We start from the raw sequence: 72,089 nt of genomic DNA on the forward strand, positions 1-72,089 counted from the left end.
TTTTAGAGTCAAGGTTATGCATAATGAAATGAGTTGGGAAGTGTTCCTTCTTTTTCATTATTCTGGAATATAAAACCTTAAAAGTAGAAAACGTTTATTGACTGAGTCAGAGAGAGATGAGATGAAAGAAGAAAAAGGAGAGATTCAAAACATGAGAGTGACTCAACCTGCTATTGCTGGCTTTGAAAGAAGACAGAGATATGAGCCAAAAAATGCAGGAAATGGTCCTAAGCTGGAAATGGAAGCTGACAGCTAGCAAGGAAACAGGGATCTCAGTCTTGCAACCACAGGGAACTAATTCTGCCAACAACCTGAATGAGCAAGAAAATGAACCCTTCCGTAGAGCCTCCAGAAAGGAATGCAGCCCTGCTGACAACTTGATTTTAGCCTGTTGAGACCCATATCAGAATACTGACTTACAGAATTGTAAAATAATAAATTTGTGTTGTTTTAAGCCACTAAGTTTGTGTTGATTTGTTACAGCAGCAGTAGAAAACTAATACACTCTTAAATTTGGATTTGTTTGATTGTTTCTTCATGATTAGATTCAAGTTTATTGGTCTTTTCAAATAATCAACTTTGGGGTTTATTGATCTTCTAAAATGTATGTTCTCTATTTCATTAATTTCTACTCTGTATTGTTTCCTTCATTCTACTGTCTTTGATGTTATTTAAATAGAATATTCAACTCAGTTTTCATCCTTCATTCTTTGTAATGTAACCTTTAAAGGCTACAAATCTGCTTCTTGGTATTGCTATAGCTGCATCCCACAACTTTTGGTACGAAATATTTTCATTATCATTCAATTCTAAATATTTTCTAATTTCCATTGTGAGTTCTTTTTTTTTTTGATCCATGAGTCATTTAGTAATGTTTTAAAATTTGGAGATATATGGGGCTTCTCCATTATGTGTTTATTATTGATTTTCTAACTTATTTGCATTGTGCTTAGAGAATGTTATCTGTGTGACACCCAGCCTTTGAAATATTCATGAAAATTGATTCATGTACTCTTGAAAGTATACTGAGTGCAATGTTCTATATATGTCCATAAGATCAAGCTAATTAGTGTGTCAGTCAAATTTTTCTATATGCTTACTGATTTTTTTTTTGCTCTGTGTTGTCAGTTACTGAGACAACTATGTTACAATCTCTTATATATGGTGGATTTGTCAATTTCTCCTGTCGCTCAGTCAATTTTTCCTTAAAATTTTTAATGTTATTAGTTGCATGCAGGTTTAGAATTGTTGTATCTTCTTGGTGAATTGGACCTTTTGTCATTAGTTTGTGACACTCTTTATTTCTAATGATACATTTTTCAGTAAAGTCTATTTTTCTGATGTTAATATAACTACCTTATCTTTCTCATTTAATTAGTGTTCGCCTAGAATATCTTTTTTCATTCTTTCACTTTTAACCCTCTTGGGTACTTATGTTTTAGTTTTTACTTTCATAAATGATACTTACTTGGATTTTTAAAAAATCCACCCTGATAACTGGGATTTTAGGTAATCAATGATTTATTTTAAAAGCTTGTTTTTAAATTATTTTTTGCCTGTTCTGTTTTCCCCCCCTGTATTTTCTAACCATTTTAGGGGGATTTTTTTTTTTTTTTTTTTTTGCATTCCATCCTAATCGTCTGTTTGGAAGTTATATACTTTATTGCTATTCTTTTAGTCATTACTGTAGAAATATCAACATACCATTTACATAATCAAATACTAAAATTAACTACCATTATTCTTTTCACCCAAATGCAAGCTAAAACTCCACCACCACTCTTCTTTTTATTTTTTAAAATTTTATTTATTTTTGGCTGCGTTGTGTCTTCATTGCTGTGCACAGGCTTTCTCTAGTTGTGGAGAGCAGAGGCTACTCTTTGCTACGGTGCACAGGCTTCCCATTGCAGTGGCTTCTCTTGTTGGGGAGCATGGGATCTAGGTGCACAGGGCTTCAGTAGTTGTGGTGCATGGGGCTTCAGTAGTTGTGGCACACAGGCTCAGTAGTTGTGGCTCACAGGCTAAGTAGTTGTGGCTTGTGGGCTCTAGAGCACAGGCTCAGTAGTTGTGGCACACGGGCTTAGTTGCTCCAAGGAACGTGGGATCCTCCTGGACCAGGGATCGAACCCGTGTCCCCTGCATTGGTAGGCAGACTTTTAACCACTGCACCACCAGGGAAGTCCCTACCACCACTCTTCAATTCCACTGTTGTTACATATTTTAATTCTACTTTATAGTTTGCAAATCTTGCATGGTATTGATGGTTTGGTCAATCTATGTTGCTTAGAAATACCCACATATTCACTCACCATCCTCCTTGCTTTCCATTCCTTCTTGCTTCTCTAAGCTTCCATCTGGTATTACTTTTCTCCTGACTGAATAAATCCTTTATCATTAAAAAAAATGAGGATCTGTTTATGGCAAACCTGTTTAGTTTTTATTTGTTTAAAAATATCTTTATTTTAGTCTCATATTTAAAGATATTTTCTCTAGATGTAAAATTCTAGTTATGTTTTTTGAGTACATTGAAGACATTACTCCACTGAATTTTGGCATCTCTTGCGGCGGTTGAGAAGTCAGCTGTCAGTCTAACTCTCATCGACTTAGAGAACATCTGTCATCAACTTAGAGGCCATTTGGCTGCTTTTTTTTTTTTTTGCAGTACGCGGGCCTCTCACTGTTGTGGCCTTTCCCGTTGTGGAGCACAGGCTCCGGACGCGCAGGCTCAGCGGCCATGGCTCACGGGCCCAGCCACTCCACAGCATGTGAGATCTTCCCAGACTGGGGCACGAACCCGTGTTCTCTGCATCGGCAGGAGGACTCTCAACCGCTGTGCCACCAGGGAAGCCCCTGGCTGCTTTTCTGAACTTCTCTTTTTCTTTGGTGTTTTGCAGTTTCATTATGATGTGTTTAGGTGTTAGAGTTGCTGGAAAAAAAATACAGGATGCCCAGTTAAATTAAAATTTCAGATAAAAAACAAGTACGTTAAAAAAATATATTTATTTATTTTGGCTGCTCTGGGTCTTAGTTGCAGCATGAGGGATCTTTGTTGTGGCACGCAGGATCTTTAGTTGCGGCAGGCGTGTGGGATCTAGTTCCCAGACCAGGAATCAAACCCGGGCCCCCTGCATTGGGAACTTGCACTCTTACCCACTGGACCACCAGGGAAGTCTCAACAAGTACATTTTTAGTATAATTATGTTCCAAATATTGCATGGGACATGCTTATACTAAAAAAAAAAATCATTGTTTATCTGAAATTCAAACTTAACTAGGAGTCTTGTATTTTTACTTGCTAAATCTGGTAACACTATTAGGTGTTAATTCCTTTATTTACACTGCTTGGGCCTTTTTAGATTCTTAAATCTGTGGCTATTTATCTTCATTATTTATAGAAACTTCTCAGAGATAATGCTTGATTCAATGGCCATTATCTCTTCAAATATTGCCTCTGTCATATTCTTTTTCTGCCCTCGTTCTGTAACCATGATTAGGTATATGTTACAAATTGTCACACTATTCTCAATGTATCGTAATCTCTCTTTGATAATTTCCACCTCTATAATTTCTGTTTTATTCTTCTTCAACTGGTTCTAACTCACTGTTAAAGACAATTACTGAGTTTTAAATTTCAGTCATTATATTTTTCATTTCTAGAGGTTCTTTTTTTAAATCTATGAAGTCGGGACTTCTCTGGTGGCACAGTGGTTGAGAATCCTCATGCCAATGCAGGGGACATGGGTTCGATCCCTGGTCCAGGAAGATCCCACATGCCACAGAGTAACTAAGCCCATGTGCCACAACTACTGAGCCTGCGCTCTAGAGCCTGTGAGCCACAGCTACTGAAGCCCATGTACCTAGAGCTCGTGCTCTGCAACAAGAGAAGCCACTGCAATGAGAAGGCCGTGCACTGCAATGAAGAGTAGCCCCCGCTCACCACAACTAGAGAAAGCCGCACGCAGCAACAAAGACCCAACGCAGCCAAAGATGAATAAATCTATGTAGTCATTTTTATAGACGCTCTTTACTTATATTTTCAAATGCCCTTTTAAAAATGTCTTTAAATATGTTAAAATTATTTTAAATTCTATGTCTGATAATTCCAGTGTTTGAGGTCTTTGTGGGTCTGAGTCTACTACCTGTTGTTTCTGCTGAGTCTTGTTCAGGATGCTTGGTTTCCTTGTGTGTTTTGTGATTGCTACCATGAGCTCATAGATCAGAATTTTACCTTTGGGTAATTTTGGGGACTGTGATGGAGGTCGGTTCCTACAGGGGATGTGCATTGACTTCTGCCAGGAGCCTGTGGTCATTACCGGCTTGAGACCATTTTAAACTAAATTCTTGGCTTGTTATTTTTTGGACCACCCAAGTAGAGTGAATTCAGGCTGCAAACCCTCTTATTGGTGTTGGCTTGTATTTATGAATTCTGAGAGAGATTTTTTCCCCCCTCTTCTACTCACTGCCAGTGTTCAGTACAAGCAATTTGCCTGTAGTCTCCAGGGAGTAGAGGGTAGGGTGGTTTTGGTCTAGTTCCCCTTGATACCAATGTGTAACTTTTTGGGCTTTATGCTGAGGGGCTTTTCTCTTAGAGTCCTTACCTTGGGTGGGCTCTGGGTTTTGTCCCCAGTCTGTACCCCATGTAGCTTTGGAACAACATTAATCTCTCTGAGTTCCACTGTTCAGTTAGTTTTTGGTTCTGATAGGCATTACCTTTTGAAGACTTAATTGGTGCAATTAAAGCTTTTTTTTTTTTTTTTTTTTCCCTAGCTGGCATGTTTGGTTGGTTTTGGTTGGAGGGTCTAAATAGTGTTTAGTGCAGCATCCTGCTGGAGACACAAGACCCTCACTTCCCCTGCCAGCAATTTTTTTTAGTGAAAACCTGTGAAATCAGCTTCTGGTTGGTTTTCTCTTCCTAATATGTTATTGTTTTTGGACATGCAAGTAGAGGACATGGTCAGATGTAATAATCACAGCATTGAATCTTTAATGTGGGCTAGCATGTTTATTCATTCATTCACTAATCATTTTTTTAAGCCTCTGTTAAATGCCAGGCTTTTTGTTAGGTCCTGGGGATTCAGGTGGACAGGGCAGACTCAACCCCGTCTGCTTTCATGAGGCTCACAGTCCAGTGACTTGAATTTACAGTACTGTGCTAAGCACCTTATGTACATTATTTAATTTCATCCTCATAACCACCCTGCGGGGTGTATACAACCATTTTATCGATTAGGAAAAGAAGGCACAGAAAATTTATGTAAATTACCCAAGATCAGACAGCTATTAAGAGGTGGATCAGGGGGCTTCCCTGGTGGCGCAGTGGTTGAGGGTCCGCCTGCCGATGCAGGGGACACGGGTTCGTGTCCCGGTCCGGGAAGATCCCACATGCCACGGAGCGGCTGGGCCCATGAGCCATGGCCGCTGAGCCTGCGCGTCCGGAGCCTGTGCTCCGCAACGGGAGAGGCCACAACAGTGAGAGGCCCGCGTACCGCAAAAAAAAAAAAAAAAAAAAAGAGGTGGCTCAGGGACTTGAGCCCAGGTCTGCCTGGCTGCAAAGCCTTTGTCCTTAACATCATGCTCCTTGTTATGCCAAAAGAGGGCACTGTTGGGTATGCCCGGAAGAGAGGGCACCTTCTTTCTTACGTGTGTGGAGGGATATGCAGGTAGAAGCCATTGTTAGCTTTCTTAGGATGAATTTGGGTAATAGGTCAGGCTAATCCATGATCAGAGCTTAGAGTTCCAAGGAACAGGACTGAGCAGATGAAGGCTCATGTTCAGGACTTCCGAAGCCATTTGTATCACACACTGCTGTTGGATGTGGAAAACAACGAGGAAGATGAAATTAGTAGCATCCAGAGTCGGATCTTGGGGTTGTGGTGCTGCTATTGTCACTTACTTCTGGAAAATGCACCCTGCATAGCAGTGGTTTCAGAAGCCAAGTCTGTCCTTGGATGTGAGTCTAGCTGGTTCCCTGGATGGAAAATTAAGAGGCCTTGGGGGCAAGACTCTTCCCCTCACTGGGCTTCAATATCCTTGTATATATAATAAGGATATTTGACTCCATCATCTCTAAGGGACCCTTCCATATCCAACAGACTATGGTCCTGTGATTCTGTGAGATACCCAGAGAGGGATCATTTTCTGTGCTGTGTCCAGGGAGGTGCAGGTGTAGAAGATTAAAGGGGCAGGAGACCTATTTTTCACCCCCTATATTTCACCCCAACTGTACCCATACCTGGGACATCACCCCCCAACTGATGTCCCAGGTATGGGTACAGTGGGGTGAAATATAACCATGTGTCTCAACCCTACAATTCCATCCTTCCCAAACCTGTCTGGATGGCATCTCTTCTAAGTGGCCCTCCTTGATCTCCCTGCTGCCTGGACTTCAATAACACCTGAGTTTCCTTGTTTGTTAGACTGTCAAGCTTCCTGAGGGTTGGGCCTGGGTCTTTCACACCCCTGTACCCCCTGAAGCATCCAGAGTAATGTTAGCTGAATGCACAATGAAAGGAAATCAGCTCTTTTTTTTGGGGGGGGGTATAATTGCTTTACAATGGTGTGTTAGTTTCTGCTTTATAACAAAGTGAATCAGTTATACATATACATATGTTCCCATATCTCTTCCCTCTTGCATCTCCCTCCCTCCCACCCTCCCTATCCCACCCCTCCAGGCGGTCACAAATCACCGAGCTGATCTCCCTGTGCTATGCGGCTGCTTCCCACTAGCTATCTACCTTACCTTTGGTAGTGTATATATGTCCATGCCTCTCTCTCGCTTTGTCACAGCTCACCCTTCCCCCTCCCTATATCCTCAAGTCCGTTCTCTAGTAGGTCTGTGTCTTTATTCCTGTCTTACCCCTAGGTTCTTCATGACATTTTTTTTTTCTTAAGTTCCATATATATGTGTTAGCATATGGTATTTGTCTTTCTCTTTCTGACTTACTTCACTCTGTATGACAGACTCTAGGTCTATCCACTGCATTACAAATAGCTCAATTTTGTTTCTTTTTATGGCTTAGTAATATTCCATTGTATATATGTGCCACATCTTCTTTATCCATTCATCTGATGATGGGCACTTAGGTTGTTTCCATCTCCGGGCTATTGTAAATAGAGGGAAATCAGCTCTTTTGCTCTCAACAATTCTTTTTTTTTTTAAATTTTTTAATTTTATTTAATTTATATTTTTATACAGCAGGTTCTTCTTAGTTATCCATTTTATACATATTAGTGTATATATGTCAATCCCAATCTCCCAATTCATCACTCCACCTCCCCGCCATTTTCTCCTGTTGGTGGCTATACGTTTGTTCTCTACATCTGTGTCTCTACTTCTGCCCTGCAAACCAGTTCATCTGTACCATTTTTCTAGGTTCCACATATATGTGTTAATATACGATATTTGTTTTTCTCCTCTGACTTACTTCACTCTGTATGACAGTCTCTAGATTCATCCATATCTCTACAAATGACCCAATTTCATTCCTTTTTATGGCTGAGTAATATTCCACTGTATATATGTACCACATCTTCTGTATCCATTCATCTGTCGATGGATATTTAGGTTGCTTCCATGACCTGGCTATTGTAAATAGTACTGCAATGAACATTGGGGTGCATGTTTCTTTTTGAATTATGGTTTTCTCTGCGTATATGCCCGGTAGTGGGATTGCTGGGTCATATGGTAATTCTATTTTTAGTTTTTTAAGGAACCTCCATACTGTTCTCCTTAGTGGCTGTATCCTTTTACATTCCCACCAAGAGTGCAAGAGGGTTCTCTTTTCTCCACACCCTCTCTAGCATTTGTTGTTTGTAGGTTTTCTGATGATGCCCATTCTAACTGGTGTGAGTTGATACCTCACTGTAGTTTTGATTTGCAGTTCTCTAATAATTAGTGTCGTTGAGCAGCTTTTCATGTGCTTCTTGGCCATCTGTATGTCTTCTTTGGAGAAATGTCTATTTAGGTCTTCTGCCCATTTTTGGATTCGGTTGTTTGTTTTTTAATATTGAGCTGCATGAGATGTTTATATATTTTGGAGGTTAATTTTCTGTACGTCGATTCATTTGCAAATATTTTCTCGCATTCTTAGAGTTGTCTTTTCGTCTTGTTTGTAGTTTCCTTTGCTTTGCAAAAGCTTTTATGTTTCATTAGGTCCCATTTGTTTATATTTGTTTTTATTTCCTTTACTCTAGGAGGTGGATCAAAAAAGATCTTGCTGTGATTTATATTAAGGAGTGTTCTTCCTATGTTTTCCTCTAAGAGTTTTATAGTGTCCAGTCTTACATTTAGGTCTCTAATCCATTTTGAGTTTATTTTTGTGTATGGTGTTAGGGAGTGTTCTAATTTCATTCTTTTACATGTAGCTGTCCAGTTGTCCCAGCACCACTTATTGAAAAGACTGTCTTTTCTCCATTGTATATCCTTGCCTCCTTTGTCATAGATTAGTTGACCATAGGTGCGTGGGTTATCTCTGGGCTTTCTATCCTGTTCCATTGATTTATATTTCTGTTTTTGTGCCAGTACCATATTGTCTTGATTACTGTAGCTTTGTAGTATAGTCTGAAGTCAGGGAGTCTGATTCCTCCAGCTCCGTTTTTTTTCCTCAAGACTACTTTTGCTATTCAGGGTCTTTGGTGTCTCCATACAAATTTTAAGATTTTTTGTTCTGGTTCTGTAAAAAATGCCATTGGTAATTTGATAGGGATTGCATTGAATCTGTAGATTGCTTTGGGTAGTATAGTCATTTTCACAATATTGATTATTCCAATACAAGACATGGTATATCTCTCCATCTGTTTGTATCATCTTTAATTTCTTTCATCAGTGTCTTATAATTTTCTGCATATAGGTCTTTTGTCTCCCTAGGTAGATTTATTCCTAGGTATTTTATTCTTTTTGTTGCAATGGTAAATGGGAGTGTTTCCTTGATTTCTCTTTCAGATTTTTCATCATTAGTGTATAGGAATGCAAGAGATTTCTGTGCATTCATTTTGTATCCTGCAACTTTACCAAATTCATTGATTAGCTCTAGTAGTTTTCTGGTGGCATCTTTAGGATTCTCTATGTATAGTATCATGTCATCTGCAAACAGTGGCCATTTTACTTCTTCTTTTCCAATTTGTATTCCTTTTATTTCATTTTCTTCTCTGATTGCTGTGGCTAGGACTTCCAAAACTATGTTGATATAATAGTGGCAAGAGTGGACATCCTTGTCTTTTTCCTGATCTTAGAAGAAATGCTTTCAGTTTTACATCATTGAGAATGATGTTTGCTGTGGGTTGGTCATATATGGCCTTTATTATGTTGAGGGAGGTTTCCTCTATGCCCACTTTCTGGAGAGTTTTTATCGTAAATGGGTGTTGAATTTTGTCAAAAGCTTTTTCTGCATCTATTGAGATGATCATATGGTTTTTCTTCTTCAATGTGTTAATATGGTGTATCACATTGATTGATTTGCATATATTGAAGAATCCTTGCATCCCTGGGATAAATCCCACTTGATCATGGTGTATGACCCTTGTAATGTGTTGTTGGATTCTGTTTGCTAGTATTTTGTTGAGGATTTTTGCATGTATATTCATCAGTGATATTGGTCTGTAATTCTCCTTTTATGTAGTATCTTTGTCTGGTTTTGGTATCAGGGTGATGGTGGCCTCATAGAATGAGTTTGGGAGTGTTCCTTCCTCTGCAATTTTTTGGAAGAGTTTGAGAAGGATGGGTGTTAGCTCTTCTCTAAATGTTTGATAGAATTCACCTGTGAAGCCATCTGGTCCTGGACTTTTGTTTGTTGGAAGTTTTTTGTTTTTTTGTGGGTTTTTTTGCGGTACGTGGGCCTCTCACTGTCATGGCCTCTCCCGTTGCAGAGCACAGGCTCCGGACGCTCAGGCTCAGCAACCATGGCTCAGGGGCCCAGCCGCTCCGTGGCATGTGGGATCTTCCTGGACCAGGGCACGAACCTGTGTCCCCTGCCTCAGCAGACAGACTCTCAACCACTGCGCCACCAGGGAAGCCCCTTGTTGGAAGATTTTTAATCACAGTTTCAGTTTCATTACTTGTGATTGGTCTGTTCATATTTTCTATTTCTTCCTGGTTCAGTCTTGGAAGATTATACCTTTCTAAGAATTTTTCCATTTCTTCCAGGTTGTCCAGTTTATTGGCATAGAGTTGCTTGTAGTAGTCTCTTAGGATTCTTTGTATTTCTGCAGTGTCTGTTGTAACTTCTCCTTTTTCATTTCTAATTTTATTGATTTGAGTCTTCTCCCTCTTGTTCTTGATGAGTCTGGCTAATGATTTATCAATTTTGTGTATCTTCTCAAAGAACCAGCTTTTAGTTTTACTGATCTTTGCTATTGTTTTCTTTGTTTCTATTTCATTTATTTCTGCTCTGATCTTTATGATTTCTTTCCTTCTGCTAACTTTGGGTTTTGTTTGTTCTTCTTTCTGTAGTTCCTTTAGGTGTAAAGTTATATTGCTTATTTGAGATTTTTCTTGTTTCTTGAGGTAGGCTTGTATTGCTATAAACTTCCCTCTTAGAACTGCTTTTTCTGAATCCCATAGGTTTTGGATAATTGTGTTTTCTTTGTCATTTGTCTCTAGGTATTTTTTGATTTCCTCTTTGATTTCTTCAGTGATCTCTGGTTATTTAGTAACGTATGGTTTAGCCTCCATGTGTTTGTGTTTTTTATGTGTTTTTTTCCCCTGTGATTGATTTCTAATCTCATAGTGTTGTGGTCAGAAAAGATGCTTGATATGATTTCAATTTTCTTAAATTTACCGAGGCTTGATTTGTGAACCATGATGTGATCTATCCTGGAGAATATTCCATGTGCATTTGAGAAGAAAGTGTAATCTGCTGTTTTTGGATGGAATGTCCTATAAATATCAATTAAATCTATCTGGTCTGGGCTTCCCTGGTGGCACAGTGGTTGAGAGTCCACCTGCCGATGCAGGGGATGCGGGTTCGTGCCCTGGTCTGGGAAGATCCCACATGCCGCGGAGCGGCTGGGCCCATGAGTCATGGCGGCTGAGCCTGTGCGTCTGGAGCCTGTGCTCCGCAATGGGAGAGGCCACAACAGTGAGAGGCCTGCGTACCGCAAAAAAAAAAAAAAAAAAAATCTATGTGGTCTATTGTGTCATTTAAAGCTGTGTTTCCTTATTAATTTTCTGTTTGGTTGATCTGTCCATTGGTGTGAGGTGATCTGTCCCTTGGTGTAAGTGAGGTGTTAAAGTCCCCCACTATTATTGTGTTACTGTTGATTTCCTCTTTTATAGATGTTAGCAGTTGCCTTATGTATTGAGGTGCTCCTATGTTGGGTGCATATATATTTATAATTGTTATATCTTCTTCTTGGATTGATCATTATGTAGTGTCCTTCCTTGTCTCTTGTAACATTCTTTATTTTAAAGTCTATTTTATCTTATATGAGTATTGCTACTCCAGCTTTCTCTTTATTTCCATTTATATGGAATATCTTTTTCCATCCCCTCACTTTCAGTCTATATGTGTCCCTAGGTCTGAAGTGTCTTGTAGACAGCATATATATGGGTCTTGTTTTTGTATCCATTCAGCGAGCCTGTGTCTTTTGGTTTGAGCATTTAATCCATTCACGTTTAAGGTAATTATCGATATGTATGTTCCTATTACCCTTTTCTTAATTGTTATGGGTTTGTTTTTGTAGGTCCTTTTCTTCTCTTATGTCTCCCACTTAGAGAAATTCCTTTAGCATCTGTTGTAGAGCTGGTTTGGTGGTGCTGAATTCTCTTAGCTTTTGCTTGTCTGTAAAGCTTTTGATTTCTCCATGGAATCTGAATGAGATCCTTGCTGGGTAGAGTAATCTTGGTTGTAGGTTCTTCCCTTTCATCACTTTAAATATATCATGCCACTCCTTTCTGGTTTATAGAGTTTCTGCTGAGAAATAAGCTGCTAACCTTATGGGAGTTCCCTTGTATGTTATTTGTCGTTTTTCCATTGCTGCTTTCAATAATTTTTCTTTGTCTTTAATTTTTGCCAGTTTGATTACTATGTGTCTTGGTGTGTTTCTCCTTGGGTTTATCCTGCCTGGGACTGTCTGTGCTTCCTGGACTTAGGTGGCTATTTCCTTTCCCATGTTAGGGAAGTTTTCGACTATAATCTCTTCAAATATTTTCTCAGGTCCTTTCTGTCTCTCTTCTCCTTCTTGGACCCCTATAATGAGAATGTTATTCCGTTTAATGCTATCCCAGAGGTCTCTTAGGCTGTCTTCATTTCTTTTTATTCTTTTTTCTTTATTCTGTTACACAGCAGTGAATTCCACCATTCTGTCTTCCAGGTCACTTATCTGTTCTTCTGCCTCAGTTATTCTGCTATTGATTCCTTATAGTGTATTTTTCATTTCAGTTATTGTATTGCTCATCTCTGTTTGTTTTTTCTTTAATTCTTCTAGGTCTTTGTTAAACATTTCTTGCATCTTCTCGGTCTTCAGCTTCCATTCTTTTTCTGAGGTCCTCTATCATCTTCACTATCATTATTCGGAATTCTTTTTTTGGAAGGTTGCCTATCTCCACTTCATTTAGTTGTTTTTCTGGGCTTTTATCTTGTTCCTTCATCTCGTGCATAGTCCTCTGCCTTTTCATCTTGTCTATCTTTCTGTGAATGTGGTTTTTGTTCCACAGGCTGCAGGATTGTAGTTCTCCTTGCTTCTGCTGTCTGCCCTCTGATGGATGAGGTTATCTAAGAGGCTTGTGAAAGTTTCCTGATGGGAGGGACTGGTAGTGGGTAGAGCTGGCTGTTGCTCTGGTGGGCAGAGCTCAGTAAAACTTTAATCCACTTGTCTGCTGATGGGTGGGGCTGGGTTCCCTCCCTGTTGATTGTTTGGCCTGAGGCGACCCAACACTGGAGCCTACCCAGCTTTTTGGCGGGCTAATGGAGGATTCTGGGAGGGCTCACACCAAGGAGTACTTCCCAGAACTTCTGCTGCCAGTGTCGTTGTCCCCACAGTGCGCGACAGCCACCCCCCGCCTCTGCAGGAGACCCTCCAACACTAGCAGGTAGGTCTGGTTCAGTCTCCTATGGGGTCACTGCTCCTTCCCCTGGGTCCCGATGCACACACTACTTTGTGTGTGCCCTCCAAGAGTGGAGTCTCTGTTTCCCCCAGTCCTGTTGAAGTCTTGCAATCAAATCCCGCTAGCCTTCAAAGTCAGATTCTCTAGTAATTCCTCCTACCGTTGCTGGACCCCCAGGTTGGGAAGTCTGATATGGGGCTCAGAACCTTCACTCCAGTAGGTGGACTTCTGTGGTATAAGTGTTCTCCAGTTTGTGAGTCACCCACCCAGCAGTTATGGGATTTGATTTTATTGTGATTGCACCCCTCCTACCGTCTCATTGTGGCTTCCACTTTGTCTTTGGATGTGGAGTATCTTTTTTGGTGAGTTCCAGTGTCTTCCCGTCGATGACTGTTCAGCAGTTAGTTGTGATTCTGGCGCTCTTGCGAGAGGGAGTGAATGCACGTCCTTCCACTCTGCCATCTTGAACCAATCTCCGTCCTCAACAATTCTATTGAAAGGTTTTAATTTTTTTTTAAATGGTAGCTTTTCTATATTGTATATAATGTAAAATTATTGTATATAGCATATAAACATAAAACAGTATTTCTATGAGTTTTAAATGTTCATGGTAGAAATTTCATAAATGTTAGATGTATAATGATGAAAAGACCATCTCCTGCTGTGCCCCCACACCCCAGGAAATCCATTGCTAATATTTTGGTGGATTTCATTACAGTCTTTTTTCTACCTGTGACAGTACTGTCATCCTGGTGCCTATATATTTGCTACTCTGTGCTTATCATTCAGGAGTCTTTGGGAGCCTTTCCCCATATCCTTAAATATTCTTCAAGAACACAATCTTGAATGGCTGTTGGATGTTTCAGACCTTTTGAGGTCCAAGCTGGGAAAAGCTGGACTGCACAGAGGACCTACCAAGGGGCTTGTGGAGTCTGGGAGGTTGGAAGTAGAGCATTTCCCTCTCTTCTGTGGCCATCACCGTTCACGGAGCATGCGCCGTTTGCCTGGGCTCTGGGTGGCAGGCACTGACCCCCACCCCCATAGCTCTCTGAAGAAGGTTCCTTGGAGATAGAAACTCTGGAAGGTGCAGAGAGGTGAAGTGACTTGCTGAGAGTCAGACAGCTAGGAAACGGTGGATGAAGACGCCTATTTCCAGGCCTCCTGCCGTGATTGGTAACACCATCGCTGGCACTTGAAGGAGCTGCTGGACACACCAGGAAGAAGGAGATAATAGCATCTGAAGCAGTACCCCGAGAGCTCGCGGCCCAGCCCAACCCCCTGCGCTGCATGTTAGCTGTGAGGCCCAGTGGCTCCGGATCACAAGCTCATGGCTGGCTCTCTGCTCGGGGTGGCAGAGGAGACCCCAGTGGGAGCCAGGGAGAAAGGAGGAGGGAGGCTTTGGGGCCCCAGATAGCGAAACCTCTCTGATTACGCTTCTTCCTGAAAGAGTCATTGGTGACTCATTAGCATGGAGAAGAGGATAATTAGCTGACTAATTATGAAGGGGGAAGGACTACCCCCCTCCCCCCTAGGTATCCAGTTACATCCAGGGACGCAGAGTGCTGTCCTCCCCAAGACCTTTCCCACTATTGTTCTTCTCCAGAGACTGGGGGTTTCTCCCCTTTGTGATAAAGGCTCCTATCTGTGCCAATGGGGACACCATTTGTCACCCTCAAAAACTGCGCCAAGAACACTTGGTGGGGGGATATTGTGCGCGGTAACGGCTATTACATGAATCGGCATTCCTTTCCAGCCACAGGCTTAAAAACTTCCTGGTTATAATTGGAACCATTTCTAACTGTTCTGACACATTCAGGGGGGGCTGCCCAGAGCTCGCTGAGCTGCGGGGAGCAGAGCCAGAAAGGTGGGTTCTAATCCCGCCCTCAGCCACTGTGGCTATTAGCTCTGCTTCATTGAGAGTCTCATGGTTGGGAGTCCTTGGACCATGAAAGAGAGAGCTGCCCCCTCCCCGGTCACCCTCCCTTGCGTCCTGATTCCGTCTTTCAGGGCTTCCTCTCCCTTTCTGCTGGGGAGACCGGGGCTGGGGGAGGGGGGTGGTGTTGGAGGGTGTAGTGCCAGCCTTACTTCATAAGATGTTTGGATTATGATATATTTTCACATAAAAATGTTATATTTTTAGATGAAAGGATTTTAGCAATCATTTAATTGTGTGCTTTTCAACTCTCGTGGAGTTGTGGAGACTCTCAAAAAACACGTGTGAACCAGTCTTCCAGCTCAGATGGGGGCTCTGAAAAGGGGTCTCAGGTGTTTTTTGTTTTTTAAATTAAACTTTTAATTTTGAGCTGTAGATTCACATGCATTTGCAAGAAATAAGACAGAGCCACTGTACCCTTCACCCAGTTTCCCCCAAAGGTAACATCTTGTAAAACTGTACAGGCAGACCTCGCTTTACTGCTCTTCACTTTATTGAGCTTTGTAGATATTTTGGTTTTTATAAATCAAAGGCTTGTGGCAACCCTGCATTGTCAGAGGATGGGTGACATTTTTTAGCAATAAGGTATTTTAAAATCAAGGTATGTATGTTGTTGTTTTAGACACAGCGTTACTGTATACTTAATAGAGTACAGTATAGTAAATATCACTTTTATATGCACTGGGAAACCAGAGCATTCGTGTGACTCGCCTTAGTGCGATATTTGCTTTATTGCAGTGCTCTGGAACCCAACCCGCAATCTCTCCAAAGTGTGCCTGTAGTCACAACCCAGTTATTGACATCAACACAGTTAAGATACAGAACATTTCTGTCCCCACAAGGCTACATCATGCTGCTCTTTTCTAGCCTCACTCACTTCCCTCCTCTCCACCACAAATCTGTTCTCCATGTCTATAGCTTTGTGGTTTCAAGAGTATTACATATATGGAATCATGCAGTATTTAACCTTTTGAGATTGATTTGTTTCACTCAGCATAATTCTCTGGAGATTGAGCCAGGTTGTCGTGTGTATCAATAATTCTTTTGTATCAATCGTTATGTATACTATTGTGTATCAATATTTCCTTTTTACTGGTGTATAGTATTCCATGGTATGAATATACTGAAGTTTGTTGAACTGTTTACCCATTAAAGGACATCTGGATTGTTTCCAGTTTTTGGCTGTTACAAGTAAAAATGCTATAGACATTCAGGTACAGCTCTTTTGTGTGTGAGTATAACTTTTCACTTCTCTGGGATAAATGCCCAGGGGTACAATTGCTGGGTCATATGATAATTGCATGTTCAGTTCTTAAAGAAGCCGCCAAACTGTTTTCCACAGCAGCTGTACCATTTTACATTCTTACCAGCAATGTATGAGGGATCCAGCTCCTCTGCATCCTCATCAGCATTTGGTGTTGTCACTTTTTTAAATTTTGGCCATTCTGATAGGTGTGTAGTGGTATCTCATTGCGGTTTGTAAGTTGCATTTTCCTAATAGTTAATGATGTTGAAGATCTTTTCATGTGCTGATCTGCTGTCTGTTTATCCTCTTTGGTGAAATCCCACGCAGGTTTTTTTTTTTTTTTTTAGGGGCGTGGCACCGCATGGCATGCAGGATCTTATTTCTCCGACCAGGGATCAAACCTGTGCCCCCTCAAGCGTGGAGCCCTAACCACTGGACCGTGAGGGAATTCCCATCCCAGGCAGTTTTGATGGGCAGTGCTGGTCACACAGCAGGCCTGGTCCACCCACTGGGCTTAGTTCTCTGCCCAAGAGAGCAGTCTCTCTCTCTCTCTCTCTCTCTGGACAGTCCTGCTTAGGTCAAACTGATGCCTTGGGATCATACCCTCTGCCCATAGACACAAGTCCTTTTGTTTTTTGCAGCCTCTACAGTAACTTACACTATGCAGTGTAATATGACGACTGTGTCCATCAAGAGCATTCTGGCTGGTACTGGTGTCTCTGGGCTCATAGGCCCCAGGAGACTAGGACCCAGACCTCTGGGGGTGGGGGTGGGCACTGGCTGGCTAGTGTTGGAATCTGGAGGTGAGGTGGGGGCAATGAAGTGGTTCCGCAGTTGCTGGAAAAACTGCAAAGTGGATTCAGCTTCTGCTGCCAGAAGGAATTGCTGCTGCCGGGGTGAAGGGACATTGCTAGGATGACCTCAGAGGAGCAAAACCAATTTCCAAATTCCATCTTTGGGGATCTGTTTCCTGGGACCACTCCTGGTTCAGTCAAGTCCAGTCAGGAGACAGAAACCACATCACTTATTTAAACAGACAGGGTTTAATATAAAGAATTGTTAACCAGGTATAAAGTTGTTAACTAAGAAACTGAAAAGGTCAAAAAAGAACACTGAGGTATTGCAGAAGGGATGGGAGAACAAAAGGAGGAAGTTGGAATTATGAAGACAGGAATTTAGAGGAGCAATTCCGTGGAGAGGAAACACAGACCTCTGAGGATGGGTTGCAGCTCAGCTGGGGTTGGTGTTTCTGAGACCAGATGAGGGGCCTCGTGGGCCGGGACCCAACTCTTAAGGAAGAGGTGCGGTCAGGCTGGTTCTGGTGTCTCTGAGTGGGGCTGTGAAGGAGCAGGAAACGAGCAGGGAGGAGAAGGTCCCTCCTTCCTCCTCCAGCCTTGCAGTCTCCCTTTATCCCCTTCATGGCAGAGCCAGCTGGCAGAGAAGATGCGGTGTGCTGAGTCCCCGCCCGCATCACAGAGTAGATAGAGAAGGCGGGGTTTGAGGTGAGAGACATTAGCTCTGTGACCGGCATCACAGCCAAGAATCCTGTCTCTGGAATCAGACTTGCCTGGATTGCAATCCCAGCTCACTCCAGCTGTGTAGCTTTGAGTGGTCACTTTACCTCGCTGAGGCTTAGTTGTCCTAGAGGTGAAATGAGGATAAAATGCCCATAATGAACTCTTCACGGGGCTTAAATGAAAGAATGTACGTGAAGCAGTTAGCACTATGCCTGGTACATAGAGTATTCAATAGATAAAACTTTGTAACTCATACCCTACTAATTGGTGTATACACATGAGTGGTCCTGTGGGATTGGAAGAGAGGCCTGTCACCATGGAAATGGTGGTGGCTAAGAGACCAGAGACTTGACTATAGTCTGCACTCTGGTTGCTTGCTGTGTGACCTTGGACAAATCATACGCTCTCTGGGTCTCAGCTTCTTAGCTGTGAAGAGAGAGGTTAAGTGCTCCAAGGCACCTTTCTGGTAGATCAGACATGGCCCCCTCTATCCAGTGTACACAAGTCCCATTTGTAGCAAACCTTTATTTGCACAGGGGATGGAAAACAAACTGCTCAAGGACGTTTAGTGGGTGTGAAGCAAGACTAAGTGTACTCAGGGGTCACATGGTCAGAAGGTCTACTGGGAGTTCTTCTGGAGTAAAGCTCAAAATACTGATGAAAAAAGGCACGGAGGGAGGGAGAGACCCCTCCCCACTTTGGAATCCCAGGAGAGCCCACGCCTCCACTTGCTCAAGAAACAGCTGGTCTAGCCCAGTGGGTCCCAAACCTGGCTGACCATTGTCATCATCAATGTTGTAAAAATGTAAAAATATACATTCCTGGGCTCCACCTCCGAGACTCAAAGTCAGTAGGTCCAGGAGCAAGACCTGGGACTCTGTCTCTGACAAATGCCCCAGGGAGGTCCTCTGGAGGCTGTTTCACAGACCAGTGTTTGGGAATCTCAGCTTGATTCATAAAAGGCATTTTCCTCTGTCATTGCAAAGGATGCCTCTCCCTGGCCTATTTCCATAATCATATTGACATAAATAAGAACAGATGATGTTTATTAAACACTTACTATATGCCAAGAGTTGTTCCAAGCATTTACACACTCACACATACATCTATATAGTCATCTATGTAATCACATTATCTATAGTAATCTATATGAGTATATACACACACACTCCTTCCAACAGCCCCAAGGGTAGGTGATATTAACAGCCGCATTTTACAGATGAGGTAAGGCGAGCAATTAAAAGCTGCTTGTAGCTGGGTCACAAGGTACACAAAAGGTCAGGGCAGGACCATAGTACAGGTACCAGCAGAGGGATCTGGGGGCTCAAGCAACACTTGTTCACAAATGTGGAATCAAGAAATCAAGGAAGACTGCATGGAGGAGGCAGCCTTGGCTAGTTCCTGTTATCCTCGGACAGGAGAACACCTACCTTGTGATGACAGTCTGCTTGCTACTGGCTTCTTTCCCTGTCTCTGAGACTCCTGCTTTACCGACACGAGGCATGTGGCAGCAGGGGCCAGAGGCACCATCAGACCCAGGGGACCAAGCCCCACTTCGGGCCAGCGGTCACTTCCTCCTGCTCTCTGTCTGTGGGGAGTTCCATGTTCCCAGGGCTCTGCTGGGCTCCAGCTCTGTGACTGGGGATGAGATCAACGTCACTCAGACCCCATCTGGGCTTGAGATGTGAGAAGAGGAGATGGGCTGACTTCGCCGCAGGCACGGTTTAGAGTTACACACAAGGGGCTTTCTGAGGTGGGTTTCAAGGGGAGAGGCTGGGGTGCCTCGGCAACTGCTTGGGCTCCGGGGTCAACCAGGCCCACAGTCAAGTCAAGGATCTGTGACTCTCAACCAGTCTGTTCATTTCTCTGTCCTGGAGGTAGAGATAATGACAGCCACCCCTGGCTTACGGAGTTGTGTGCACTTAGCTGAGTCAGGGAGTGTGAAGCACCCTGCATGGGGCACAGCACATTAGAAGCACTTAATAAATATCTGTTTTGTTATTATTTAGAGACCTGTTAGGGCACATTCGATACCAATTTCTTATTATTTGCAGCCTCAAAAATTGAAACAGTGGGCTACGCTATGGGAAATTAGCATTCATTGTCTTTTTTTATCCACCGAATATTTATGAAGCGTCTACTCTTTGGGGCTCCATCTGGGAGATACAGCTGTGAAAATGTGACCACAGTCCCTGCTGGCTGGGAGCCTCCAGCCTAGTGGGGGGCCTCAGTGACATGCCCTGGGCCGGGGTGGGTGGGCACAGGGAGTTTCCCAGGCACTTGGAGTCCATGCCTTTTTGGGATGGGCATGGTAAATGGCTTCCCAGGACCAAGCTCGGACCTCCAGGAAGGATGGGAGCTGGGGAGCTAGCATCCAGGGTGGGAAGTGGGGTGAAGGAACGGTGCTCCAGGCCCAGGGAACAGCAGTTGCAAAGGTTGAGAAGGGAAAGCACAGTGTATTCCAAGAACTGAAAGCGAGGAGGGAGATGAGGCTGGAGGAGCATCGACAGAAGGCCTGGTAGGGAGAGACCAGCAACCTGTCTGAGAAGTGGAAGGGCCCAGGCCCAAGCTCTCCCTGGCTTGTGAGGCTCTGCGGCTGCATCTTTGCCTTCAGCCCCCTGTGGGGGAAACAGGCCCCTACCTGTATCCCAGCTTCCTTTGTGTGTGCTTAAGTCATTCTTTGTTGTCACCACTATTTTCTCTGGACCGTGTTTCTTTTCTTTTTTTTTTTTTTTGCAGTACGCGGGCCTCTCACTGTTGTGGCCTCTCCCGTTGCGGAGCACAGGCTCCGGACGCGCAGGCTCAGCGGCCATGGCTCACGGGCCCAGCCGCTCCGTGGCATGTGGGATCCTCCCAGACCGGGGCACGAACCCGTGTCCCCTGCATCGGCAGGCGGACTCTCAACCACTGCGCCACAAGGGAAGCCCTGGACTGTGTTTCTGTTCAGATAATCCTTGGCTGCCTTCTCCCCACCCATCCCCCATTATGTAATTTAAAACCATTCATCCAATTAGCATCTGTCGGGATGGTTTTGGTGTGGTTTTGCCTGGAAGGACTGGGCTACATTGGGTGACATCTTGGATTTTCTTCCAGCTCAAAGACTCCACCATCAGGTTCTCACGTCTATTTTGGCCCGAGAATGTTCCAAGGCAGAGATGAGACACCAGGAATTTGGGAGCCTCTGTTGTCTCTGGCAGCAGGGCTGAATCCTTTGCCTCTGTCGCTGCCATTTCTCCATCCAGAAAGGGGCCAGACCCAGATGCCCATCTGACCTAGGGAGGAGCATTGAAGGGGGCAGTGAATTTGTGATACATTTGGAGTTAAATTTTCCAGCTCCCTTCCTTAGACACTGAGGTTCCTCTCCTTCTATGTCCCTATCCCTGTCTTTTTTTTCCCCCTTAACATTCTTTTGCACTTTTGTGTTTGTCTACATCAATAAGGAGACATGGTAGGAATCAGTGAGGATCTCCATCTTTACCTGGGTCCTCTGTGCTGTCCTCTTGCTGTGACTTTATCCTATTTGATCTTTTCTGAGTCTACATAAGGTGCCTTTGTTCTCAAATTCAGTCTAAAGGCTGAACTCTGCTGTTGAATAAAAAGGGCCCAGAATGTAGAATCAGGAGATGTGTTTGCCTCCTGGACTCCTCATGTATCTGTGTGTCTCTCGAGAAACCATTTTCCCTCTCTTGAACTTCAATTTCCTCATACGGAAAATGGAAAATAAAAAATATAATAATATAGAACATTCATTGTACTCACTTTCTTGCAGGCACTGTGATAAGCCTTTTGATCTCAGTAGATCCTTACAGTAAACCTGTTGGCATTATCATTCCCATTTTACACACACAGAAACTGAGGCTTGGAGCATATATGACTTGTCCAAGGTCACAGAGTGGCAGAGCCAGGACTAGAACCAAAGTCTATGTGGTGCCAAGGCCCATGTGATATTCTGCCCCATGGTTGTTGCAGGATGAAGGGGTCACAAGTGATTGAACCTACTTTGGCAAGTCTATAGTTAAAGGTTAGTGGAAGGGATTTGGAAGACTGGAGAAAGCAGTTCTGAGTCATGAGTCTCTGGCACTGCAGTACTCATGTCCTACAGTAGAGTGCAGTGTGGACAGAGTTAATTAAGAGTATGGATGAGAAACCAGAAGAAGGAAGCAGGGAGGTCTGCAAGGTTGTACCCTGTGGTTGTTTTGCTGCAAGCTGTTGGGTTTGCCAGCCTTTGACATCATCTGTAATGTCAAAGCAGGGGCATCCTCTGCAAGCTAATGCAAGGGTTGGATTTATTCCGTTTCAGGATGAGACTAATGGCAGATGGTGAAAACATTTTCTGGAAATCAGATATTTGGATTTGTTCTTCTCTTTAGGGTCTCGGGAATGGGGAGGTAAAGGATAAACAGTCACTAGAAAAGCACTGTTGCTGGTAGCTCATTACGTCCTACACTGTGGAGACCCTGCCCTCAGGTCAGGAAGGCAAGCGGATGCGACTAGGAGACATGAGAGAAGCTCTATCGAGTAAAGAGGACCATTGAAACCGAATCACTTTTCTGACCACAATTCTCTTCTGAAATACCGTGGTTCTTTCTTAAGACTGGCAGGTGCATGGAGCACTGTCCAGGCCGCACTCTCAGCAGCCAGCCCTGTGGGAAGACAGAAGCCATGTGGAACCTCCTCAAATGTGTCTGTTGGGCAGGAAATAGTCACTCAGGAGGGAAGGAGGCCCGGCGTTCACTTGCTTGAACAGAGGGAACAAGAAGCCGCCATCTGTGTGGGTGAAGGGCGGGGACTCGGCGCTGTGCCGTCTTGCTTGGGGCTCCGGCTACTCATCTCGAAAGAGGGAAGGATGGGACCTGGTCCCTGAGCTTCCTGTGTCCCTCGGGGATCCCCCGAGGGATGACCGGTCAGATATTTGAGAAACTGGCCTGGGCTTGCTTTAGAGAAGATCCATTTGGGGTTCCATTCACTATATCCAGTGTGCTTTATAAACCGATGGCTGGCTCCGCATCCCCAGAGCACCACTAGTGGGTAAAGACAGGGAGAGCAGGAAGCAGTAAGGAGCTCAGCACCAGGCCGCAGGGTGACCTGGGGGCCAGTTCACGAAATAAGGGCTGTGGAGACCAGCTGAGGGCTGGAGCACTTGGAGGATTTGGCAGTCTTTTTTAGAGGAGGCGAGACTTGAACTAGGTCAGATAAGATGGGCAGACATCAGAATTCCCCAAAACACATTCCTTTAAAAGTGTCCCGAGAAAACACTACCTCTTGTTTCTGTCCTCGATAAAGGGTACAAAAATATCTTTGGGTACAAAAATATCCTTGGTGAAACAGGCGTCAGGTGTTCTCCAAGGACACCAAGACTGGCAGCCGTGGGTCTTGCTCTCTAAGACTCCAGGGAAAGAGGGGAGATGGCCACCAGTGCTGACCCTCTCAGCATTTTGCCAGCCCGGGGGTACTGGAATCCCCTTCTGTAAGAGTAATGAGATTCCGGGGTGGTGGATGGGCCCTGGATATCAGGTACCACAGAAGGATCCCCAGTGGTGCCAGGCCAGCAGGGCCCAGACCTGGCTGCACCTCAGATTCACTCTGGGAGCCTTAAATTAGATTAGGGGACCCCTCTGCAGACCCGAAGAGTCAGAATCTCTGGGGGGACCCTGGAATCTGCAGCCAAGTGGTTTTGATACATGCCCAGGGGATCCTCTCTGGGCCATTTACCACATGAAGTGTTTGGCCCAGACCTTCTAAATTTCCCCACCAGATCTCCTGTCCCAGCGCGACCCTCTGATTGGGGCCTATGGCTATGATGTCGTAGGAAACCTGGGCAGCCCCTCTTACCACGTTTGTGTGGGGTCCCCAACACTGCATCTCAGCAGCTCTGGCCCACAGGGAAGCAGGCCTCCTGGATACTCCCCAAGCTCTTCTCTGAAGCAGGAACCACTTGGCATCCCCAGCGATCCTTTGTTCCAGGGGAGAGAGACCAGGACATGGATAAATGCAATTGTGAAAGCAATTTGCCTCGGAACAGGATCATAGAAGACAATTCCTCAGCATTCAAATTATTATAATGAGTCAAGTTCCACTTCAAAGGAGGCTAAGTTAATAATAGGAAGAGCTGGGGCTCCAAGGGATTCTAATTAGATTTCTTTCCACACCGCCCCTTGAGTTTTTTTTCTGAAGAGCATCCAGGGCTGCTAGATTGTGTTATGTTTGGGTTCAGCATGAAGAAACTTGGAAGCTGGGCCTGGCTGGGGGGGACCATCCATCTGACTCAAGCCTGACAGCCCAGGTCCTTCCTCCCAGCAGGAAAGGGGCCTGGCTACCATGAACTTCAGTAGGATTTGGGGTGGCAGGAGTGGGGAGGGGTGGGGGTGGGTTTGGGGTAGCAGAGGGCTTCCTGTGCCAGTCTGGTGAAGTGGGAAGATGGGATGGGTTAGGAAAGTGAGATCTGGAGCCAGACTGCTCTTCCCTTTCCCAGCAATGTGACCTGAGTATGTGACATTACCTCTCTGCACCTCAGTCTCCTCATCTGTGAAATGGGGCTAATGATGGAGCCTACCCTATAAGGTAGATGGGAACATAGAATGCTCTAGGACACATACAGCGGCTAGTACAGTACCTGGCACAGAGTACTATTATTATTACTCTCTAATGTAAGGAAATCAAAAGATGGGAAAAGCTTCCCAAGGTCAGAGCTGACTTAATTTGGCATAAATCCATTGGGCTCAGAAGGTAGCTTGGAAGAAATACCCTGGAGAGGGTCTATCTCTGCTATTGTGAGAAGATCAAAGAGACCACAGTTCAAGTGCTGGTCTTGCCACTTATTAGCTATGTGACCTTGGACGGATTGCTTTACCTCTCTATAGAGGAATGATAACAATAATAAAGGAAAGAGATGTGACACTAAGGGAAGATGTGTGCTAGGAGCACCTAGCATGGGGTCAGGCTCATACTGGGGCCTTAATAAATGTTATTACCAAAATCATCCATTCTATAAAAACAAACCTTTTCACATATCACACCTCAGGAATTTGGATGTATCTTACCATCGATGGTGTCTTACAGTTGCTGTTGTCTGGGCAAACACCGAAAGCTTCAGTGTCAAGATTTGCAGAATGGGAGCAAGTGGCTTGGTAGATAATCCAGGGGGACATTAGGAACACAGTGGCTGTGGGAGAGGGTTGGAGGGACAGCAAATCCTCCGTGTTTAGCAGCGATGCCCACGAGGGGTCAAAAGTGAACTAGTGCTGCTGAGGACTCTGGTGAACACTTGAGAGCCGGGGGTCAGCCTTCAAACATGGGGTTGAGTCAGGATGGACGGCTGGGGTGCCCGAGATCCAGAGACTCATAAGGATCCACTCCTGACCTGGGTGGAATGTCGGGCCCACTGGCATTGTCTGTATAGGAAGTCACTCTATGGGGAGCATAGGCCTGGGAGATGTTTTGATCAAACAGCACTCAAGCTGTGTTGTTTCGAGTTTCGCCTGGTGCCAATTCCACGCAGGATGTGAAGTATGTTAGGGCTGGAAGGGCCTCTGAGGGTCTCCCATCCACTTTGGTTGGTTTTGGAGGAGGAAACAGTTACATAACTGCTGCACGCGGCTCTTTCCTCACTTCCCAGGTAAACCATAGGATCCTGGGGAGGAGAAGGGACCTACGTGCTTCCCTTGGAGCCCTCACTGGGCTGAGCAAAGAGGCCCTGGCTGCTGCAGGTGGCCTTGACCTGTCCGAGACAACTACAACCATTGAACACCCGTGGTTGATCTGAGGTTTCCTAGGAGCAAGGCACTAGGCTAAGTGCAAGTACATTTTCTCTCTGCTCGTTATAGCAACAGCAATAACAGCTCTGTGACTTGAGGGCTCACATGAGCCAGGCACAGTGCCAAGCCCTCGACAGGCCTCATTTCACTTGATGCAGATGTGGCATCTACGGCAGATGGGCTGAGACTAGGGCTTTTGCCCTCAGAGGGACATGGGCTCAAATCTTGCCTTTGCTTCTTCCTTATAACCTTGGGAGGTCACTTAACCTAGTCAAGCCTCGGTTTCTCCCTCTGTAAGGTGGAGGCGATCATAGTGTCTCCAGCTGTTACAAAGATTAGAAATGCACATGACGCTCTTTCATAGCATACTTAGCGGGTGTTCAACCAACACTAGTAATTGTCTGTATGGAAAAAACTGCCCAGCAGTCTGCAAAGTTAGGCATTACATATCCACCGAAGATGAGGAAACAGACTTGCCTGTGGTCACACAGTGACAGGTGGCTCAGCCAGGATTCAAAGCCAGCACTGCCTGACACCCACCCTGTTCCCTTTACTCAGTGTTCTGCTGCCTCCTCGGTGACCAGAGCTGCTGTCCTCCTCATGTGACAAGTCCTAGGGAAGGGTCTGCGGGGCAATGTCCCCAGAGATCCCAGGCAGAGAGTGGGCGACAGTGTGGCAAAGTGGTTAAAGGTGTGGAATCTGGAGTCATTCTGCCACTCCGGCACTCCCTGGCAGTGTGACTTTGGGCTAGTAACTTAACCTCTCTGGGCCTTTGTTTCCTTATTGGTAAAATGAGGATGACGGTGATAAGGAGGATCAAATGCATTTAGAAATGTAAGGTGCTCAGCCTTGTGTGTCCAGAGCTCAGTTGAAGTTTCCTGGATGCAACTTGTTGTTGTTTTTGTGGTTGTTATTATCACGCTGGGGTGGCCATCCACTTGAAGGTGGGCTCTCCACCCTCCTCCCTGGGAGCTTTCAGAGCCAGACAGTGGCCCAGCAGCGCCTCCAGGGCCATGAGGCCTTTCGGACAGTGGCATAGCTGTTGTTGTCCATTTCTCCAGCCAGGGCAGGGGTCCAGTTGGGCTGGCCGGCAGCCCTGGCTGCCCAAGTCAGGTTGGAGTTTCATCAGTAAGGGAGGTTGGATCCTGGCACCTGCACACCTGGCACCAGCAGGGAGTCAGGCTCCCAATGCTCATCTGGGGACCTTGCTTAAAGGATTCCATCTTCAGGGCTTCCCTGGTGGCGCAGTGGTTAAGAATCCACCTGCCAACGCAGGGGACACAGTTTCGAGCCCTGGTCCGGGAAGATACCACATGCAGCGGAGCAACTAAGCCCATGTGCCACAACTACTGAGCCTGCGCTCTAGAGCCTGCGAGCCACAACTACTGAGCCTGCATGCCACAACTACTGAGGCCCACGCGCCTAAAGCCTGTGTTCTGCAACAAGAGAAGCCACAGCAATGAGAAGCCTGCTCACCACAACAAAGAGTAGCCCCCGCTCGCCGCAACTAGAGAAAGCCCGTGCGCAGCAATGAAGACCCAAAGCAGCCAAAAATAAATAAATTAAATAAATACATTTATATATATATATAAAAAGGATTCCATCTTCAGATGCCTTGGCCCTCCCCCCACCACAAGCCATGCGGTGCTAGGCTGCATCCTCCGGGCTCTCCAGCGACTCTATTCTCCAGGGAGGAAGAGGCGATGGATTTCTGAGCTGGGACAGAACCCAGAGTGGCTGGAGCAGACCAGAGCCTCTATACTCAGAGCCTGAAGACATCAGGCAGCAAATGAGAAACATTTTGAGACTCTCTGCCTGATTTCTTTGAGGTTGAGGCCCAAGAAAATGCCTTCCCCTCTTTAATTCTCCTTCCTTATTGTTCTAGACATAAAGAAAATTTAGATAATTCAGGTTAGCCCAAAGAAGAAAATAAAAGTCCTCCATAAACTTACAATCTGAGGATGATGCTTGTTAATGTTTGGTGCATATCCTTCCTGTCTTTTTTTTATGGGCAGATATACATATAGGCTTAAAAAAAAAAAACCTGGCAAATAGAATCATTCTCTATGTAAAGTGCTTAAAACAGTACCCGACACATGGTAAGTGCTTGATAAGTGTAAACTGTTATTATCATTATTTCTATTTTATAGCCTGATTTTCTCTCTTAAATAGAATTTCAACTCCATGAGAATGAGAACCTTCTATGCCTTACTCATGTGGGTCATCTAGTGCTTAGCACATAGTAGGTGCTCAGTAAACATGTTTTGACTAAATAGATGAAGAGACATTTCTTCACCTCGTTAGATTTTCATCTGCTACATTTAACAGCAGCATAATAATGCCTTGCGGAATTTGTTTCTAAACTTATGCCTGGCGCTTATTTTAAAAAATCACTCCCAACCCCCTGACTCTCCCCCTCAACCAAAGTCTTATCCTAGATCTCATTCCCATCTGCAAGAGGTGAGGGATGCTGGGTTCCCTGGAGCTTGAGGACCAGCATCCCTTCAGAGAAGCCAGAAGTCAGCCTGTGGGCTGTCAGCACCCTTTGGCTCACAAAACCACCAATCATCGACTTAAACCGTGTAGGTAGCACAGACAAGTAAAACCCCAATTCCTGCATTTTTGATGAAGTTGACATTATACAAACGCTCAGGGCTTATTTGGTCAGACCCGGCAGCAAGGGGCTGAATCAATAATGAAACACTGGGAGGAATAAAACATTAAACAGGGAGTTCTGCAAGGCAAGCAGCTGTGGGGTGGGAGGGGGTCAAGTCAGGTGACCCAGCATGGGACGTGGCCAACGGTCCCTTTCCCCTGGCTGTCCGGCAGGGAGATGGCCCAGCACGCAGATTATCCTTGTTTCCTACAAGTCTGGTAGGTGGTGTGACTTCCTGGGAAAACCTCTAGGCCAGAAGCTCAGACACATGCAAATAGTATTCATTTTGTGGCCTCCGGCAGATTATATTTTGCCCGTCTGCCTCAGTTGGGAGAGTAGATCCTTGACAGCGATGCCTATATCCTTCCCAGCTGTGAGATTCAATGCACTCAGTGTGAACTTGAGGATGGGATGGTCCAGATACACAGTTTGTTAAGAGCCACAAACGAGCAGGACTCAGGAAATCCATCACTTGGGTCTGTTCTAGCTCTTTTTTTCAAGATTCTCCCCGCTCTGAGAGTCTTGTCCTTGGGATCTTTGAGGAAAGACTTCCTCTGGCTTCTGTTCCATCCATGAGATATTTGAAGATAATGCTCTGCAGTGAAGAGGACCCCAAGCCCCAGATTTCACCTTTCACTCCAGGCCACATCTTTGGCTCCTACCATAAGACTCCAAACTTTGGGAGAGGATTCTGCTCCCTCCCCAAAGCGGCGGAGGGGGGGGGGGAGCCTGGGAAAGGGAGGAGAGAGAATCCAAAGGGGCAGAAGTGAATTGCGGCAGCAGCTGCCAGGTAGGCTGTCTCTGCATTTACTCCATCACATCCTACCTTTGCCGGCTCATTTGCTTTCCACAGCTTGAATCCTGGAAGCCTGGTCTGTGGAGCTGTGGCCCTGGCAATGCCTGAGCATTGTTAGAAAGGCAGGACCTGGGCCCCACAGAGCAGAATCTGCACTTCAACGCTCAAGGTTCAAGGTGGAGAAGCGGTCCCCCACAACCCCACCCCAGCCGCTGGCCGGCAGGGAGAGGTGGTAGAGGGACAGCTTTGCTCTCAGAGCAGATGCTACAGTTTCACTGGAGGCCACACTTGGGAAACACCTTTCCTCTGAGGTGGTTTATCTATGCTTATTTTATTTATTTATTTATTTTTTGCTTTCTTTCTTTTTTTTTTTTAACATCTTTATTGGAGTATAATTGCTTTACAATGGTATGTTAGTTTCAGCTTCACAACAAAATGAATCAGTTATATATATACATATATTCCCATATCTCTTCCCGCTTGCATCTCCCTCCCTCCCACCCTCCCTATCCCACCCCTCCAGGCGGTCACAAAGCACCGAGCTGATCTCCCTGTGCTATGCGGCTGCTTCCCACTAGCTATCTACCTTACGGTTTGGTAGTGTATCTATGCTTATTTTTAAAAGCAGGTTGAGTCAAATGACACTTTCTTCTGTAGGTGTAAAGGCATTTCAAAGGATTTCCCCACTTTGCTTTTTCTGTTGTGAGGGTAAAACCAATACATTTAACAAACATTCACTCGGTGCCTGTTATGGGCCACAACCTGGGCCTGGGGCTTACGGTCTGGAGAGGGGATCCCAGGCTTGAGTAAGATCCAATCAGGAAGCACCTAAGGATGCAGACCACAGCCAGGTCAGTCCCTACACACGGCCTCTAACTATAGAAAGGGCCTCCTTAAACACCGGCTTTACCTCTCTTATCTGAATTCACAGTGGATCTTAATCCTAGCAGAATCACCTGGGGAATCCTTTTCAAAATGTGTTTGCCTGGGTCCCCCCTCAGCGTGTCTGACTCAGTAAGGCTGAATCAAAAAAAGCTTCCACATTAATTCTGCTTCTCAGTTTTGGCCCACTAAGAACTACTGCTTTGTAAGGTAGTCCAATTATTTCTGGTCCTTCAGGAGCTGAGATGGCTTATCTGCAATGATCAAAGCATCAAAGGTCATTCCCTGGGGCAGAGACCGCTAGCTGGGCGCTGAGATTCGTTCCCTTCTTCCTGGGCACATAGCTGGACCGCAAGTGCCAGTCTCCTTTAGAGTTGAGAGGGGTCATGTGACTATGTTCTAGCTCATGGAAAGTGATGCACACCTCTTTGGGGCTAAGCCTGGAGAGAGAGGCTGGGTCTTCTCTGTGAGCTCTCTCCAGCCAGCTGGGACCTCAGCCACGCAGATGACAACTTCCCAAAGGATGGCAGAGCCACAAGATGAAAGGAGCCTGGTTCCCTGAATCACCACATGGAGCTGAAATACCTGCCAACTGTCAACATTCAACTCAGATATGAATGAGAGACACAAATATGCTTTTTTTTGTTGTTCTTAAAGTCACTGAATGTGTGGGTTTACTTATGTTACAGCAGCTTACCTTACCATAACTAATACTTCTCTCTCTGCCCCACTCATTTTACCCCAACAGATTTTAAGCTCAATGTTCAGAACTCAAGATTTAGCCTCTACCACTGCACCAATGTTCTTATTTGGGAATCGATAGGGCTTTTGCTTAGCACAGCCTAAACTTCAGTATATAATCAGGGTCCTTTGCACCTGACTTTAATTTGGTTTATTTTTTGAGCAGTTCTATTTGTAAGGCTTGATATTTCATAGCTTTTACTCTTCCTTATAGATTTTCCAAAGAATATAGAGAAATGGTACTTATTGCTTTTTAAATGGAAAAATATTACTCTATCTTGCAATTACCATATGGGTCCATTGGACACATTTGTAAATCTAAGATAGATTTTGGGATTTTAGTGATCTTATTTTTCCTATCTCTTAAAACGCTCTTCTATTTCCTCATCTTAGGAATTATTTCATCATTACTTGCCAACTATTCTCAGCTATGCTAAAAAGACTAAAATAATAGGAAAAGGGAACAATGATGGAATTATCTAGAAGGATGATGTGACACAAGTCATCACCGCTGTATCATCTACAGTGTTTTTACTGTGTTGCTGTGGCAGGCAGTATCATGGCCCCTCAAAATGTCCACATCTTAATCCCTGGAACTTGTGAATATGTTACCTTACACGGCAAAAGAGACTGAAGATGTGATTAAGTTAAGGACCTTGAGATGGGAAATTATTCTGGATTACCTGAGTGGCTCAATATGATCACAAGCGTCCCTAAAGGAGTCAGAGAAGAGGATGTGACTATGAAAATGGAGCACCAGAGTGATACAGCATTGCTGGCTTTGAAGATGGAGGAATGGGCTGTGAGCTAGGCAGTGTGGTTCAGCCTGAAAAAGGCAAGGAGATGATTCTCCCCTAGAGCCTCCAGAAGGAACGCAGCCCTGCTGACAGCTTGATTTTAGCCCAGTGAGGCCCATTTCAGATTTCTGACCTCCAGAAGTAGATGGTAATATATTTGTGTGGTTTTAAGTCACCAAGTTTGTGGTGATATTTAATAGACACAGTAGGAAATGAATACAGTTGCCCCAAATCTTGCATTGTCAGAAGATATGAAGAGAAATCTGGAAACACCATTTTATAGTCTGACTTTTGCTTTCCTTGAACACAACTGAGAAATCAGAATGTTTTCCTTTTCATCTAGAATGACAAAGAGAAGAAAATGGACAGAGGAAGATGTTTCGAAATAATTGGATGATTCAGAAGATGAATGCAGAGAGATAGATAGCATCACTTTAGACTCAAGTTAATGAGGATGGTGAAACTTATCACATTAGTGAAGTCTCAGATCATCAGTCTTCAGATGACAATGTCCTAGCTGAACTTTCTCAAATGCAAGAATCAATGAGTAAACAATGTATTTCTAGAGAAAAAAGGAAATGTGGCATTCTCATCTAGTCATTCACTTAACAGGCAGGACAAGGACCTGGACTACCCTGTTTCACTAAAAGGATGTGTCACACTATTTTCATCTTTTGTGATGTTTGTGCACCAACATCTACTTAATATAATTCATAAGTAGACAAATGCTAAGACAGGTGTCAACAAAAGGTAATTGAAAGGAAATACCTGGAGGAGAAGTTTTTAAAAAATCATTGGATTCTCATTCTGGTTGGAGATTATAAAAGTAAAAGTGCAATTCTTTTGCAATTATGGAGCAAAAAGATGACCGTCTTCTCTTCAGCAAAATTATGAGCCATCAAAGATTTCAAAATTTTCTTCAGGAACTGCATTTTGGATTTGCAAGCGAAAGAAGGGAAATCAGAAATGATAAGAATCTAGAATCCAGTGGAGATGTATTTTGAATCTGAAATCAGTATTTACAAGATGTGTGTGTTCCTGTTCATGCACGACAGTTGATGACAGTTGATGAGATGTTGTTTATATTTGGAGGATGTTGCCCATATCAGTTACCTTCAAAACCAGGATAACATGGAATAAAAATTTAGGTTTGCTAAGTTTAAATTCTTATTAGAATATCTAATAAAGTTGTTCTTCACTCTCCCTTTATTCTCATTTCAGTAAAATTTTTCAAAACAAAGGACTTAAAAAATATTTTACAGTGGTTCATTACTCCCAGATGGTAAATGATAATGACTACTTTTCCTCATGCATTGAAGGGTAAAACAGTCTTTCTTTCCATTCTTCTTTTTGTCATAATAATGTCACTGAGACTAGGGGGCACTTTGAGCCAAGGTACTTCGGTGTGCTGTTAAGACACGTCTCACTGAGCCCCTTCAAAGACACGACTCGACAACAATGCTCATTCATGGAATTGTCTCCCAGGCTTGGGAAAAACCCACTACAGAACCCTCTCTATCAACTGTCTTCAGTAGGGCCCAGTCTTTCAGATGATATGGAAAGCCAAGGGCAGAAGGAAAGTAGGCCTTCCTTCTCTCTTTCTCTACTCCTTTATTGACTCCATCCATCCATCCATCCATCCATCCATCCATCCATCCACTCAAACATTCTTTCAGCAAAGATTTGTTTGGCTCTTACCACTATGCTTGATGCAGGGCAATGGTTCTCAACTTGTGGTCCGTGGGTCCCTGGTGGGGGGGGTTGGGGGGTGTTTCTGAAACCCTTTCAGGATGTCTGTGAAACCAAAGCTATTTTCATAATGACACTAAGACATTATTTGCCTTTTTCACATTGGTAATTTGTTCAGAGGGTACAAAAGCAACGGTGGGTAACACTGCCAGTGTCCTAACATGAATCAAGACCTTTTCCAATGTACTAGATTCATTGTATTCTTGTATTCTAGTACATTGCGGTGTCCAATGTACTAAATTCATTGTATTCTTCATGGCCATGTACCCACAGTAAAAATAAAACAAAGTAGTATTTGTTTTGCTAAATCTTGATCTTTGAGTACACATCTCTTTAGTATTCTGTGTGAGGCAATGGAGAGACACATAACAGAAGTCTGTGTACAGAAGTCTGATGGTTGCCTTGAGAACAAACACTGGTGGATTACTTGGGTGCTGTGCTGAAATAGCTGCTTCTTTCATGGGTCACCATATTTATTTTAAAGACTGATGGACAAACTCTGGCTATTCAGACTTGGGTATCTGGTAGATCTTTTCTTGAATATGAACCAAATGAGTCTGTCACTTCAAGGAAAACAACAGACAGTATTTGTGGTCAGTGATAAAATTTGAGCTTTCAACTGAAAATTAGAATTTTGGAAAGCTTGTATCTGCCACTGTGAGCTTGACAGCTTCTCAATACTTGCAGACTTTTCTGATGAGATCTGTGATGGTATTAACAAATGTGATTTTTGGTATCACATAATGAAATGTGTCAACATTTGGAAGATCTGCATAATTCAATGAACCACTGTTTTCAAAGTGACCAGTGCATGATGTTCTAGTTTTCTAGGGCTGCCTTAACAAGGTACCACAAACTGGCACTTTGGCTTAAACCACAGAAATTTTTCTTCTTATGGTTCTATAGGCTAGAAGTCCAAGATCAAGGTTAGTAGGGTTGGTTCCTCCCAAGAGCTGTGACAAGAAACTGTTTCATGCTTCTCTTCTAGCTTCTGGAGGTTTGCTGACAATCCTTCACATTCCTTGGCTTGTAGACACAGCACTGGATCTCTGCCTTTATCGTCATGTGGCAATCTCCCTGTATGTGTCTATATCCAAATTTCCCCTTTTTATAAGGACACCAGGCATTTTGGATTAGGGTCCTCCTAACCCCAGTATGACCTCATCTTATCTAATACCATTTGCAATGGCCCTATTTCCAAATAAGGCCACATTCTGAGGTGCAGGGGGTTAGGACTTCAGCATATGAATTTGGGGGGCGGGATACTGTTCAGCCCACAGCACAGGATGTCACAAAATAATGCATGGGTAAAAGATTCATTCAAAGTTCAAGACAGACCAATGGATTTAATAGTAACTGAATATGAAAAATTCATGGATGTGGTTTAAGATTCCACACTGTAACTAACCTTTAAGAGGTTGTTGAGTGTTGGTGTAGTAACAAAGAAGAATATGCATAGTTACCTGAAAAGGCTACTAAAACACTCTCCCCCTTTCCAGCTACATATTGTGTGAAGCCAGATTTTCTTCATACACTTCAACAAAAACAACATATTGGAACAGATTGAATGCAGAAACAGATATGGAAATCCAGCTGTCTTCTATTAAGCCTGACATTAAAGAAATTTACAAAATAAATCAATATATTCTTCTCATTAATATTTTTGATTTGAAAAAATACAGTTATTTAAAAATTCATTTTTGCTAATGTAATAGGTTTATTATCAATATTTTAAGTGAATTAGTAAACGTTTAAAATTTTGTTTTAATTTCTAATATGGTAAATATCTATAGCAAGATCTCTTAATGTTGGAACTATTGATGTTTTTGTCTGATAATTCTTTGTCATTGGAGCTGTCCTGTGCACTGTAGGATGTTAGCAGCATCTCTGGCCTTTACCCACTGGATGCCAGTATCATTCCCTGCTCTCCTGCTACCTACTCCCTGGAAGTTGTGACAACCAAAAATGTCTCCAGACATAGCCAAATGGCCCCCAGTGGAGAACCTCTGGTCTATAGATATAACCAGTACAAACAAAAGCTCTTTGGGGTTCTCAATAATTTTTAAGAGTGGAAAGGGGTCCTGAGACTGGAAAGTTTTAACACCATTGATGTAGGGGATACCCTGGTGAGCAAATCATTCATGACACCTGCCCTTATGGACCTTGGGGTTTAATGGAGGAGACAAGCATGAACCAAACAGCAGTAAAATTGCAACCTTGGCAAGTGTTTTTAAATATGATGTATATGATGCCACAAGGCCTCCTCTTCCTCTCTACCTGAAAGAACTGCCTGTGAGTTAGGAGGAAATCCAGGGAAGTCTGGTGTCCTGGTTGCCACCAGAAAGAAGTTTCCAGAAGGACTGGGAGGTCCACAGTGTCAGGTGATGCCGAGAGTTTGAGTAACATGAGAAGAGCTTCATTGACCAGTCTCCAGTGACAGACATTTTGCCATTGTTGTGTTTGTTAAAATAATTTTGGCTGAAAACAATAGAAATGGACATTTTTTTAAAAAGGAAAACAGTTGGTAATTTAATGGGTACTGAAGTAACTGATAGATTCAAAAGAGTCAACTTGGGAAGGGAAGGGGCCAAGATATTTCAGCACTAAGAGCCTATCATTAACCTGCTCTCAGGCTCTATCAGACTTTTTGAGTACTATTAGATAAGGAGTCTAAATTGAGTGCGGGTTTATGGAAGTCAGGTGACAAATGGACTTTGGGCCCAAATACAACTCACATTAGTTTTGCAGACCTACTCTGAAGTTATTTACTGGTCCTTGGGCGTATACCTGGGAAAGGTATACTTGGCAGCTGGATGAACCCTCACATTGGTTTCCTGACCTATGGAGGTAAGAGCCATTATGGTAAGAGATGACAAATAGAAGTCCTTGAAACTCTTTCCTACTGCCACTCCTGGCCAAGACAGTAAATCAGAAGCAATAGTGTATTTAGGGAAGAGTTGCAGAGATTAGTGGCACCAACAAAAACTCGAAGGGTGCATGAGTGGTGATCCACATCACATCCCTACCCAATTCGCCTATCTGACTTGAATGGATTACGACACACTGTAAACTTACCAAGTGGGTATCGCAATCCTAGCTGCTGTGCTGGAAGTGATATATTTACTGGAGCAGACAACACAACCTCTGGAGCTTAGTATGTGACAATCTGGTGAATGTATTTTTCTTGGTTTCCATCCATAGAGAAGAGCAAATGCTGCTTGCTTTCACATGGCAGGAACAGCAGTACACATTTATGTCTTGCACCAGGGCTACATTAATTCTCCCACTTTCTGATAGGATATAGTCTATAGGGATCTTGATGGTCTTGACATTCTGCAGAATATTTTATTGGTCCACTGTATTGATGATATCATGATAATGGACCTGGTGAGCAGGAAGTAGATACCAAGATACCCTAGAAAGACCCCTATGTGCCATAGGGCAGGAGGTAAACCCCACAAAGATCCAGAGACCTGCCATACTGGTGGGGTTTGTAGGGATACAGTGGTCTGGGGAATGCTAGTACATCTTCTCTAAAGTAAAGGACAAATTGTTGTGCCTTACACATCTTACCGCTAAGAAATAGACCTAATGCCTGGTGGGGCCTTTTGGATTTTGGAGGCGCTGTTTACCACACTTGCTAATACTGCCCTGACTCATTTATTAGATGACTTAGGAGGCTGCCAATTTTAAGTGGGTCCAGGACAAGAGAGAACTCTGCAATGGATCCAGACTGGATCCAGACTGAGATGCAAGCAGGGTCTGCTTATTCATTCTGCACAATGCCTAGGGCCCAAGATACATTTATAAAAATATTTTAATTTTAGTTTATTTTAAAATCAAAAGAAAAAAAATGAATCTAATGATCATGAATTCAGCCTAGATTATACCCATCTTTAGGCCAATGGAGTTGTAAAATGCACTTTTTAATTTTTTTTTTTTTAGGAAAGAAAGAGCCCACATGGCAAGAATGCCTGGTGCCCACGAAAGCCACAGTGCAGCTCTGGGTGTCGCTTTGCCTCTCGCCACGTGGGATCTGGTCAATTTGATGCTGTTAGGCGTACTTAGGGCAGATCAGGTTGCCACGGAGAGTATCTGGTCAGTCTCATTAAGAGAGTCAGAGCGCAGTTCCCTAGGGTTCTGTGTCAAGGCCATGCCCTCTTTGGCAGAGAGCTACTCTATCTGAAAAGCGGCTTCAAGCACAGACTGAGTGTTTAACCATGGGACACAAGAGCCTGTGTGGCCAGAGCTGCTTGTCCATCATGAGCTGTGTCTTGTCAGATGCTCCAAGTCAAAATGCTAGTTATAATGCTTCAAGTTGTATGACGGACAGGGCTTATTTGGGGTTAAGGCCAAGTGGATCCAGGAGGCACAAATAAATTCATGAACAGAGAGAGAAGAGCCCCATGCAACTACCTTCTTCACACGGACACCCTTTCCTCAGCTCACACGTGTGGCCTTGGTGGGGGCTCTTCAAGACTGATTGAAGGAAGAACTTGGCCTGGTTCACATGTGAGCTGAAGCAATACATGGAACTGGCCAAAACTGGCCTGGTGCCACCCCACTCAGGGGTGGCCCTAAGAGACACGGTGAAGGGAAATCCTAGACGGGCAGAGCTGTGAGCAGCACCCTCTGTGGTCCATGTTGCACAGAGAGAAAAAGGACCTGAGATACAGGAAGACATGACCTCCTGGGCATGGCTAATGACTTGGCTCTGCTTTCTGGGGCGACCAGAACCAAAACACAGGGCTGCCTTCCTTCCAGGCACTCATTGACTCCTACACCAGTCTTATCAGGTGGGTATTTTTGTTATCCCCATTTTACAGATAAGGAAACTGAGGTCCAGAGGGGTTTAGTAACTTGCTCAAGGTCTGACAGCTAGTAACTGGAGCGCTGGGACAAACAGTCCAGCTTTAGACTCATTTTCCTAGTGGAGTAGAATCAATAGTGCCACATTAGAAGTGAGGATGTCCGGGTTTGAATCCCAGCAATGACCGTGAGATCCTGTGGACCTTTGGATGTGCCTCATCTGTACTCCAGGGCTCTGTTTCCTCTTCCAAAAGGTAGTGCTTGATGTAGAGCTCAGGGAATATAACCATTTTTTTAAATAATAACTTTAAATGGAATATAGTCTGTAAAATTTTGAATCCCTGTGTTGTACACCTGAAATGAATGTAATGTTATAAATAAACCATGCTTTGATAAAGAATAAAACTAAACACCACCAACTAAAATGTACTGCTTGGACTCTTATTATCGATAATGCCTCTTCTTGCTCTAAGTTACTTGATTCCTCTCGGCCTTCCAGGGGTTCAGCCTGGGCTAGGAGCAGGGGGATGCAAATATGAATAAGCCATAGTTCCCCAGGAATACTCTGGCCCCTCTGTAAGCTGTGTCCATAAAGCCTGCATTCTTCGCCTACCTGAGCAATTATGGGTTTGGAGGTTTTCAAATAATGATTTCAGCATGTGTTTGTATAAACAAAGGTTGGGACAGGGAGATGAGGGGAATGTGGGCCTGGTTCGTTTGTGCAGCTAAAAATAGAAACGTGAAAGTCCTATAATAATGAGGCAGAAACTTAAAACAACTTTCTTGGAAAATTCCCTCCCCATGCCACACTGCCCAGGTATCTCCCCCTTTTTGCCTCATGCAGATGGAGCAAGGGAAATTGGGGTGAGGGCCGGGTATCACAACACACACTTCCTTCCTGGCACTGAGGAGGAGGGGCCGAGGAGACCAAACTGGGAACAAAACGTCTGTTCAGGAGCCTGATTCAGGCTGACATGGGCCTTTGAGCTCCCTGAGTGGCATTTACAGCCACAGATATGGAAAAGAAAATAAATCTCCCAGGCCCAGCATCTTGCTTTAATTAATAACATAATCAAGTTTCTGGCCTCGTGAAATGGAAGGATTTCAACACTCAAGAAGGCCCCTCTGGCAGCAGGCAAGAAGGGGGCTCCCTGGCCAGGCAGCCCCTTGAGCAATGGGCTGGCCAGGCCAGGCAGGGAGATCAGGGAAGGTGTGCTCAGGCCTTCAGGGCAGGACAGTAGGAGGCTGGCTCCCAGGTGTGAGGCAGGGGTTCAGAGGAAAGAATCAGGGAAGCAGGAAGCATGTTGATGATCATAATCCCCGGTATTTGCTGTGCATTTATCATGTCCTGGGCTTTCACCGTTATTTCCCCATTCAGTCCCTATAGAACAATTGGACCGGCTGTTCTCCCCATTTTTCAGATCAGGAGACTGAGACCCAGAGAAATTGGGGTGATTGACCCAGAGACACACAGCTAGAAGGTGGTGGAGCTGGGATCTGAATGATCCGAACTCAGGGCTGTCTGAGTCAGGAGAGACAGAGAGGATGGGGGTGAGGCTCACAGAAGGACCGAGGGACTGTGTCTTCTGTTTCGCCCCAAGGACTCAGGATGATGTCCTTTCAATCAGGATTGTCCACTCTCTTTGTTTGAGCCGATGTAAGTGTCTAAGGAGGGTTGGGGTGGGGTGGGGGTGTTAAGGAGCGATGGCTAGATTTTAAAAATGGATGTGGAGGGAGAGAAGTGGTAGATGCTGAGGAAGGCAAAGGAACACAGGTCAGGAGCCTTGGGGGCTGGATTGAACACCCAGAGGTCCCTCCAGGGCTCCATGGGCCAGAAGCAGAATGGACAGCGGCCGCCGGCTGGCTGGGAACTCTGTGATGCTCTGGGTGCGAAGCCAGGCTCAGGGCCAGATCCCTGCCATTCCCTCCCCCACGTGAGGGGCTGCTTAGGATGGCCTTCCTGGCTAACATGCTTGGCTCACTTTGGAGGCTCCAGTAAATAAATAAACACAGGAAATCATCAAATCATGATTTGGCCCTGATCTACCTCTGTCTCCCCTCTCCTCTCACACATTCCCCGTCTCAGCTAAGTCGGTCAGCATGTGGGTCCCTCGGTGGTCTGGGTTTGCATGGTTGTCCCCATCACTTGGAGGGCTCACTCCCCCATCGCTGATGCTGGCGTCCCCTCCACCTCTCACTGGCCAGCCCCAGAGCCACCTCCTCCAGGGTGGCTTCTCTGAGTGTCTCAGCCAGAAGTAATGCTCTTACCTTTACTGGGATATCTTTTACCTTGTAATTGAGTCACTCCATCATTCACAAACACTTGTGGGTACTTGCTTTGGTTCTGGAATGTCATTCTGCCCATGTCTTATGTCTCCAGGTTCCTCAAAGGCAGAAGCCGGTGGTAGTTGTGATAATAATTATTATAGTATTTTCCAGTTGCTGAATGCTTACTCTGTGACCAGGCCTATAGCATTTTATGGGAGTTATTTTATTTAATTCTCAAAACTATGTGGTGGGTGTTATTATCCTCTATATATTATAGAAGAAGGAACTGAGGCAGAGGTTAAGCTGTTTAAAGTCATCAGCTAGCAAATGGTAAAGCCCGGACTTGAACCCAAGCAGTCTAATGGAAGAGTCCATAACTACTAGCTTAAATACCATAAAATGTGTGGAAGTGCCTGGGGTGGTGCCTGGCCCATAGCCACAGATTCTCAAACGTTGCTTGAATATGAACTCGCCTCACAGGGCCCAATATTGGACTTTTATTTATTTGTTTCCAAAATTTGTGGATTGAATCAGCAAAAAAAATGGCTGGGGAATGAATTCGTGGGAAGTTTTGGCAGCTTCCCTGGTTATCTACGACTGCATAACAAACCATCCTGAAACCTAGTGGCTTAAAATAACTGTTTATTATTATCTCTCATGGTTCTGTGGATTTGATGGGGCTCAGCTGGGTGGTTCTGGCTCGTGGTCCCTCCTGAGGTTAAGTCAGATGGCAACTGATGCTGGAGTCATCTAACGGCTCACCTGGGCTGGACGTCCAAGATGGCTGAAGGATGGTCAGGCATCTCTACTGCTGCGTGGCATCTCCATGTGGTTGGTTGAGCTTCCTTATAGCATGGTGGACTCAAGCTAGTTGGATTTCTTACACGGTGCCTGGCTCCATCCAGGGAAAGCATTCCAAGAGGCCCAGGCTGAAGCTTTGAAAGTCACATGACCCAGCCTTGGAAGTCACACGCTGTCATTTTTGTCTAGTGAGTACTGGGAGGTGTGTTCACTGGTTCAGAGGGAGGGCACTTTTGGAGACTAGTTACCACGGGAGCAGCACTGAATCATGAAGGTCCCAAGGGCTTCAGTTACTCTGGCATGGCTGAGAATCAGGATCTACTCAGGAGACTTGGGTCAAGTGTTCATTTGGAGGTAAACCCCTGAATGAGGAGAGCTGACACTTCTTTGGCCTGTAATGTCTCAGGCACCCTCACACTCTCCCAAAGGACTGAAGTTTGCCTAAATCTGGGCTCTGGAAATTTTGTTTCCTGATTCTTCTAAACCAAATCTCCCAAATCTGACTCAAGTCAAATGGGCAAGTCTTTACTGAGCACCTACTCTATGCCCTGCCCTGTGTGATAATAATCACTAACATTTTTGAGGGCTTGTACCTGACATTCTCAAAGTGCTCATACATATCGTTGGACGTAATTATCATAACAATCCCATGTGGTGGGTATTTTCATTAGCCTCATTTTATTTTTTATGCAATAATTTTATATTTGTATGAAAATCATGTCTTTAACATTTTGAAAATTATCCTTTGGTACCACATTACAGCAAGATGGGATTTTCTTTGTCATCAATGTTTTGTTTGTTACAAAATAATCAATATTGTAGGTGATTTACTATTGTCAAGTCACAGATAATTTGTGACTAGATTCCTTTTTCTTTTTTTTATTAACTTTTATTGGAGTATAGCTGCTTTAGAGCATTGTGTTAGTTTCTGCGGTACAGCAAAGCAAATCAGCTATACGTATACATATATCCCCTGTTTTTTGGATTTCTTTCCCATTTAGGTCACCACAGAGCATTGAGTAGAGCTCCCTGTGCTATAGAGTAGGTTCTCACTAGTTATCTATTTTATACATAGTAGTGTATATATGTCAATCCCAATCTCCCAATTCATCCCACCCCACCTTCCCCCCCAGGTATTCATACGTCCGTTTTCTATGTCTGTGTCTGTTTCTGCTTTGCAAATAAGTTCATATGTATCATTTTTCTAGATTCCACATATAAGCAATATTTTACGATATTTGTTTTTCTCTTTCTGACTTACTTCACTCTGTATGACAGTCTCTAGGTCCATCCATGTCTCTGCAAATGGCACAATTTCATTCCTTTTTATGGCTGAGTAATATTTCATTGTATATATGTACCACATCTTCTTTATCCATTCCTCTGTTGATGGACATTTAGGTTGCTTCCATGTCCTGGCTATTGTAAATAGTGTTACAATGAACATTGAGGTGCATGTATCTTTTTGAATTATGGTTTTAAAGGTGAGAAAAGCAAGTTGCAGAGAGGTTAAGTAACTTGCCTAAGTTCTTATAATCAGCAGATAAATTCAGGATTTCAACTTATGTATACCTGACTCCAGATTCCATGCTCTTAAGCTCTATGCCATCCTTTCTGCTCTATGAGAAAGACCTGACCCAGAGGACATCGTCCCCGCCTTCAAGGAAATTGAATCTAATAGAGGAAAGAGGACTTGAAATACTTTGTTAAATCTTTGTTTAGGAAGCAATTCTGTTATATTTTACTGGTCAATAAAAAGGTATCTGCCTCTCTATAGTGAGAACCAGGAGGAAATGTTTGATGTAAGGATATCTTACTTGAAAAAACTTTATCTGATCAGGTGACAGTGGGTCACTAGTTATATCAGTCAGCATTTGCTGTGTAACAAGCCACACCAAAATATAGTGGCTTAAAACAGACATCTATTTGCTCAGGATTCTATGGTTTGGCAGTTTGGGCCAGGATCCGCTGGGTTGTTCTTCTGTTGGTCTCTGCTGAGTTCATTCACGTGTCCACAGTCAATTGACAGACAATAGTCTCACTCACTTGTCTGGTATGTTGTTGGCTGTTGGTTGGGGTGACAGCAGTAACTGAGCTGTGTCTCATCATCCAGCAGGCTACCTAAGGCTTGTTAACATGGGTGTCGTCATGGGGCTCCCTAGAGTAGCAAGAGAAGGCAATCCCCAATGTCTTTGCTTGCATCACATTTGCTAATGTCCCATTGACCCAAGAAAGTCACATGACCAAGCCCAAATTCAAAAGGTAAAGGAATAGACTCAACCTCTCATTGGAAAGAGTTACAAAGTCATGTTGAGAAGAGACATAGGTCTAGGGATGAAAGGAATCTGAGGCTACTTTTGCAGTCTATCAGGTTGGTTTTCCTAAGGTCAAAAGATACCTGTAGGTAAGTAGAATAATGGCTCCCTCAAAGATTTCCACGTTCGTGTGCTATATTCATGAATGTTTTGCCTTACATGGTAAAAAGGACATAGCAGATTAATTAAATTAGTAATTTAAACAATTCATTATTAAATTATTAATAATTAAAACCAATTTATTAAGTGAATTAATTAAAGTATTAATTTAAATATCTTTAGATGGGGAGATTTTTCTGGGTTATCTGGGTGGACCCAATGTAATTACAAGGGTTGCTATAGGTGAAAGATGGTGGCAGGAGAGTCCCATCAGAGAAGGAGATGTGACGACAGAAGCAGAGGTCAGAGTGATGGAAAAGGGCCATGAACCAAGGAATGAGGGCAGCTTCCAGAAGAAAAGGCAAGGAATGAGTTCTCCCCTAGAGCCTCCAGCAGGATTGCAGCCCTTCCCACATCTTGCTTTTTAGCCCACTGAGGCCTCTGACCTCCAGAACTCTGATACATTAGTATAATTTGTCACTCATTTGTGGTGATTTGTTACATCATCAATAGAAAACTAACACAACTTACAGCCATAAGACCTTTTTCTTAAGACCAGTAACACTGGTTTTGTGATTAGTCAAAAGCAGGCAGTCACATCCCTTTTATTAGAGAGAACAAAGACCTGGGCTTTTTTTTTTTTTTAAGTAATTTTATTTTATTTTAGTTTTCTTTATGATCTAGCTTTTTATTTTTTTTACATCTTTATTGGAGTATAATTGCTTTACAATGGTGTGTTAGTTTCTGCTTTATAACAAAATGAATCAGTTATATATGGAATTTAAGAACAAAAAAATGTCATGAAGAACCTAGGGGTAAGACAGGAATAAAGACACAGACCTACTAGAGAATGGACTTGAGGATATGGGGAGGGGGAAGGGTAAGCTGTGACAAAGCGAAAGAGAGGCATGGGTGGGAGAGACCTGGGCTTTTAAATACCCGCTCCCTAAAGTCCTCAAGTGCTAGAACATAAACGCTCCCTGGGAATGCTTTCCTCTTAAAACCTACTGAAGGGAAAGTTGTAAGAAGTGTTTGATGAATCTTCACATAAAACCAGGATTAGAATGAGCAGAGTTGAATGAGTATTGTGAGAAGAGTACCATTATTATGTTTATGAGTTGCTTTCCTTAAATCTCCTGATCTTTTAGGACTATTTCACTCTTTCCTATTTATTTAATAATTTTCATAACAATTTTTTTTCAAAAGAATAATGGAGTATAAAAAGGCTTTGACCGTTACTAAGTTTCCATCGTTCAACTGCTGGCTGCACATCCTAATTGCTGGCAAAATCCCTAAGAAGAACTAAGAAGCTTCTCTCTCAATAATGCTGAATCAATAGTGACAGCCATGTCACACACAATAAACAGAACAAAGTGAGATGGCCCATCATTCTGAAGGAGAGTGCATGCAAGGAGCCCTCTCACCCGTGCGAACGCGCTGGTGATTCATCACGGTGGAAATCATGAGTGAGATACGGAGGGGGCCTCTCCAGTGGGCAGGAGTAACAGGCTGGCCCCATCGGTGTGATTTCTTACTAATGCACCCCAATTTCTCAGGTTAAGACTTCAGCCGGCAGATTAGAAAGTACAAAATCCATTTGCTTCCGTTGTGAGTCAACAGAGTACCAGAGGTCGTAGCCATCTCAGGATCTCTAAGCCGGAAGCAGTTTCAAAGAGCGAAGGATCAACCTCTTCTTTTCCAGATGGGGAAACCAAAGCTCAGAGAGCAGTGACTTGTCCTGGGTGATCCAGCAAGTTGGTGGCAGGACAGGACCTGGAACTCATATCTCTTAATTCTTGGGCCAGTCTCTGGGCTGTCTTTTAAGGAAAAAAGGGGTGAAGGGAAGGGAGAAAAGAAAGAGGTAGAAGTGGAAGAGAAAGAAAGGGATAAGGAAGTAAAAGGAAGAAGCAAAGGGGACAAAACAACAACAAAAGTAAAGGAAGCAAGTGTTCTCCAGACCAGTGGATCCCAGATGTCTTCTGAGAATCAGCTCCAACAGTGTCATCTGGTAAGACAAAAGAAGAGAAAATCTTTCCTAAAATAGAACGTGAGGGAGAAAGGGGGCAAGGTTAGAAATAATGAAAAGTAATGTGACTATAAAATAAAATAAAGTGATGGGTACCAATACCTACCCCATATGTTTGTTGTAAGGGTCAGGCGAGATTACAGATGTAAACGTGCCTGACTGTGAACAGTAAACCCCTATTAAAAAACACCAGGCTGTCTGACCTTGGGTAGGTCACTGCTCCTCTCTGGGCCTCTGTTTCCTCAACGTTCCCTGAGCAGCTGGTGTTGGCAAGAACTGAAATTATTGAGACCCAAAAGAAAGAAAACGTGGTGTTTCTGTTGAAGAAACCCTCTCAGTCCATTTCTCTTTTTACATTCATCTACTTAAGCTGACTGCAGCGGGAGATGGATCAAGAAAATGTGAGCAACAAACCCCTTTCGCCTTAATTGTCCAGATGCTCCTGAGCGTGAAGGAGCTGGTGCATTTCACTTCTGCCCCGCCCACCACACCCCACCTGCTGGCCGTGGCCACCCCCCACCCCCAAGTCCAAGGTGGCACCTCCTGCCCAGCTGCTCTGTGGTCCTGAGCCAGCAGGGCCAGGGTGGGCAGGTGAACTCCATTTCTGGCTCATCAGTGACTCATTTTCAGAAGTCACGCCTTGGGGAGCTTGTTAAAAGGCCGTTGGCATCCCCAGGAGGGGAGCTCAATTTGCATTTATGAATGAACCACTCCAGAGAAATCAATGAACATGTCACTCAGGTCAAGTAAACAAATGTGTTTTCTCCTCGGGGCCTGTTGCAGGGCAGTGAGCCTCCCCACGGGCAGGGGCTTCCGAGAAGCTGCTCTGTCTGGACTGAGCCCCAGCTTCAGGTCAGCACCCTGGGCAGGGCCCTGGCCTCCACTGAGCTCCTGTCTACCCCACCCCTACCTGGAGGGGCCATTCCCAGAGGCACAGATTCTCTGGTATTTTATGGATGAGAAAATCCTACAGAAAAAAACCTTCCTTGACTTCTGCATTACCATCTTTCCTTTTCCTCATTCATTGACTCAGGGTACATTTATTAAGCACCTACTGTGTACCAGTCATGTAAATGTTAGGGACAGGGACTCAATGACACATAAGACTTGGGCCCTGTGCACTCTGTGCCCCAGACTTGGGCCCTAGCACTCTGTGCCCCAGAATCACCAGAAAAGCTTTTCAAACACACAAATGGCCAAGCCATCCAGGTGTGACAGAGGACATCCACTCCTAACTGCCTACTTTCTCTCTTCCGTTTCACATTACACTGTGCTATTCTTATCAAATTTTTTCTTTTTCAAAAACTGATCTTTTGCTTCTAAACCTGTAAAAGAGAGACTTAGAAAATCGTACAATCTTTACTTCTTACTGACACAACATTCAAAAATCTTTGTTTATAGGTTGACCGAGTTCCCACGACGTTGAAAGTTCTTCCTGCATTGGCGCCTGAAGGAGGATTTGAAACCAAATATTGAACTCATTTTGGGAAAGTGAAGCAGCAGGTTCTCTGCAGAGGGAAGTTTTCCACTCATCAGAAGACGATGTCGCCCCCGTGGGAAGCGAGCCCCGCCGGCGTCTGAGGCACTGGCTTCCTCGCACAGGCACGGGGGGGGGGGGGAGCTCTCTCTCCCATCAGAAGAGGGTTTCTCACCATCAGCCATAGTCATATCACACCCAGAATAGGACACGCTGAACATTCAAAAAAGGAGACTATTTTTCCAGAACCTTGAGGCCCCGTGGGCACGTTTAGAACTCTAGAGGTAAATTATTAACAACATGAATCAGTTATTGTCTTTAAAAAGAAGTCTTTCTGCAATATATAGTTTTAAAGCTAAGAAATGCATTTCTCCAGGCATGTTAAAATTAAATTGAAAAATAGTTGGGCTTCCCTGGTGGCGCAGTGGTTGAGAGTCCGCCTGCCGATGCAGGCGACATGGGTTCGTGCCCCGGTCCGGGAAGATCCCACATTCCGCGGGGCGGCTGGGCCCGTGAGCCGTGGCCGCTGAGCCTGCGCGTCCGGAGCCTGTGCTCTGCAACGGGAGAGGCCACAACAGTGAGAGGCCCGCGTACCTCAAAAAAAAAAAAAAAAGAAAAATAGTCAATTCCAAACAATCAGACTTTTCGTGATAAATCACCAAGGATTTACTACCTCAGAATGTTGGGACACAATATGAGGGTCAGAGAGAAAATTCTGACAGTCTTAGAGTCCCTGGTTCCACATTCTGAGACCCAGTCATATTTCTGCTGAGTTTCACAAGACACCCATGTGTATTAATTTTAAAAATTGCCCTGTTTGGCTAAGCAAACTGAAGTTGGATTCCTGTGGCTACCTTGCAACTAAAAAGAGCCCTGACTAGCACAGACCTGAAAGGATTCTGGAATATTTTCTCAGCATAAGTTGGGCTACTTTTGGCTACAAGTGGCTGAAGTAAATCTTAAAGAGTTTTCACACGATGAGAACACTCTTTATTTCATTTAACCAGAAGTCTGGAGGTTGATTCTACAAGGCACAATGATATCATCAGGGACCCAGGTGCTTTCCATTTTTGCTCTGCCGACCTCAGGTTCTTGGCTTTTGTCTTCAGGCTGGTCCTTGTGTGATCACGAGATGGCCACCATGGGCAGGAAGGAGGCTTTCTCCTAACCTATCTTTTCTCTTTTTTAAACCAGAGAGGAAAGGCTTCCCCAGAAGTCACCTCAGCCAACTTCCTCTCAGGTCCCACTGACCAGAATCGGGTCCCCTGACCATCTCTAGCTGCAAGGGAGGATAGGAAAGTGACCAGCTGGCATTTTCAGGCTCTGAGGTAGAAGCAGGTTGGCTGACAAGGAAAGAAGGGGGAAGGCTGTGGACAGACAAGCCATAGTGTCTGCCACACTCCCTTTCACTTCTTCATAACCACTGCAAGGGAAGAGAAAGGTAAATTATGGACAAATGACAGTCTTCACAAGTAATACATTTAATCAAGGAAAATAGTCTGTACAACAGCATGGCTGCCTAGACGTATTTTTGGAACTACACATGAGCTTCCTCTGCTACGAAGCACTGTTAACCGAGAGGTGTTGGTTTCTGGTGTTTCCTTCTACCCCTTGACCCCTCCCTTCAGTTCGCTAGACTCTTCTGATCATTTCCTCAGGGAAGGGATGACACAGCAGAAATGCAGAGAGAAAAAAGAATGGATTCTTAGCTATGAGTTTCAAAGACTTAGACTAGAAATAACCCCCAGCGCTGGGGAAAAAATTAGAGAAACAGAGGTGGGAGAAGTTGGTGGGGAGAGGGCAGGAGCTGGCCCTGGAGAGGCCACATCGGGGAGAGAGGAGTCAGGTCCAGCTCCATCCCAAGGGAACCGTCTGTGGCAGACCCCAGGGAGCTGCGTGGAGTAGAGCACACACTGCAGATGGCCCAGCGTCCTCAAGCCCTCTGTGGCTGGGCTGCTGGCCCATGAGGTCTCCCACGGACTGCAGTAGGAGCACTGCCCACTGACGAGTCAGCTGGCAGGGTGCCCGTCTGTGTTCTTGGGGACTGCCCCCGTTGACGCTCCAAGACACTTGAACCCCCAAACACAGGGTGGAGTGAGGGCTCAGTGGAGGGCAGAGTGGGGGGAAAGGGCAAGCCCCAGCCCCTGTCCCTGTCCCCAAACTTGGCTGGGACTAAACAGAACCAGCTTGTGAACCATCTGGGGCTGGGAGTGTGGACACTCCGCCTGACAAGATGACAACGACAGAGAGGAAGACCGGTGTCAACACAGCAGAGAGGCTTCTGCAGGCGGTCACGGTGGCAGGTCCATCTTTGCATCGACCCAGAGAAGGGAGAACCTGCTCCGCACCCTTATCAGTTACCCTCCCAGCTCTGGAGCTGGACCCATCACGGGACACCTGGCGCTACCTGTCAGCCCCTTTGGGCTCTCAGCAGACCCCTCTCTGAAGAACAGTGCTCTGATGGGTTAACCTTGCCCTTGCATGTCTGTCAGCTTGGCTTTATTTTGAGGGGCTGAAAGTGCTTCTCCCTCTCTTGTAGTATTGCAATCCCATTCCAGTCTGATGATAGGGAAACTGAGTCCCACTGTGGTTACTAACTGAGCTCCTGTCAGCTCTGTGCTAACATCCTCTACATATGCTCCTTGACTTAAGGGACTTTGCTTAACTCTTATGACAATCCTATGTGCCAATGCGGTTCCTAATTCCATTTTATAGTTGGAGCAGCCGAGACTCAGAGAGGTTCAGCAACTTTCCCAAGGCCACAGAGTGGAGTGGGAGAGCTGGGCTTCCCACCGAGTGCTCTGACTCCTGGGTGTTTTGCCAGTCTCGCAGTTAAACGACTTGTCCAAGGTCACGCTGTAACTCAGGAGTGAGCTGAGACCTCCCCCTTACTCCTAGCCCATGCTCTCTGGCCTTCCATAAGTCCTCTGCTCTCACTCGCAAAGAGCAAAGAGCCGCATGGGAATTGAAGAAGGAGTGGAGAGGAGGACAGAGCCTGTGCGTAACCCTCGCTCTTGCTCCCTCCCCCGTGTCTGTCCAGGTAGCAGGAGGTAGCATGAGGCCCACGCCAGACCCCATCCCTGCCCAGCTGACCCGGGAAAGGGCTCCCACCGCAAACACCCCACTGTTTACTTGCCCCCGTGGAGGGTGAGAGGCGTCAGGGGGCTTGGAGGGGAGATGCGGCCACACCAGCCATCACCTGGAATACATTACAGCAGCTGTGACTAATTAAACTTTGATTTCCTCAAATTTCCATCTTCTTGGAAATTCCTTCAGAGCCCCACGGTATTCAAGGCTGTGGCAGAAAGTAAATACCAGACCAGCCACAGGGGCCTCCAGGCGGCCCATTCTCCATCTCCCTCGTTCCCTTTCTCTCTGCCCTCCTCTGCTTTTCTTCCTGAGGCCTCACAAGAGAATCCCCCTAGGTCGTCTCCAAACCACAGCCCCAGAAGCTGATTTGGGGTTTCCACCTAGGTGAAAAAATGCTCCTTCTGTCCTCCTGGGGGGGTGACAAGGATGTGTCGGGAGGGGGCTGCATCCTCCACCCCCATGGGGCGCCTGCAGGCATGAAAACAGCCGTCTGGGTGGCCTGCATCCTTGGGCTCTCCCCCACGGCTTGCCTCGGGGGTGGAGGTGGGGGTCATCTCAGGTGGCCCAGTGTCCTTAGACCCAGAGAGACGTGGCTGGGGCCGGCAGGCAGGAACGCGGCTCACAAGAGGCGCAGCGGAGCGGCTGGAGGTGACTGCTTCTGGGTGTGGGTGCATGGGCTCCGTGAGGCATCCGTGTCTTCTGTTTGTCCAGGAGGGCTGGGCTGAGGCTGATGGCCACTGTTCACTGAGCATCTATTATGTGCCAAGACCCACTTGGAGGCATTCACGCCCTTTCTCTCCAGTCTTCACAACGGTCCCGTGAGGACAATAAGGCAGTAGTGCCCTGTTTTACAGAGGAGGTCAGAGGTCAGGACGTCCCCTGAGGTCAGAGAGGAGACTGGCTCAAAGCCTCACAGTAAGAGCCGAGATTAAGCCCTGGTCTGTTTGAAGCTTACGTCTATGTTTTAACTGACACATACCGAGGCCTTTACTGCTGGAAGATGCTTTGTTATCTTCTACCAAGGTAGGGCTTTGGGCGGAATGGGAGGGAAGGACACACTGTTTCTCTGGAAGCCTTGATTTTGGTCCACGATTGCTTCTTTATTTATTTATTTAATTTATTTATTTATTTTATTTTGCAGTACGCGGGCCTCTCACTGTTGTGGCCTCTCCCGTTGTGGAGCACAGGCTCTGGACGCGCAGGCTCAGCGGCCATGGCTCACGGGCCCAGCCACTCCACGGCATGTGGGATCTTCCCGGACCGGGGCACGAACCCGTGTCCCCCGCATCGGCAGGTGGACTCTCAACCACTACGCCACCAGGGAAGCCCCATGATTGCTTCTTTTTAAAAGATTAAAGAGAGGAACTTCCCTGGTGGTCCAGTAGTTAAGAATCCACCTTCCAATGCAGGGGGACGCAGGTTCAATCCCTGGTTTGGAACTAAGATCCCACATGCTGTGGGGCAACTAAGCCCATGTGCCTCAACTACTGAGCCTGTGTGCTTTGGAACCCACGCCACAGCTAGAGAGTCCATGCGCCACAACAAAAGATCCCACGTGCCACAACTAAGACACGAGGCAGCCAAAAAAACCAAATTAGGTATTTGTTGTTAAAAAAAAAAAATTAAAGAGATTTTAAGGTTTTCTTTCTTTTTTCTTTTCTTTTTTTTTTTTGCGGTATGCAGGCCTCTCACTGCTGTGGCCTCTCCCGTTGCGGAGCACAGGCTCCGGACGCGCAGGCTCAGCGGCCATGGCTCACGGGCCCAGCCGCTCCGCAGCATGTGGGATCTTCCTGGACCGGGGCACGAACCCGCGTCCCCTGCATCGGCAGGTGGACCCTCAACCACTGCGTCACCAGGGAAGCCCAAGGTTTCCTTTCTTAATTTAAAGACATCAACAAATATTTGTCTCATATAGAAAAATTGGAACATACGAGTAAGTGAAAGATGAAAGTGAACGTTCACGATCCCACCAACCGGAAATCACCTCTGTCCTCATCCTGGCGTGTGTTCATTTGGATCTTGTGTGTGTGCGTCTTTCTGTTCATCTGAAAACTATTCACGGAGCACGTGCAATGGAGATGCCGAAGCGATGAGAGGGGAGCCCGTGGATTCCACGACGCTGTGTGGTTCAGTCCTGGCCCTACCACTTATTACATGTGACCTCGGCAAGGTTCTTAACCCCATGTGCCTCGGTTTCTTCATCTGCGAAATGGACATAATAGCAGCATACAACCCTAAACCACATAGGGTTGTGACAAGGATCCACAGGGATTATGCATGGAAAACGGCAGCACGATTCCTGGTACGTGGTAAGCTCTCAGTAAATGCCAGCTCTTACTCTCTGTGCCAGGCTGTAAGCAGAAAGGACAGGTCTCTGACTGCATGAGCCCTTGGTCTAGCAGGGGGAGGAAGAGGTTAATCAAGAGCCGAGATCTAAGGGATGCAGAGAAATGAACCAGGCCAGGTTGGGAGGGAAGAGCATTGCAGGCAGCAGGAACAGCATGTGCTGAGGCCTGTGGGTGGAGCGACATGGCCAGCGTGGGTCGGAAGGAAGGCCAGCGTGACTGGGGTGGAGAGTGAAGGGAGGGTGACAAGAAGGGAGAAGTTGGCAGGGCCAGACCCAGAGGCCTCATAGCTGGCATCTGAGGAGTTTTGCATTTACCCTGAGAGCAATGGGGAGCCATTGAAGGGTTTAAAGCAGGGGAGTGTAATGTGATCCGATTGCTTTTAGAAGATCACTTTGGCTAATAGAGAAGAAGTTGGTTGGGGCAGTCAAGAGTAGAGGTGGGCACAGTATCATCCTTGGACCCTTTAGAGGGCCTTGCTCTCGCCCTCCGTGGTCTGTGCCTCTCCCAACAGGGAGACAAGTCTGTGGGCCAAGGGCCTTTGCCCACCTTCCCCCATCCTCTACCCACAACCCTCCGCCGCAGCAGCCTGATTCCAAGGCTGTGAGGCCCTCTTCCCCCTTCACCCCTGGGCCTGAGGGTGGCAAAGCAGTGGGTGTGCAAGGGTGTGGCTGCAGTGTCCACACCCTGCCCTTACAGCAGGATGGAGCAGGGGCGGCAAGAGAAGGCAGAGGACAGGGACCCACAGCCCCCATTTGTTCTCTTGGAAGGAGAGGGCCTGTATGGGCAATCCAGCATGGCCACCACTTGGGAGAGAAGTGGGCAGACGCAGGAGGTGTTCAGGCTGTGAAGTCTCTGGGAGTTAGTGAAAGATAGGACAGGGAGATGGAGTTGAGGGGTGGGCTCCTGCCTGCACACCGGGGGGTGCTGGGGAGACCCCATGGAGAGGACCTGGCTTGGGTGGAGGGTAGGTTCTGGGTTGCGTTTGCACATGTTAAGGCTGAGGATCTCTCGAGACATTTAAAGATGTCAGATACGCAGTTCGCTTTCTCTCTCCACACACACACACACACACACACACACACACACACACACACACACACACACTTACATATTTGAAGCTAAAATTCATTCCACATATGACTGGTCGTCCTGGGATACTGTGCTGGAAGGCTCTGAACCCAAGAAGCTTGATCCCCAGTTGAAGACTTGTCCTGTTAATTTACCCTTAGTCATTGACACCCTAGTATGAATTAGTGGCTCAGTGCCCTTCCAGTTTGGCTCTTGACTGAAAGAAGTTTCCATCTGGGATAATCTAGGAACATGGTGCCCTGGCTGCGCTGTCACTGGGGAGGCCCTCATGAAAGGCCGAGGACCAGCCTGGTTCATCTTGCTGTCCCTCCTCCATGGGCAGAGAGCCTGTCTGTGGCTCTGGCTCCATGGCTGATGGTCAAACCCCACCTAAGCTCCTGCAGGCTGCTGGCCCTTACATCTATTCCTGCTTCTCAGCCTAGCGGTGCACGGGCTCTGCATCTTTCAGTAGCTCATTCCTAGCTCTCTCAGTTGAGCTGTAGGTACCTTTTCCCAAAGTGTTCTAGGCTGTGAAGGGATCTGCCGACCACAGCCTACAGCCACATGTGGCTCTGAGCTGGGACCCGGAACCTCTTTTGTCACCCCAGGCTAGAAGGAAGGCAGCAGTGCTCTGACACTTCACTGTGCCTGGCTCTACTTGGACATCTGGGCCCTCGAGTGAGACCATCAGCAGGGCTGGCCCCACTGGCACCACGGCCCAGCAGTCAGGCTGTCAGCTCCCTCTCCCCACTCTCTGATCAAACAACCACATGTGGGCAGCGGCTGAGCTCCTCCAGCTTCCCAGGGGCAGGGAGCTGGCAGGGTAAATGCAGCCCAGCTGGCCACAGTTATCCCGGAGGCCAAATGCGGGCTGCAGGCTCTTGGGGAGTAGGGCTGCCGGCTCACCTTGGCTTCCCCCTCTCTTCCCAGGAGGGTTTGGACCTGGAACTAATGGAGGGAACCACAGAGAAGGGGGAAAGGGAGCCCACCTTTTCCGTCTCACCAGGTCTGAAGGACAGAGCTGCATCCTGGGTGGGCGCTGAGGACTTCCTGGTCAGAGAGCCTCAGGCTCTCCAGGTGGGAAAGGACCTTCAGAATCAGGACATATGAGGCTCAGAGAGGTTGTGACTAGCCCAAGGTCACCCAGCAGCTGAGGGGGGTCTCAGACTCACATCATTTAACACCTGATTTCCTGTGCAGGACTCTCTTCCTATCTCCTTTTCAAGCCCCAAATTTATTCATTTTGTCAACAAATATTTACTGCATGCTTCCTGTGTGCTCATTCTAGTGCTGGGTGTTATTTCACCCAAAAAGCCCCTGTTCCCAAGGGGTGTACATGTGGGGAGACAGACAACAAGCAATGAACAGAAAAACAGATAAGGAAATGTGACCAGTATCTGCTCGATAAATGTGTGTTGTATGGATAGCTGTAAAAAATAAAGCAAGGGGGTGTGATGGAGTGTGGGGAATGTTATAGATCAAGAGTTTATGTCTCCCAAATCCATGTGTTGAAATCCCAACCCCCAACGTGATGGTATTAGGAAGTGAGGAATTTAAATGAGAGGTAGTAGGTCGTGAGGGTGGAGCCCACATGAATGGGATTTGTGCCCTTATAAAGAGGCCCCAGAGAGCACTCTAGTCCTCTTCCCACCATGTGAGGATACAGTGAGAAGCTGTCAGTCTGCAACTTGGATGAGGGCCTTCGCCAAGAACCTGGCCAAGCTAGCAGCCCAGTCTCAGACTTCCAGCCTCTAGAACTGTGAGAAAAAAATCTCTGTTGTTTATAAGACACCCAGTCTATGGTAATTTGTTATATCAGCCCAAACTGATGCAGAGGGCCACCCTGAGCTGGTAGAGGAAGTATTCTTAGTAGAGGGGACATTTGAGAAACAACAGGATGGAATCAGTCATGTGAAGATTTGGGGCAAAAGTATTCCACAAAAGGTCATAGTAAGTGCAAAGGCCCTGAGGTTGGAATGAGGTCACTGAAGCTGGAGCAGAGTGAAGGGGAGGCAGGCTTGGGGGAATGAGTTCAGAGGTAGATGGAGGTCAGATCAGGCAGGTCTTGGTAAGGAGATGGCAGGATGATCTCAGAGGGGCCCCATAGCTCCTCAGCTCCAAGCAGCGGATGAGGCCCCGGGAGGAATTCAAGCCTCCACAACTTAGAGCAACTTCTTTCCTGTCCTGTTCTTTGGAAAAGAGGAAGGCACCCTGGTGTGTCAAAGTGCCAGGGCCTGGGAATGTGGGGACCAGAGTTCTGGTCTGACTGGTTGTGTGACCTTGAGCCAGTCTCCTCTCCTCACTTGGCCTTAATATTATCAGCTGTGGAGAAAGAGAATTGAACTACTGAGCTCTCAGTTCTGAGGATGGATGTGGAGGAGGGGAGACAGGAGGAAAGAAGACCAAGCAAAGATCAAAATGACTAAATGGGTGTCTATTTGGCCTTGCAACTGATTGCATCCAAAGCCACCCAGGTGGTTATCAAGATGAGGACGTTTGAGCCTATTTGTGATGGTGATGGCCTCACTACCCTCAGTTCCTTAGGGCTGGGAATGGAAGACCCTTGCAGTACAGGCTGATGGACAGAGGGCATCAACTGAATGGCTAGGAATCCCAGGAAGGAGGAAGTAGTTGATCTGGGGTTGGTACATGATGGTTGGTGGCTATCAAAGATTTCTCTCTTAATAACCAGTGGTGACTGGAATGTGTCCACTTGGATTTATTTAACAAAGATTCACTCTGTGCTGAGCTCTGTTCTAGGTCTCAGGGAAGTAGAGAATGATCTTAGGAATAGGAATTAGCTTTCATCTCAAATGTTGGTTTACTTTGATTGGAGCACCATGCCTGGAGCAAGTGTTAAGAAAAATTCAGAGGCCGCATCCTGATCAAGGAGGATAGAATACTGTGACTGATTAGCAATGTCTGTTAGGGTGAGGTTGGGGAGGGGCTGCACGAATGTCAGGTGTTTGCTGTCTCTTCTCTAATGCAACCTCACTATTGGACAATTGAGTAAACTGAGTGAGACTCAGAGATGCCAAGTTTATGTGTACAAGGTCATGAAGCTGACAGGCGACAGAGTTAAGACAATGTACATTGCGTGGTTGAGTTGGCTAGCCATGTCTCTGGGCCTGAAGAAAGTGCATCTCCGGGCCTGCAGGGACTCTCTGGACATTGGTGCCGTCACCAATGACCATTGTGGTAACCAGGGTGCTTGATGGGGAGGGCTCCAGATGTATTTCCAGTTAGGGTCATGCAATGATATTGGGTACTTAGAGGGCCAAGCTGGTGGCTAGGGGGGCAGGCTGGACCATTCCAGATCCCATAATAAGGGCCAAAGAGCAGCCAAGCAGTGGCAGAGCTCAGGCCTGACCCAGGCCATTGGACTGGGGAGCCCACGTTCATTCCACGGCGCCCCGTGCCTCCTGAGTTTCCATTGACTTCAGATGGGTGGAGGGTGCCGTGCTGGGCCCTCTCGGGGGCAGGAAGGGTATGCTGGCGCCTGAGCCAGAGTTCCTATGTAAGGCATTTACTGCTTACTGGTGGGGGCGAGGGTGGGACCGTGTAACACAAACACAAAGCAGGAGGAAAAAGAGTTCATCAGAGGCGCCAGCAGCAGTGGGACATGAGAGGGTAGTCAGTTCTCATCAGGGGAGGCCTGGGGAGAGAGCTCATGAAGGAGGTGCTTAAATGTTAAATGTTAAAATAAGTCATATTTATTGCAACTTGGAAGATTGCGATAAAACAGAAAAAATAAAATTACAAAAAGCCTGTAATCAATCTCATTACACAGTAATAATTACTATCAACATCTTAATCATGTACTTACATATAAATACATGCTGTACATGTCTGAATTTTCTTCTCACTATTTAGGACAGCGGTTCTCAAAGCGTGCTCCTTGACTGGCAGCATCAGCTTCACCTGGGAACTTGCTAGAAATGCAAATTCTTGCCCCCCAGCCCCACTACTGAACTGGAGGCTCTGGAGAGCGGGGGCCCAGCTCTGTTTTATCACATCCTGCAGGTGATTCTGATGCTTTCAAGTTTGAGAACCACTGACGTGGTGTATTGTGTACAACTTTCCATTGTCATTAATTATTCTTTGACAATCGTCAATTCTCCAAAGCAGTGACTGTCTTGTGTGCACGTGTGTCCATGAGTGCCTCAGGGCTTGTTTCGGGGGGTGGTGCCCTTAGAGCTGGGCCAGTGGCAGGAGGCTGGGCCGGTGGGGTGGGGGAGGTTTGCTGTGGGCAGGGCCGGGAGGGGAAGAGACTGGAGGCCGTCTCTGGTTTGGGACTGCGTGTAGACAGGAGGGCTCAGAGCCCTCCCTCCCCTTCACCCCCTCCCTGGAGTGGCCCTAGCAGAGCAGGAAGCAAGTGGTGAACATGTCAACATCAATTGGAAGGGACTTTGGCAAAAAGAGTCCAGATTTCCTGGAGCCAGTGGTCCGTGCCGCGAAGCAGAGGGAAGCCACGCTCTGCCACGCACAGACCCAGCAGAAAGAAGTAGCTCGTAAAATGGCTTCGGTGCGCATCCCTGCCAGCCTTGGCTTTGGTTTGCTTTTGTTTTCTTTCTTCCCCCCTCTTTGTGTGTGGATGGATGCACTGGTCTGTCCTGGGATGTCCTGCCTGCCTGAACTGCCACCGTAACTCAACCGTTGTCCTCTTTCCTGATGTAGCCTTACAATTTCAAATTTGGGTCTCCATAGGTCCTCCCTGGACATCCACCTTTAACAGCTCTCTCCCAGATGCCCGGCCCCAGTCCTCAGAGAGTTCTCAAGGCCTCGCCACTCACCTTTTCTCTCTGGCTCAGCTCTAGGTGAGGCAGGGACAGACAGGTGATGCTGGAGATGAAGGGGCAGCTCCCACCAACCCAAATTAATTGGGATAATGTGTGAATGGACAAGGAGTCGTCTGTGAGCTGTGCCAACACCCTAACCCCCAAAAGGCTCAATGGAGGGGGAGGGGCTCCCGAGCTCCAGGAGGCTGTTAATCTCCCCTTGAGCCCCTGGGCACTGAAGAGGGGCTGGGCTTTGGACGGGGAACTGCAGAGAAGGCCAAGGCTGAGGCAGCCCATGCCTGCAACTGGGAAGTGTTGGCTGGGGCCCTGGTCAGGTTGCAGCCCAGGCCGGCTCACTGATCTTGCCATTCTGTTGCTCAGGAAACTTGCTGTGGCTCCCCAGGCCTATGAAAGTCCCAAAGTCCTAGCCTGGGGTCAAGGACCCACCTTTCTATGGCCCCAGATCTCTCCAGCTGTACCCGCTAGGATACTGCCCGATAAATACTGGCAGGATGAATGAACGAACGCTGCGTACTCCAGCCAGGCAGCTCACCCTTTACGTTAGCCTTGAAATGCATGTTATGTTTTCCTGTGTCCTCCTCTCCACTGACTCCCACTCTGCTAGTGACTCGGCCTGGCCTACGGTGGATGCTCCATAAAGGTTTGAAAATGAAAGTTTGAATGTATGAATGAATGAAAAGTTGGGCTTATGTTCCAGATGCCCTATGAAGTCATCTCTGCCCCCTTCTGTCTACTTTTTTTAAAAAAAAACTATTCACTGATGACTCCCCAATTTTTTTTTAAATGCATAGTTTTTAAAATTTTTTATTACTGATATTTTAAGTAATTTTATTTATTTATTTATTTATCGTCTGCGTTGGGTCTTTGTTGCTGCACACGGGTTTTCTCTCTAGTTGCGGAGAGCGGGGGCTACTCTCCGTTGCGGTGCAGGGGCTTCTCATTGCGGTGGCTTCTCTTCTTGCGGAGCACAGGCTCTAGGCACGCGGGCTTCAGTAGTTGTGGCTCGTGGGCTCTAGGCATGCGAGCTTCAGTAGTTGTGGTGCACGGGCTTAGTTGATCCGTGACACGTGGGATCTTCCCACACCAGGGCTCAAACCCCTGTCCCCTGCATTGGCAGGTGGATTCTTAACCACTGCACCACCAGGGAAGTCCCCCGCTTCTGTCTTCTGTGTGATCTGTCTTGTGTGCTGGTTGCCTCTCATGGCCCATGCGGTCTCTTTTCCACCTGTACCCTATGCTCTGTGTGTGTGTTGAGGTGGGGTGGTTCCTTAGTACCCCCACAGGGTCCAAGGCTGTGCCTGGCTCAGACCAAGGTCAGGACAGGGAGGAGGAGAATGACCATCCTGATGCAGCCCACTCCTGATGGGTCTGACTCAGTCTGTAAGTCGCAGATTCCTCCTCCTTTAAACTGGTATGAGAATGTCCTTTTCTGGGTTGTGAATATTTATCAACAAAACTTACTCATCCTGATCAGAAAGGATGATCAGAACAGACATGTAGACACTAGAAACATTAATTCAAGGTCAAAGGAACAAGAGCAGTGAATGGAGTTGAGGAGATAGTTGTACCAGAAAATCTGGCTGAACCCCAAATTTGTCTCTGAGCTTCCTGGCCATTTCACAGGTGTGTAAACCAAGACCCAGAGAGAGAGGAAGGGGCTTGCCCCAAGCCACAATAATAACAAATACCATGTGCTATACACCATTTCATTGAAACCTCATAAGAGCTCTACCAGGCAACTACTGCTAAATCCCCACTTCACAGATGGGGAAACTGAGGCACAAAGAGGTCAAGTAATTTGCCAAGGTCACACACCTGAGTTTCAAACCCAGGCGGTCTGGCTATGGAGGCTGGGTTAGCCACTGCCCTATCCTGCCGCTCTCTAAGCAAGAAGAAGAAAGAAAGGAAAAATGCTGAGGACCCACCCATTTCTGAATATTTTTTGGAGTCTCTGATGGATTCAGCACATTAGCAGGGAACAGTGACGGGCTCTCTCCAGGGTTCCAGCTAAAGTGTGGCTGCCTAACAGTGGCTCAGTATGTTTTTCCTCTCAAGTAACGTGGTGGCCAGAGCCTTAACTCAGCGTTGATGGTGGCATTTTAGGCATCGAGTCGGGGAGAATACCTTAGGCTCGTCCAGCTGCCCCTGTGGAGGAGGTTTCCTCCACTGGGAAACTTTTCTCCAATCTGTTTTTGTCTTTCTGTTCTTCTTATTGGGTAATTTCTATTGATCCATCTTCAGGTTCACTGACCCTTTCTTCTTCCATCTCCAATCTGCTGTTAAGCCCATCTAGTGAATTTTTCATTTCCATTATTGTACTTTTCAGTTGTAGAACTTCTATTTGATTCTTTTAAAATTAGATTCAATCCCTCTGCTGAGTCTGGGTTTCATTTACCTGCTTCTTTGCACATCTGATAATTTTTGACTACATACTATGGAGTGTTCTTTGTGGAGAGTCTATATTCTTTTCTCTTCCTCTGAAGGTTGTTGATTTGTGTTCGATGAGGTAGTTCAGTAACTGGCCTGTCACCTTGAACTTGTGTGAGTTTGGTTTTGTACCTTGTTAGGACAGACCTGAAGAAGTTCAAGTTTTTTTCCAAGCCCCTCTAACGTGCTGGGACTCAGCCTCCAAATACTTTCTTCCCTGTGGCTTTTATCCAGGCTTGTTTCAGGTTTTGGCAGAGAGGTTCTAGAATAGCCTCGCTCAAGGGCAGGGCTTCTCAGCCTTGGCACTGTTGACATTTGGGGCTGTCAGTTCTCTGTGGTGTGGGCTGTTCTGTACCTTGTGGGATGCTTTGCAGCCTCACTGGCCTCTACCTACTGGATGCCAATAGCATCTCCCACAGTCATGACCATTAAAAACGTCTCTAGACGTTGCCAAATGTCCTCTGGGGAAGGCGGCAAAATCACTCCTGGTTAAGAACCATTGCTCTAAGGGGTGGTCTTCCTTCCAGATATTTGGAAAGAACCTCCCATGATCAAAGTGCCTCAAATACAGATTTTGACCTCCTCAAATGAGGTTACACACCCATCACAGAGGGCCCTTGACCAGGCTGAGAGAACTGCCCATTTCCTATTTCTGCACCTCACTGCTGGAGTAAGCTACAAATTCATATGCGTTAAAATACATCCAGGAGCAGTCTTGGAAATTTCACAAATTGCAATATAATTTTTAGGGTGTTAAGTTCACTAAATGTAAATACTTTAAATAGACCTTAATATTTGCACCTTTTTGTTGGCATTTCCCCCACTTTTTAATAAGATTATCCTCCCAAGATAGAAATGACTGGGACCTTGTTGTCCGTGAGGCTCAGTACATATTCTCTCCCTGGTCTCCCTGGTCTGTTTTCCGCGTGTTCTGCTGATAGTTTCTTGCTGCCTTTCTTAAGAGGTGTCTCTATGCCTCCCTTTCTTCTCACAGCCTCTATCATCTTTCCTATGGGAAGAGCCCACGGCCCAGTGTTAGGTGAGGTTCCCGGTGAGGGATGAGGGTGAGGTCTCTGGTGAGCTTGTGGGGAACATTCTTCAGATCTGCTCTGGGCTGAGATGTCAGCAGAAACCTTAGAGGAAGAGGGAAGTAGTTTGGCTGCTGTTTGTACCCTGTTGGGGTTTAGCACAAACCACACTGATTTGTCTCTACATGGTTTCTTGACAATGTAGATATCAAAAAATGGTTTCAAAGAGATGGCAGCCCAAGATAGGTAAGGACACTTCAGGACAATACTAGGGTTTTTTGCATGAATTCAGATCTCCTAAACTTAAAGACCATCCAAAGTGACCCCATAACAGCCGTTTCACCCCTGAGGAGTGATAGCTAAGGAGGCCTTGGAAGGCTCGCAGTGGGGAGATGAAGCCTTTTGTATCATTTTCACAAAAGAGAAATAGGAAGATTCTGGGAAATCATTGACCAACCATGAGGCCCTGCCTTGCGCTGTTGTGTTCCAGAACAGACCAGTCAGCAGCTGCTGAAAGTGACATCTGCTGGGAGAAAAGTTTTGCCAAACAGACCTGGTTTTCCTTTTGATCTGATGAGAGGCTAGGTGTTGGCAAGAGCAGGTGGAGCAGGACTGAGCAACCTCCCCAAAGACTGTGCCCGGAGGCCGCGTCTCACTGTGAGCCCGCTCTCCTTGGAATCTAAAGCTCTCGCCATTCCCCAGTCTGAGTTAGTTCCCTGAGCTTCCCTGAGCCTTCCTCTCACTTCTGGTGACGCTGGGCTTTCATCCTCGTTTGTTCCTTCCCCTTGGAATAGTCATCCCCTCGATGGTTTCTCAGGCAACTCCCCATTCCTCTGACTCAGTTTAAACATCAGTCCTCCAGGGAGGCCTTGACTCTGCACATCTTCCTTTTTTGTTAAGATTCAGCTCCCTGGCGAGGATTGGTTCCATGACCATCCCAACTGGAAGCTCGAGTGTCTGTTTCATACGTCACTGTGTGTGGAGGGCAGGTAGCAGGTGCATGTTGACAATCTGTGGAATCGATAAATGGAAGTCTTCAGAACTTATGTTGGCCTGTGTCCTGAGAAGTGGTTGAAGGACCTGGGGATAGTTAACTGGAAAAGAGGAGGCGCGGAGGAAGTCTGCCATTTAGGAGACCGGCTCTATAGTTATAGACGACGTTACAAAGGGCAAACCAGCACGCGCAGGTAGAAGTCAGAGGGAAGCAGGCTTTGCTTACTCTAAGTGAACCTGGTTTGTGCCAGAGACAGCTGGTTGCCTACTCCTCTCTGAGTAGCAGAACACCAGTTTTACTCAGGTTATCCCGATGTCATTAGAAGATCACATTTTCCAGTGTCTTGCAGCTAGGTGTGACCATCTGACTAAATCTGTGACCAAATGCAAGTTGTTGGGGGGGACTTTTGGGAAGGGTCTTAAGTGGGGTTCAGCCAGCTGGAACATGCCATTTGGACCCTTTCCCTCCTTCCTTGTTTGCCTCTGGAGCCCCAGCAGTCATTTTGGAGCATCAGAAAACCATGAGGATGCCATGTACTAAGAAAAGTGGAGGAGAAAGAGAGAATGATCTGAAGAGATTAAGGTCATTGCAGAACTACCACACCCACTCCAGCTCTTCCTGACTTACATGAGAAATAAACCTTTAAGTCACTGTTATTGGATTCTTCAATATATAGTCAAACCCAGTCTTAACTGACACATCAGATGTTTCCTTCCTCCCTTTATGAAGATCTCCATCCTCTGGTGCATTTAGGGAAGAAGCCATTTGATCTCACCCATCTTGCATCCCCTGTGCCGTGACCTTAGACATCCCTACCACCACCTGCTCCTGACCCTCTTCTCTTGTCACCCTCTTTGCCCCACACTGGACACCAGTGTGTCCTCCCAAAGTACCCCTAGCACAAACTTCTTGTGTATAGCAGGTGTTTCCTGAAGGTTGGGGGACAGCAGCGGGTAATTTCATCAAAGAGCAGGGACGAATTTCAAAATCAATGTCAGACATCACGTTTCTAGAAATGTCTTGGCCACACCCTACCAGCAGAGTTTTCTTGCTGGCAGTATCCTTCCTGTGACTCCCAGTCAAAGGAACTGTTTCTGCTGTTTCTCTCTCGCCTCCCCAGCTGCTAGCCAATGGTCCCAGGTTCTAGTTTCTCTCTTTTGCAGAGCAGTGGGGGCCCTGAGCCTCCTCTGTACAGAGCCACTCTCTCCTGGTCTCCATCCGTTACACGAAATTATACTTTTTCTTTATCTTGGATCAGATTCTTAGATAGGGTGTATTCCCTCTGATCAAAGTGAACGCTGGGGCTGGCGGGTTGGGGGCTGCTTCTTTTCAGACTTATAGAATCAGCATCTCCCAGGTGGGGCCCAGGAATCTTTATTTTTTAGTAAGCTCCCCCGGGCAGTAACTGAGGCCCAGAGAAGAGAAACAACTAGCTGAAGGTCACACAGCTGGCGACCGGCAAAACCTGAAGTGGATCTCAGGTCTGCCAGACCCTTAAACTACTCTGGGCCGTAGCCTGGACCGCGAGTGAGATTCCAGCACGTCTGGGATCCACTTCCTCAAGGACCAAGGCCTTCTGGCTGACTCTGCAGCACGCACACAGCTTTTTGAATTTTAGCCTGGGAGCATCAAAGAGAAACCCAGAAGCTCATGTGGGTGCCCTCAGCGTCTGCAATCCACAGGCTCTTTGGGGACGGAGGGGACGTGGAGGTCACCCCTTGCCCAGAGGATAAACTGAAGCACAGGGAGAGAAAGCGACCAGCTTTATCATCCTTTGCCATGTGCTTCACTGTGAAAGGTGGATGCTGCAGCTGTCTGTAAACTAAGCAGCAGGGAGAGTGTATTCTGTTAGTGTTTCTGTGAATATGAAGGAAAAAAACCTGAAGGAAAGTTGAAGCTAACTGCACACAGAAAATAATGGAAGTGTATTTCCATTTTGTTCCAGCTTATCTCTGGTGGTAGAGGTACAGCGGTTTTGGTTTTTCTTTGTTTTCTGTATTACTAATAACAAGTTATATTTGCATTTAGGGTCAAGGGGAAAAAATCATCTCCTGGGCCAACAGAGATACTGGGGGATTCGGGCTTCAGATATTTCCTGTGGCATCTCTGGCTTTGTGGCTAGGATTGGTGGCCACCCCTCTGCCCCTGGGGCAGGTGGGCCAGTCAGGTCCCTGTCTGTCTCCTGGAGAACCAAGGAGGTCCCGCCCCTTCAGGGACACTGGTACCTCCTGGCCCTCTGTGCTGACACTCAGGAATGGGGCTGTAGGGAGTTTGTTTATTGGATTTGGGCACAGACCATCTGGACATTTGAATCTAAGCATGCCCAGTATGGACAGACACATTTCTGATTATGGGCAGATACAAGGGGAGCTGGATCTGGCTCGGAAAAACCTGCACGCGGGGGACTACCAACAGCTAGAGCAGGAGAGGGCTCCACCCCGCAGGTGCGTGTGGCCTTATGGTCACTCCTGCTTAAAGTCTTGGGCTAATAATTCTCTCCTCCCCGTGCTTTCACAGGAGGAGTCAACATGGATATCCCTCTGTAGGTTAAAGGGTGGGGGAGCTGAGGTTCTGTTTGTGTCTGTGCAACTTTGGGAAAGCCACAGGGGTCTCAGGTTCTTCTGGGCCTGAGCCTCAGGTTCTTCACCCACAAAGCCTCAGGTTCTTCACCCACAAAGCCATGGAGCAGAGGAAACTGACGGCTGAGTTTGCTTCCAGAGCTGACATCCTGGGATTCGACTGGCCTCGGGTGGGCTGTGCTCTTAGCTGGAGCCCCAGGGAAATGCGGGGGCATTTCTGAGCGGAATCACGTCTATCCCGATGGAGGGATGGGCCCTTGATGGGAGATGCGGGAGGGCTGGGACCGCAGCTGTGATGGCAGTGGAACCTTTTAATCACGGCTCTTTGACGTGGCAGAGGGTGCGGATGGGGCCGGGCTCCGTGGATAAGCTCCGGCAGTTGTGATCCCCAGGATGTTGACTGTTTATAAAGACTGAATTTCAGAGCTCAGGTTTGGGCACAGCATTGAATCCTACTCACAAGGCGTGACTGGGGGCCGTGAGCAAGTCACTTCCCCTCTCTGGGTCTCACCCCTCTTCCGTTCAAAGGGCTGAATTTTTAGGTCTCTTAAGGTCTCTCCAAGCTCTGCCACGCACGGGCCCTCCATGTGGCACTGACCAAACAACCACCGTAGCCTTCACGGCTGCCATCTTCCAAGGAGGGGTGATGTGCCGGACACCTTGCACCTGCCTGGCCTCAGGGCCCATTTTCAGGGCTCAGAGAGGTGAAGTCACTCGCTAAGCATGCACAGCTAATTGGAGGCAGAGCTGGGACTCAAACCCTGGTCCCCTGTTCCCAGAGCCTGCGTTTTTACCTCTCTGCTGTCCCCTGCCCTGCACTGTCACCTCTCACCCTCCGAGCGCCCTCTTCTCTCCCTCCTCATTCCCTTTGCCCCCTCCCTCCTGCCTCTGTCTACCCCACCAGGCCCCCACCCCCGCCAACAATCCAGCCTGGCGCTGCCAGCGTCGCAGTCATCCGCTGGCTGCCAAGATGCCCTGGGCCACAGCGCTCGCCCTGCCCGCCCAGTGGCAGCCCTGCCCGCCCAGTGGCAGCCCTGCCCGCCCAGGGCCTTTCTGGCTTGCAGCCAGTTGCTGCAGAGAAACCCTGAGCTCGATTTTTCTGACCACCCGATGGCCACCGTTCCCTCCACTTAATAAACTGCACAGGAGCAATGGGTGGTCGACGACAAAGGCCTGCACAGGCTGAGCTGGAAATTAAAAGTGGTGTCCGAGAGGCGGTCTGAATGCAGCAACAGGAACCATGAATATTTTACAAGAAACCAGAATTATTAATGTTTCAATAAAAACAAAACCCCAGTGTCCATGTGAAGATTACATGTGACTTAAAGCCTTCAGAAAACCACTGTGGTTCTCCTTCCCTCTCTCTTAAACCACTCAGCACGGCGGCGCTTAAACCGTCCCCATCTCGCCAACCCTCAACCCACCGGCTCTAAATGGCGGTGGGCAGAGCTGCATCCGCCCGGCAGCCCTGATCATTAGTGCGGCCCCCACCTTCCTTCAGAGGACGGACGACCAGAGAAATATTTCTGGAAGACTATTTACGAACTTCCCCATAATCATCAATCATACGGTTAAGAAGGAATGGAGCAAGATTTCTTACCTCAAGGAGCCTCTAATGCAAAAAAGCTATTTACTGGGCACGGACGGGGCCTGCGATTCTGATGCCATTACTATAGAATACATAATAGCATCAATAATTAACTATAAATTGGATTTAATATTTTATGCTGGCGACATGTAATTTACACCCTACCCGAGAAATCAAAGGTCATGTCTGAAATAAATGAGCGTGGGGTCGGGCCTCCAGTGGAATTAGCACACTTCCCCACTCCTGGCAGCTGGAGCCCACGGGGAGGGCGGCCTCGGGGAGACGCTGGTCTCCAGAGTGCGGAGTGCAGCTCTTTGAAAGAGGCCCCAGGCCTCCCTGGGGTGAGTGGATGCTTCTGGAGGCTCTGGGAGGGGGGAACTTGGAGAGGCCAAACCAGAGGCAAGTCCGCCTCTGAGACAGAAGGGCAAGGCGAGGTTGTGGTACTGAAGCGCTGGCAGGGTTCTGAGGGGACACTGGGGCCCAGGGAGAGGAAAGGATTTCCCAGAGTCACACAGGGACTCGGTGGCAGGTTCAGAAGAGGACCCAGGGCTCCCGACTGCAGCCTTGGTCAGCTCTGCTCTGACAGGTGGGGTGGGGGGTTGTCACCCCAGACCTCGGGGTTGTCTGCTCGCCCCTGGCCTGGGCTGGCGCCTGGCTCTGTCCTGTGTGCTTCTCAGAACTGTTCGGCCCTGGCTGGAGGGTGGGGGGAGGCTTGGTCTCCAACGGGGAGGTGTAGGCTCAGGCCAGCGTTGTGGTGAAGTGCTGGGGTCTGGATAGGCAAGGACGTGTCCTGCACATCACGTTTGGCATTAACGAGCCGAGCGTGTGCGTTCACTCAGCCTTCCACAGCTCCCCACGCCCCCAGGAGAAAGCCTAGACTCCTCTTCTTGCTGTACAAAGTCCTTCACCCTCTGCCCCGGCTCACCTCTTCCTCCACACCTCCTGCCTCCAGCCCCTCCTGCATGCACCCCAAGCTCCAGCTACACCCGCTGGGGACCATGCTCCGCTCACGCCAGGCCTTTGCCCGGGACATTCCCTCTGCCTGGGACACCCTTCCCTAGGTCCTCACATGGCTCCCACTCACTTCGCTCCAGTCTCTGCTCAAGGCTCTTTCCAGCAGCGCCTGTCCATCCTCTCCACCCCCTCGCCCCCATCCACCATGCCCTGCTTCATCTTCTTTCCTGTGCTATCAACACCTGCCGTTTTATCACCCTACAGGGTCATTGAAGGTCTCCCCTCATTAGAATGTCAGCCCTGGGAACCTCATCCCGTCTGTTCACTGCAATTTCCACAGTGCCTAGAATAGAACTGGGCTCACAGTATGTGCTCAATTAATATTTGTTGACTAAAAGAATAAAAGAAACTGGTTAGCTCTAAGTCATCTTTTATGTCTTTGTGTAGCCATCACCTCCTCCAGGGAAGTCTGTCCCACTCTCCTGCCAATCCCCCCAGCCCACTATGCTGAGTCATGTGCTCCCTCAGCACCCACAGGGTCATATTCTAGCACTGATTTGGGGGTTACACCCATCTGTGTTTTTGTCTGTCTCCCCTGCATGTCCTGGTCTCTGAGGCCTCCTCAGTGCCCCGTACAAGGTCTGCATACAACAGGAGCTCAGTACATGAATGCTGGGTAGATGCTGAATGTGCTAGGCCATCGTCCTGTGGGGTGAGGGTCGGCATGGGAAGCAGACAGGGATGGGGATGGCCCAAGCCCTGAACTCTGGACTCTGGGGGCTTCTAGAAGCTGCTAAGGCTGTCTCAGGATGTGGCCCCAGCCAAGAGGCAGGAGTAGGGACCAGAAAGCAGAACCCTCCCTCCTCCACCCACCACACCTCAAGTGCACAGGTTGGGCAGGGAGCTGGGAGGGGCCCAGGAGAGGGACTCTGTTTCCTCATCTGTCCCGGCAGATTAGACTGAGTGGGCCGTGCTATGGACGGAATGTCGCTTTCCCCCTCAAATTCGTATGTTGAAATCCTAACCCAAAGATGATTGTGTTAGAAGGTAGGAGTTTGGGACTGAAGTAGGAAGGCGGAGCCCTCATGAATGGGATTAGGGCTCTTACAAAAGAGGCTCCAGAGAGACCCCTAGCCCCTTCCACCACGTGAGGATTCAGCCAGCAGGCACCGCCATGAACCAGGAAGAGGTTCCGCTCCAGAACACAAGCGTGCAGGTACCTTGACCTTGGACTTTCCAGCCTCCAGAACTGCGAGAAATAAATTTCTGTTGTCTAGAAGCCACGCAGTCTGTGATATTCTGTTACAGCAGACCAAACAGACTAAGACAGACCCCAAAGCCTTTCCAGTGTGGAAATGCCTGCTTGTCTGTGACCTGGGGGTGGGAGTGGGTCTTAGGAACAACTGATGTTTGTTGGAATTAATATGGAAGTTTTAAAGTATTATCTCATTTAATCCCCACACAGTCCCACGAGGCAGGCACTGCTATTCTCCCCTTTTACAGACAAGGAAACTGAGGCACAGAGAGCCTAGTGGCGTGCCCAAGCTCACATGCAGCCAGTCTGCAGTAGAGTCAGGACTTGAACTAGGTTGACTGGCTCTAGAGGCTAGACTGCAAACACCACTGTCCTACCTGATGGCTGACGTTAGTCCTGGAATGTCAGCCTGGGGTTGGGATGGGGGTGGGTGTTTGGTCTGAGTCCTTGCTGAGGAGTATGGAGTGGCTGGGGAGGGGGCCCTTGAATTTCAGAGGGAGCCTGGACTAAGGGGAGCAGGTGCTCTTCAGCACACAGTGGGCCAGGGCAGCATCTTTCTTGTTGCCCCTTCACCCTCCCCACCCACAAACGTAGACTAGACTGAGAACTAGCCACCTACTTGCTGTGTGAGCTTGGGCAGGTCACCTTCCCTCTCTGGGCCCTGGAAGCCTCATTTGAGGCAGTGAATATGAGCTCCAAGCCTCCTTCCAGCTTTATCAGCCCGAGATGCTGTGGGTCTATCTCTGCTCTCTCTCTCTCCTTCCTCCCCCTGGCTCCTGCCAGAGACTCCCATTAGCTGAGCCCAATGGGGAGCCACAGGGCTCAGGGGTGTGTTGACATCACCCGTGCAGGTCAGCCTCACAGGCCCAGAGCAGGGCAGAGAAGGCTGAAACAGGACCTGGAGGGGTGACCAGAAGAGACAGCACAGCTGGTGGTAAATGTCTGTCTAAGTGAATGAAGCAGAAGGAAGACACGGGAGTTTCTTCTCCAGGAGCCTCCAACAGGTGTGTTCACTGGAGCCAGCTCAGCCAGGTGTGCACTTCTGCCTGGTGGAGGCTTTGTGTGCCTGGGGACAGGGCTCCATCCCAAGGGAATGGGGATGGCTTGGTCGGGGGACATGGGGGCTGAGTTTGCCACCCCGTGGTCCCTGATCTTGTCTGGAGTCCAGACCACTGGCCAGACCTTCAACAAACTGTCAGGCTGGCCTTGGTCACTGAACGTCCTCCTCTGAAAGCAGACGCCGTCACATCTTCACTCCTGTTAGCATCAAAGCACAGTATCTGTATTTTCTCTATTCCACCCTACACCTGTAGCCCATTTCATAGATGAGGAATCTGAGGCTCAGAGAGGTAAAGAAAGCTGCCCAAAGAGACACAGCTAACGAGAGGCAGAATCAGGATGGGGCCTAGGCCTGGGTGCTCTTCATGGTCTGTTCTGCTTCCCTTGTCAGCCCACCCCAGGAGAGAGAGAGGAGGCAGCCAGGGGAAGGGTCGCCAGTGGGATCTGCCTCAAATCCTGGACCTCCCCACACTGGCTGTGCAGCATTGGGCAAATCATTCACCCTCTCTGAGCTTCTGTTTCCTCATCTATAAAACACAGCTCAAGATATCTAACTGGCAGGGATGTTTCGAGTGATATAGATAGGAGGGGACATCAGACCTGGGCAGGCGGTGGAGCTCAGGGCACGGGTTTCCTAATGTCTGAGCTGGTTGGTGTAGATCGTTGTCCTGTGACAGGGGCCTAGTTCTGCAGAGGACAGAAGGAAGAGAGGGACACTCTGGGGTGTGGCAGGCCCCCCTCAGCCCTGCAAAGGTGGTTTGAAGGCAGCTACTTGCCACACGTTCTGGTTACCTATCACTGGTGATAAAATGTCGCCCCAAGCCCTGTGATCTAAGGCAGTGGCATTTTTCAATGATCTCTCAGTTCTGAGTGTTGCCGGGGCTCAGGGAGGCGGTTCTTGCTCAGGTGTTCATGCAGTTGTGGCTGGGGCAGGAGCCGTCCTGAAGGCTTCCTCAGTGTCAGGTCTCATGGCTGATGCTGGCATCCTCTAGGACCGCAGCTGGGCCTGTTGGCTGGGCTGCCCCCACGTGCTCTCCCCATGTGCCCTGGGCTTCCTCAGAGCATGGCGTCTGGGTTCCAAGAGGGAGCATCCCAAGTGGGCCAGTGGAAGCCGTATTGCCCGTCATGACCTAGAAGTCACGTAACACCACGAACACTGTCATCTCAGGCCCACCCAGATCAAGGGAGGGAGAGGAGAGGATGGCTGTCACTGTGTTAGAAGACCACGGGATGGAGGGTGTCATGGTGGGCATGTTTGGAAAATACATCTGTCACACTGTATGAGTTCTGTGGTCCCAGAAAGGAGCTTTGATGTCCCCTCTGCTTTCTTCTCTCACATCTGGGAGGTCCATGTTTACCAAGTTGCTCTTCTCCCTTGAAGACTGCAGATCAGCCTGCAGTGAGATAACATGGCTTTGAGGAACGAGGGTAAGCTGAGGCTCCAGCACCAGGCATAGGATCGACGCAGAGAAGGTGCTTGATAAGCTTTGGCCAGTGGAATCTCAGAGCACTGTACGCAAACGGCCCAACGTTCCTAGGAGGGCAGGAGAAGCTGTGAGTCCATGCAGAGGGGTCCCTCCAGCTCAGACCTGCAGCCACCAGCACAGAAAGATCAAAGGCCTTCCCTGGGTCACACAGCAGTCCATCAGGAAAAGCAGGAACAGAATCCAGGTCTCCTGTTGTCTCTCTTGGGGCTTCCGCCAGAACACTGGGTAGCCCATGAATCTGCAGAAGAAATTGCCCGGGAGCATGGGTTTAAGTGTTTGAGCTTCTGAGAAGTAGCTCTGTCAAGGGCAGAACCTTGCTTCCATGGCTAAATCCCTGCTCTATCGGAGTCGGGTGGGGTGGGGGATGGAGGACACCCCGCATGCTCTTCTTACCATGTGACATTGGCCCTCCTTCCATGGAGAGGTGAGTCTATGTTCCCTCCCTGTGACTCCAGCTTTTGAATCTACCTGTAATTGAAGGCCGGAGCCCCCTTACTCTCTTCAC

Source organism: Globicephala melas, chromosome 1, assembly GCF_963455315.2.
Source record: "Globicephala melas chromosome 1, mGloMel1.2, whole genome shotgun sequence".
NCBI lineage: Eukaryota > Metazoa > Chordata > Mammalia > Artiodactyla > Delphinidae > Globicephala > Globicephala melas.